This window comes from Cibotium barometz, chromosome 60 (assembly GCF_041138505.1).
Source record: "Cibotium barometz isolate CiBa-2024 chromosome 60, ASM4113850v1, whole genome shotgun sequence".
In the NCBI taxonomy this organism is placed as follows: domain Eukaryota; kingdom Viridiplantae; phylum Streptophyta; class Polypodiopsida; order Cyatheales; family Cibotiaceae; genus Cibotium; species Cibotium barometz.
The window spans coordinates 31,820,175-31,892,263 of NC_141105.1; the positions used below are offsets into that span (position 1 = coordinate 31,820,175).

General features: G+C 45.6%; 1 protein-coding gene across 1 annotated transcript; it reads right to left on the reverse strand.

The window, feature by feature from the left end:
* Window positions 1-19,925: 19,925 nt before the first annotated feature.
* Window positions 19,926-59,711, reverse strand: TOC34 (translocon at the outer envelope membrane of chloroplasts 34). Its single transcript, XM_086793941.1, has 7 exons — window positions 59,527-59,711; window positions 59,259-59,366; window positions 58,603-58,727; window positions 58,238-58,502; window positions 20,866-20,925; window positions 20,545-20,706; window positions 19,926-20,438 (listed from the first exon to the last, which is right to left on the reverse strand). The coding sequence occupies exons 1-7, from the start codon at window positions 59,623-59,625 to the stop codon at window positions 20,298-20,300; spliced, it is 960 nt and encodes a 319-aa protein (XP_086650067.1). The 5' UTR covers window positions 59,626-59,711; the 3' UTR covers window positions 19,926-20,297.
* Window positions 59,712-72,089: the final 12,378 nt, after the last annotated feature.

A 72,089-nucleotide genomic window follows, 5' to 3' on the forward strand; every position in this document is an offset into this window, starting at 1 on the left:
CATAAAAGTATATATATATATATATTCTTTTACACGTTGACGTCAGAGTGCATCGAAGCGGACGAAGGCTGGCTATAGCAAGAAGCGTGGAGGCGAAAGGCGGACTGAAGCGTGGCAGCAGGCAGAGCGCTGTGGGGAGACGTCTTCATCGAAGTGCTGCAGCCTGTAGAAGAGCAGCCTTCAGGTCGTGCGCTGTAGCTGACGTGGCGGCTGGCAGAAGCGTGGAGGCGGAAGATGTGGAGTGGAGAGGCGCTGTGGGGGGGGTGTTTTCATCGGGTGGCCGGCTGCAGCTGTAGAAGGCGAGCGGTGAGGCGGAAGGCAGAGCGCTGTGGTAGGCGTTTGAAGCACCCTGACAGAAGTGGCTGTGGTTGGGCGCAGCAGTAGCTGTGTGAAGCGGGTGGAAGGCAACGTTGACTGTAGCTAACGTGGCAGTAGTTCGAGCCGAGCAACGTGGAGAGGAGGAGAGAAGCAGCGCAGCAGCCGTGCGAAGGGCAGTAGCCTGTAGGAGGCGACTGTGGAGGCTGTGTCAAAGTAAAGGAGTGGAGAAAGGCTGGCTGCAGCTGTAGAAGGCGGCCGGCTGAGAGAGAACGCAAGGAAGCGACCGTGTGTGGAAGTGAAGGCGCCTGGCTGTGAAGAAGCATGTGAAGCGGTGCATTGAAGGCGAGTGGTGAGGCGCACAGAGCGGCGAGCGGCGAGGAGGATAAGGTAGGTGGTATTCTTCTTTTTTTTATTTTTTTTATTTTTTTTATTTTTTTTAATTAATTTTTCAATATTTTTTTTATTTTTAAATAAAACAAAAACAAAAAAAAATATAATATTTTTTAAAAAAAAAAACAAAAGAGAAAAAAGATTTAAAAAACAATTAAATTTTTTAAAAAAAACAAAGAGATTAAAAAAGAAAAAGAAGAAAAAAAAAGAAGAAGAAAAAAAGAAAAAAAAAGGGAAAAAAGAGAACAATTAAATATTAAAAAAATAGAGAGAAGAAAGAAGAAAAAAAACATTAAAAAAAATAAAAGAAGAAAAAATAATTTTATTTTTTTAGGAGTCCATATTGTTTGCATATTTTTTATTTTTTATTTCTGTAATTTTTAGCATAATTAGAGTGATTTGCATTGTTTTAACTTTTTGTTATTAAAAAAAAAGACAAAAACAAAAACAAAAACAAACACAAAACAAAACCAAAAAATAAATAAATAAATAAAAAGAAAAAGAAGAAGAAAAAAACAATTTTTATTTATTTTTGAAACCATTGTTCATCATTTAAATTTTTGCATAATTAATGTAGCTTGTATTTTTTATTTTTTATTTTTTAGAATTTTTGTAAATGATGCATAATTAGTAAATTCATATCTTTTATATTTGGCACGAAATTTATAAGTTAAAAAAAAACACAAAAACAAAACAAAACAAAAGGAGAAAAAAAAAAGAAAACTAAAGAAAATTATTAAAAAAAAGATAAAATTGAGTGTTTTTTAGGAGTCTACTTTTTTGCATAATTTGTAATTCTTCATTTTTTAATTTTTTGCATAATTAGTGTAACCTGCATTTTTTAAATTTTTGTAACTTTGTGCATAATTAGTATTTTTTTAGTATGATTCATAATTTTTGTGTTAAAAAAAGTAAAAATCATAAAATCATAAAATCATTAAAAAAAACATTTGAAAAACAAATAATAAAAAAATAGGGTAGATAGTACACTACACATATTCTTTTTAGTTGCCTTTAGTGATTAGGTAGGTTAAAATATATATATATATATATATATATATATATTTTACACAAAAAAACCAAAACCAAAACAAAACAAAAACACATACCAAAACAAAAAAAATTTTGACCTTATGCAATTACGGTCGGGACGTCGTGTAGATTCTGCCATAGGACCTAGGGCACCTTCTAGAGTACCTACGCAGGAAAGTGGGACCCAATCGGTAGGCAATTTGGCAGATATTGCTGAAACCCTTTCTGAATCTCAATCCGATACCCTTTCCTCTAGAACAACTAGTTCATTGTCCATGGACAATCTAGGGCCGACAAATAGTCATCCCATAGCCCCAAATAGGACACCCTCAAGATCCTTTAATCCATTTGAAGCCGACACCATGGGGTTAACACTCAATGTGAGACTCCAATATGTCTACACAAATGCTCAAGGAGCTGAGATCTTTAGGGATCCACAACAACGGTATCTTGTTAAGATCGCAGACATTTTCTCAGAACTTGATAGAGCACCTTTAGTCAATGACCAGGGTAACATGTACATGGGTGGAGATGGTGTTCGCTACGAAGTCACCTACCATCCAGAAAAGGTAGACAAATTAGGGGAGCTCTCTAAAATCGAGTTCTTAGATTTATCAGAACTTTCCAGAGCAAGGGAGTCGAGAGATGACTGGCTCATCGAGCCTGACATGCCTGGACCATCCAATGCCCAGTCCTCAAAGCCATCCATAGATGATTTACTTCTTGTAGATCTAAATTTGGAAAGGGATAGGAAAGGCAAGAGCAAACTGGATCAGGGGGCTGAATGCCAATGGGAGTTTGTACGACAAATTCCTGTGACAAAGGTCTTACAGGATGACCCACTTCAAGAGGTCTATAAGGACTCGTTAGAGGGATATTATGCCACAACTAGATTGCCACAGCTGGATCTTCCTCTAGCTCATGTGGTGGTAGTTGAGAAGCTTGCAGGACACATGAACAGAATAACTGATAAATGGGCCAATGAATACCGAACCTTAGATTGGAAGGAGATTCGGGAACTCACGTGGAAAGGACAACCATTATTTATGGAAGTGTTCTCAACAAATACAGCCAAACCTGGAGAGACGGCCTTTCTTGGAGAAACTGTTGCTCCTCCCCTACGAGAGTTCACTAGAGAGGGACCTTCAACATCTAAGTGGACCACTGCTAGTAGCCCAACTCTAGCACCAAGATATCGTCCTACACCAAATGTGCGCCCTCAGGTCACACCACACCAACATCTTTCTCACTATAACAATCGGAGGATAGGGGAGCCAACTCGGCCTCCTATAAATGCACCTCCTGAAATGAGGGTGACAAGATCTTTGGAGGGGTTTGGTGAGGCTGGTAATAGGGTACCCACACCAATTTTGGAAACATGTGGACCATCTTTCCAACGAGAGGAACAATTCCCACTAAGAGCGAGAGGCCGTAGGCCCTATGATGAGTATTCACGACAAGTAAGGCCATCAACTCTTCAGAAATTGGTTAAGAAGTATGAAGGGTCGGGAGATCCATACGATCATGTAGCAGCTTTTAGGCAAGCAGTTCGAGCTGAGCAAGTTGCTGATAAGCATACTCAAATTGAAGGATTTGGACTCACTCTTGAAGGAAAAGCCCTTGCTTGGTTTCAGGCATTAGAAGCTTCAGACAAAACTTCTTTACGAGTTTTGGAAGAGAGATTCATTGCTGCTTTTTCTTTGATGGAAATTCAACATGACACGGTAGCACACATCTACTCTTTCAAGCAAGGCGTAAATGAGAGTGTTCGAGACTGTGTAAATAGAATGAAGCAGTACATTAATCGTTGCCCAGAAGATGAGAAGCCCGCCCAAAGTCGATTAATTTCTCTCTTCTTAAAAGGCCTCAAAAATTCGACACTGCATACACATCTCTATGCAAAGAAGCATACAAGTTTCAATGAATGTTGCCATGATGCTATGGATTTCACCGATAACTTCAAGTTCCAAGATGGTTCTGGCCCTGAGGTGAAACCTAGAGATCAGTGGGGTGATGACCAAAGATCAGGGTCTAGCGCGCTAGTAAATCCAGACCAGATAGCTAACCTAGTGCTAAGGAGATTAGGACAAACTTATCGTCCACCCATGCAGCCACAACAACAGCAGCAGAGAATGAGGAGTGTGCTTCCTACAGGTCCTCATCTTTGTGGAGCATGTGGCGGTGACCATAAAACAGAGGACTGTAATACCTTTTCTCCTCTAGTCACAAACCAACCCACAAAGAAGTGGTGCCAAGCCTGTGCTTGGAACTTTACCCATACCACACAGGAATGTACTCGCATTGCGAGAATGAGACAGGAACGTGAGCAGCCAAGGGGTGGAGTGGCTCCACAAATGTATCAACAGTATACTAGTTTTGAACGTAAGCCACCGATGACACAAGAACAAGCATGACCTGTTCTTGGTGCTCAACCTCCTGCTCCAGGGACTGCTCCTGTGAGGGTTGTTGAATACGACAATTCAAATATGTGTAGAGAATTGGTAAACCCAGGCTATGTGGAAGAAGAATATGTATCATATTCATCCAAAGAAAATATTTTTGAAAGTCCCGTATACCCAAGCCAAGCACTGGACGCTCAATCAGGGGAACAAAACTCTTTAATGTTGCTAGGCGGCTACCAACCTAGGACTCCAGGCCCCTCAGGTCAATGGCAGCCAAGGAAAGTAGAGGCCAAACCAATGGGCCCCTGTTATGAGTGCGGAGAACCCCATTGGGCTCGTGATTGTCCACATCGCTCAAGGCAAGCATCTTGGTCAAATACAACAGTACAACAGTTTCCACCAATTGAAAGATATTGTCTAGGGTGTTGTGTAGAACACTTCCCAAAAGACTGTCTGCTGAAACCACATGAGGAAGGCACCTCTCAACCAAAGGTTTCACTCAACCTTGTAGGCACAGTTCCATCGCCACCTTCATCTGAGAATGAGGATGTCGTGCCACTTAGAGTCATGACTAGATCACAGACACGAAATGCAGAAATGCAAACTGATGAGACACCTCGAACTCGGGACGCAAAAACAAATCTAGTGGACAAAACCCTACAGTCCAGTAGAAAAAAAACCACTCGGAGGACGAAGAACCGAAGCAAACAAACTAAAAGTGCATCCACTAGTTCTCAAGAAGCCTCTAAACAAAACATAAAGGATAAAACTTTTACATCCCAGGAAGTGCGTGAGGAACATCAACCTCAACCTGAGCCTAGTGTTAAACAAGATGAGGCTAGTACGACGGAGGTTAGTTCTGGGGGTTCTGTTTTTGTGGATAAAGTGAATGAGACTCTAGAGGCCATCATTGATGCTCATAGAAGTCGCATTGCAGCTTTATCTGAGCTACCCACGAAGCTTCAAGAATACCCAAACCCTCGTGAGGAGAAGATCAATCTAGCTGTACATCAGCAACTCATTAGGGAAGCTCAGTCAATACTTGAGGGACCACCACCACCTATTCCTCGGGGCCCAACCTCTCTTAAGCCAACATTAGAAACCATACCGGAAGTGTCATCAAGTAGGGAAATGAAAAGTGAGTGCATTTCACAAGCTCATAGCGAAAGGACTGCACCAATTGACACTCCATTGAAAGAAGAAAATCTGCCATCACCTAGTTTTGTCTTCCCATGCAATGATGAAGTTATTGATGCTAATGAGGACATGGCAAATGAAATGTGGGCCGCAGTAACTGAGAAAATTAATGAGAACATGTCTTCTGTTAATTCTCCTCCATTCTCTGAGGTGGATTTTACCAGAGGCACGGAAAACAAATTTAGACACCCAAGCATCCAGGAGGAAGTTCAAACAATTGTTTCTCCTAGAAGTAAGCATACAATGAAAACCTTACCATCATATCTGGGAGAATATGAGAACTGTTCTCAAACCTTGAGGATACCCTCCATGCATAAAAGGTTGACAAAGGAGAAAGATATGAGTATGGTGCATGCTATTTTGTCAGCACCAGTGGCTTGTACCTTACCTTTGCTTGAGTTGATAAAGCTTAAACCTGAGTTGTGGAATGATATTGCCACATGTTTGTCAGAGCAGGTATTGCTACAAAAGGGTCACCATGAGTGTACTATACACCCTGAGACAAAGCATGTAATGCCAGTTCCTATCAACAAAGTAGGAAAATTTTGTGAAGACGATCAGGGAAATGCTACCCTCCCATTAGAAGTGCAAAAAGTATCTTCAACTGCAATACTTGATAGTGGCGCAGGAGTGGGCATTGTGACAAGGTCCATTTGGGAAAAGTGGGGCAAACCAGCTATTAGGAGTACAAGGATGCGCTTGCAGCTAGCAGATGGAAGCTTAGAACATCCCCTTGGGCTGCTTGAGAACATATTGGTCACCACATGTGGGATTGAATATGAGCACACCTTTGCAGTAGTGGATTTTGGAAAACATCCAAACTACGAAGTGATATTGGGTAGACCATTCATGCGACAATTTCAAATGATTCAAGATTGGGGATACAATTACTTGTACCTCCGACATGATTCTGTCATCACAAGGGTCAACCTAAGGAATCACTCATATCGTGATGTAACAAGGTCTCCGATAGATGAGTTTGATTCTGCTTCATCTGAGGGCTCAAGAGTTACATTGTCAGATGGGCGAGAAGATCTATGGATGTGTGGAGCCTCATGTAGGGATTTCAACACTGAGAGACTTAAGGGTAATCGAAGTGTATCAGATGAGGCATACATTCCACAACCCTTCCCTGAGCATTTAATTGATCCATTAGAATGGAGTCATGTCCTTGCAACATTATCGACATGTGCTTTACCGAAGCCAATTCAATTCTGTGACTCAGATGGATATGACATTATACCTATACGAATGGTACAACCACGTGCCCTTCTAGATGATTTGTACTATAGGAATGCATCCACAACAGCATTGCATGTTAAGGAAGTCTCGGCTACTCCACAAGCTTTATTGTGTCAAAGGGGAAATTTTTCTACCTTACCCAACCCACATTCAAAATCTGCTCTTGAAGCTCCAACACAAATGATGTGGATAATTGATGAGTACTCAAGTGAGGGTCATGGCTGGCATGTTCCAACTACTCTAGTTGCCGCTCAAAGAAGGCCAGGCAAGAAGGAATTATCAATGTGGCTACCCAAAGATGCGTACAAACTTGTACCATCTAGTCCAGTTGCTAAGCCTCTTAAGAAGCACATCATTTCCAAGCCCAAACCTCGGATTGTTACTCGATGGGTCCCAAAACGGGTTCTTAAAGCACAAGGTTATTATGAGGGTGCAACAGCAATTTGGCTTCCAAAATGCCATGCTTTGCTAGGGGTAACAGAGTCTTTCAGAAAGATTCCAAATACCACCCTTGATTTTCCATATCAGTGGGTGCAAAAGAAATCAACACAAACTCTTCAAGAAAGGAAAGGTGGCCGTGATAGCACCTACAAAACTACTTGTGTTGATCTTCCTAAAACATGTAATGAGTCACCAGTTGTCCCAAATTCTCCTTGTTACACAATTCCACCCTCAACAACTGGTGTACCTAAGAAACATCCAACTTCACATGAGTCTCATTTGAGCATAGATTCTAGAACTTCAAAACCTAAATCCTCTTATCTTGCTCAAATTCCAAGACAATTGCTAAAACTCCCACCTCTTAAAAAGGACATACCTAAAACCAAAGATAAGGCATTAACACTACAATTGAAGCTCTTTGGTAGATCAATGTTTGAATAGTGTGGTTCCTTATGCCTTTAGAGGATTATGTACTTTTTGAGATGATCTCCACTACCAGGGCAAGGGTAAGCATATCGACTCCACAATAAGATCGACAAGCCAGGGCACTTTTATCCCATTGGGTTTTTTCCCCTCGGCTATATTCGGTGATTGGCACCACTAACAAATTTTATTCCTTTGTTTTCCTTTTTGTTAGTAAAACTTTTTGCAGAGATCTCAGCTTAAAAAGAGCATCAAACACGCCCCAATAGTCCACCTACCATGCACACAAATTAGGAAGGGGGGAGACATGCTACGCTTACAAAGATCAAGGAGGAGCAATCTGCACAAAAGCAGCAATTCATCAATGCAACCGAACAACATCAACAGGGCACTACAACAGGTGTATTCAACTCTTAATCTCTACTTCTTTTTGTGCTCTTATCTTTCGAATATATGGTTTGCATGTTCACACAATATTGGCTGGTTTAAGTTTTTGATTAGTTGTTAAAATATGGTGAGTGAATTCTAGAGTCTTAGAAGACTTAGAAAAAGATATTTCTATCTAAAGACAGTGTAGGATATATACCAAGGGAATATGCCAAGTTCTTATGCTTTCAAGGTATATTAGTTATCCCTAGTGGTAGCTACCTCTTAGATATGAGCTAGGTGCTAGGAGTCATAAAAATTTACGAAAATGTACCTTAAAAAATATATATCCAAAATAAATTGAGACAGGAAGTGTCTACCGCCATGTGAAATGCTTGGTAGGACCTGAGGTTGTCTTAGCACCTTGGGGCCGATGCCTTGGTTTCCATGGGGTGAACACTGATGTCTAAAAACTTCAGAAGAAGAACTTTGAGGAATCTATCGCCTTGATAGATGTTGGTAGGACTCGGGGGTACACTATGGGCCCTTGAGACCGATGCCCTCATCTTCATGGGGTACTCCTTAGGTCATAAAAGAAAGAAAAAGGGTCTGTCGCCCTTGAGATACTTAGCGGTCTTTAGATTCTCTTGGCGGAGGTCTCTTGGCCATTGCTTGGGTCTCTTTGGGATAGAACCTTAATCTTTATCACCTTCTACACACATATCAAGAGATATCCAACAAAAGAAAAAAAAAAGACAAAAAAAGAGCGTTCCAATCACCTTTGCTCATATTTAGGAGTAGGTTTGCCACTTAGGAATAACTTACATACTGGTAGGACATTGAGACTACGGTCATAACCGGCGGTGTACAAAGCACACTTGCCTTTACATAGCACTATCTACTACTTAAGTCTCACTTTGACTAGTCTTTACTCACCTATTTTAGTACTCATTAAAACTTTAATCAGCCTTGCACTTGTATGCTCACGTGTGAAATCATCATTGCTGATTTTTCTTTTCTTTTCTTTTCTTTTCAATAAAAGACTTTAATGTATCAATTGTTTTTTGTTGCAGCTCTTGCTACTACCGCGCTCGAGGACGTGCGCAAAATAGGAAGGGGGGAGTGTTGCATGACAAACGAAGATTAATACAAGGATGCAACAAAAAAGATACTTAGGGCTCTTGTAAAGAGTTCCACTTTGTAGATGAATGTGGGAGAGGGCTTGACAATAATCCCACATGGGAACTTTTGGGAGTTCTAGAATTTTTGTATAAAAGGTGGCCCATTTGAGAGAGGGAGCACACTCTTTGGTCATTTGGTTGAGAGGCTCATAGAGAGAGCTTGCTCCATAGCTCCTTCTCATGTGCTCTCCCAAAGCTCTCCATCTCCATTCATGCTTTAATCTTGTACTCTCTACTCTCTACATTTTCAATGATATGAGGTTTTGGTCTACACACTTGCTAATCTAGATTTCTTAATGATGTTTTGATTTGTGAGTTGTGCATGTGATGAAGCTTGTGCATGAATTGATGTGTAGTTGAGGCTTGTGTGATAGCTCTTTGCATGTTAGGTTCTTTGCATAAGTTGTATCTTTGTGCTTAAGTGTAGCCTCATCTTGATGCTTTGATAATGCTAGATTGATGTGTTGATTGTGTTAGATTGATTGCTTGAGTGTTGAGAAGGATTGAGTAGGACTAGATGTCATTAGTATGTGGTTAACTCATCTTCTCCCATTCGGGATAGCCTCTATGCGCTAACCGGGTTGCTTTCACGGATTGACAAGTGTGTGGGTTGGAGTGTAGCCTCCGCTATGCTATGATGTCCCAAACAGCTACTACAAATCTCCTATCTCTGGCATGAGCATGGTCGCTACCTAGCAATGGGGCAGTGAATGGTACTGCTACAATACGATGGTGGGAGACCTAAAGGGCAAGTCCTCCCCCATCCACCTCATAAGTCCTGACCACTCTAGCCTCGGTGGCCCAAGAAATAGTACCCCAAGTGAGATGATCCGTGTTGATGCCTTGTCCACTACGAAGATGCAAAGAATCTGCTACCAAATCTGTTGAGCCTTCGGGCAATCCCAAAAGCAATGTCGTTGAGACTCCTGGGGGTGGCCTCACCTCGGACAAGCTGCTGATCGACCTCCGACTGCCAGCCAAGTACCAATCGCCAGACTCCTGTGGGCCATCAGCCAAAGAAAGAGAGTGATCTTCCTCGATCGAAAGCTATCCCAAAGCCTCTTCTAGAGATTTGAAAGGAAGCGCTATGATAGGCCTTGAGAATGCCAATGTGTTGATGTTGCCGGTGTGCCATCTATCTCAGGCATCTGGATCTTGCGGCCAAGCCGCGCTGTGTATGCAAAGAAGGGGGGATCCAGAGTCTCCTCCCGATCTGTGGAATCATGCCAAGTCCACTCTCAAGGGTCCCACTGCAACCGCGTGAGGTCGGCTCTCCCAAATCCAAAGCCGCCATAGTCTCTCCCACACCACCTTCGCCGGTGTTGGATCTATGTGCCATTCCCGTGCCCAAAAACCAATCACCCTCACCCTTTGTAAGGTACAGCCTCTAAAATCCTCCAAGGGGTGCTCTAATCTCTCTAGTCTGCCATGGGATCCAATAGAAAAAGTGAGTAGACCGTTGTCCTCATCTGCTCTATGGACCGCCACGAGGATATCATGTCTGGTAAACACGCCTAACCACATCGAGGGGTCGGGTCTGGAATAGGAGTCAACCACTCCTAAGGAATAACTGAGTCGATGTCGATGCTGAGCCTGTCTCTACCCCGGATCCCTGTCAGGCCTCTCTCCTGCTGCTCCTGAGGTAACTGCCTATGTGCAATCCAGTCTCCGAGAGACCTGGTTGGTCCCATGCTCAAGACGCCCCAGGATATATGTCGTCGGGCCCCTAACATGTGGCCACTAGGTAAACGGATTAGGGAGTTCCAGACCAATGGCTGCCAAAGCTTCTCTAAGGCCACTGGAAGACTCTGTCTGAGGGCTAGCCTAAGATAATTCCAAGCACGAAGTAGACTGGCTGTAAATCTGTCCTCGAAAGAAGTGCTAAAGCCGCGTGCTTGCATCTCTGTGAAGTTCCATCTAGTACTCTACAGCCACGGGCCTCCAAGGCTCAAAGTGCGGGCTGAAATTCGGGCCAAGAGGAAATCCTTCCAAGGCTCACCATCGTCGGTAGGAGTCCTCTGACAATCAACTTGCCCAACAGGGCACGGCTCTGTATAGCGGGATCGATGAGGCCAAGCCTCCCTCTGCTACATGACTAAATGATCTCTCCATACATGCTCAAGAGAAGGCCTAGCATGATGTGATATACCACATGATGGCAAGCAGTACCTGGTTCGCCACCACCACTCTACCACCTGATAGTCTCGCGGAGCTCCAGTATAAGAGCTTCTTCCGAATACTCAGAAGAAGTGGGCGAGCTGCTGCTCGGGAGAGATCAATGCCAACCTAGCAACCGAGGTAGCAGATTGGAGTGCCCCTCGGGATCCACTGGAAAGCCTCAACTGGTCTCCAAGTCGGGGTAGGTGCTCAGTCTACCCAAAAACCACAAGACTTGTGCCAGTTGATCTGCGCTCTTGATGCTCAGCAGAAAATCTCGATCGCTTCTGAGTCCAGCAACTCCAGTGTGCGGAGGGGGAGGCGCAATCCCTCAAGTCCAGTCTCCTACACAGAGAGAAAACTACTCATGGCCTCGGCAACAAATAGGAAAAGGTACGACGCCAGAGAACAACCTTGTCGACCCGAGCGAAAAAGGGAAAATATGTCGCCTCGGGCTCCCTGAATGAAAACCTCGCTGTGTGATGCAGAATAAAGTCCTGAGACTCCACGAATCCACTCCATGGGGAATCCCATCTGACTCATTGTGCCCTCCAAAAAACTCCAATCCACCCTATCATAAGCTTTCTCAAAGTCTAGGAGTAGCACAATGAGATCCGTCGCATCCTGGCCGAAGCCGTCACCTCCCAAAAGGTAAAGATGTTATCCACGATGCTTTGGTCTTGAACAAAACCAGTCTGAGTGTCGTGGATCAAGTCTGAGAAAAAAGGCTAAAGTCGCCTACTGATAGCATTGGCCAAAATCTTATAGGCCATCCCTAGAAGAGTGATGGGTCTCCACTGCCGGATCTCCAATCCATCACCACCCTCCTTGGGAATCAAATGTATCAAGCCCTCTATGAGCCTCTCTAGCATGGCACCTGTGAGCATAATCTCATTGAAGGCAGCACGAAGGCCACCTTCCATGAGGTCCCAATGGCGAAGAAAGAACAGGAAGCCCATCCGCCCTCGGGCATTTGCCCCTAGGTAATGCCGTCTCACCACCTCCACCAGCTCCTCTGAAGTGAAAGGGATCAATAGGAAAAGACCTAAGGGAGGGGGGAACCACCTCTCTCGTGTGCCCCCAAACTCTCTCGCGCACATCCATCACCTGGGGGGATAATGGGACACCAGTGAGAAGAGATCAAAAGATATCCGTGGCGATCTCTCTCACATGTGGGGCATCAGAAACAATAGCTCCATCCTGGCCACGCAACCCACGAATACCATCTCTCCTCCTGTGGGAGATAGCTATCTCAAAGAAATCACCAGTAACTCTGTAACCGACCTGAGTCCAGAATAAAGCCCTGGCATGGTATTTATACTCCACCCTCCTCTCCTCAATGGACCGAATCTCTGTGCGAGCGACAGCAATCTGACTCTCAATCCTCGGGCTGTCTCGGAAACTCTCCTACATGCGCTGTAGAGAGGCTAAGCTCCTCCTCGGACCTCTCTCCTGCTCTTGAAAACCCTCCAATCTACTATGGGTTGCATCCTGTAAGAAAACACTGATCTCTCCCATGCCATCATCCAAAGTGCACAATACCGAGCCGGAGGAAAAGTCCATCCCTGCCCATATCTGCTCGATACGACTGCAAATATCGAGGTCCTGGATTAGGCTGTCTGGAATCATGGAGCTTGCATGCCTGTCATGCCTCCATGGGTCCTCTAGGGACAGAATAACTGGGGGCGCGAGCTGAAAATGTAGTGCCTGCTATAATACCAACCATGCCTCCACGGTTGCAAGCCCACTCATTGACATAAAACTTACCCAACCGAGAGAGGTTAGGACCAATGCTCCGCCTATCCGATCGAGAGAAGCTAAGACTCCCAGGGCTACACCCAAACTCTCAGGCAATGTACTCCGCTCCTGAGACTGAGGCCGTGCCTCCTCCAAATCTGTCCTCTGCTGCCTCTATCATATTGAAGTCACCACCCATGCACCAAAAATCAGCCTGGGCCAGGCTTGTCGGATGGTGCTCCCTCCACTCGAAGAGTCTTGGGCGCAGGTTTAGACGGCAAATAGTCAAAATCTGTCCTAGTGCGAAGTCACACCAAGTGGGCGTGGATCCTACCCTCCATGTACTACCACTATGCCCGAGCGCAAGAGCATGCATACTCCATGCTCCACCTATCGCAATGAAGATACCTGTAAGAAGGGGGGAGAGGTACTGTGATAGAGGTATGCATAAACACAAAAAGCAACACCTCCAAGCTGGAGGTCACCATCTCCCCTCCCTGGTCTCTATGGGTTGATCCATGCGGAGATCCTGAAGATGATGGGATAGCTCAACTGAAGATGATGGTATAGGTCAATTGCCTGGCCCTGAATGGTATCGGCCACAAACTCTAGATCCCACTCTGTCCCCAAGGTTGCGCTCAAGGGAAAAGGGAAGATCATCGTGCCATTCTGTGGCGTAGAGGGTTTGGAGTGGTGGAAGACCACACATACCCGAATAGGGGCTACAGTCTCTTCAAACTCTCTCTGTCCCTTCCATCGAAAGACACCGGAAGAAACTATAATCCACATGTTGCCCCAAGATCCTAGGGGGGCCGCCTAGAGACTCTGGTGGGAGAGCCCTCACCGGTGAGACCACACTGGTCATCTCCACCGGCTCTAAGAAACGATGAATTAGGCGACAAACGAAACTCGCCGACTGTCTTCTCTCCGGATCAAGGGCTGCGTGGGGTTGACGAGAATGCTCTGGAGAGGCAAGGGGGGGGGGATAGGCACCTTAGAAGAGGAAGGGGCAGAAGGAGCGACTCCGGGTAGAGTCGGAGGCGAGGGTGGGGGAGGGGGCGGGAGGCGAGGGGGAGCGGGAAGACAGAGAGGCTGGAGAGGGACGCTACAGACAGGCATCCATCGGGGAGGAAGGTTGTTGGGAAAGGCTCGACGTACTGAGGGTGGGGTCAACCGTCCCCACTGGGCACTAAGGACTAGAAGAGGAATCGTAACGAGGAATCGGCCGCCACATGGGGAGGAGGAGGCTCTCCATGACTGGAGGGGACCTGCCATATGCAGTGGGTGCTATGATAAGTGCTCGAAAAACGGTTCTCTCACAGAACTAAATCCTTCTGCATGCTGCCAGCCTAGCGTGCACGGCGACGACGCTTAGCTCTAGTGCTCGTCTAACGACCCGGGCAAGGGCCACCGTCCGCCACTCTCCGACTGATGGGTCATCCATGGTCAGTACCTGGTGCTCCTCGCCCTAGGAACTTGCGCCTCTACCCCCTCATACGGATCTGAGCAAGAAGTGTGAGGAGGAACCACCGGGGACGGTCTCCTAGACTGACGCCGAGGGCAAGCTCTGGCCAGATGACACATCTGCCTGCAAATGAAACATTGGCCTGGATGGCCACAGTACTCCACTCTCTGCATAATGGGGTCGCCCCGAAAGCTAGAAATAGATATCATGTGAGGCACGAAATCCGACGAGGCAACACAGATGCGAAGAGATGGAATCCCGGTTGCTCGTGCGAGGGCGTTGGTGTCAGAATATGCAGCGAAAATGATAACCAAACTTGGGTAGACAAGAGCAAGTAGACTGCAGAAAATAAACAGCACAAGAAACACAGAGAGATAGGTGTGTAAACTCTTCTCTATACACAAGATCCCGGAAAAACTGAATGAGAAAGTGGTGGGGGCTGAGGGGCTATATATACATCTCATAGAGGGCAGTCGGCCAGCAGTAAGAGTGCCCACAACTGAAGAAAAAATCCCACGACTGCATAAATGCAGTCGGCCAGCATACAGATGCCCACGACTGATGAAAACCAGTCGGCCAGCAGCCCTGAAGCCCACGACTGATGAAGATCCAGTCGGCCAGCACTGGGGTGCTCCTGGCATCATCTGGCAGCCCTCCCACCACTAGGAAAAATGGGAAAAATACGGAGAGTGTGGAAAAATGATAAAACACCTCATAAGGGCGGGCACACCCACAACAAAGGCCCTAGTGTATCAAAATAGACAGGAGATGACTTCTAACACTCCCTCTCAGCCCCTGGCTGTGAAACCAACCCAAGGGAGCTGGAGTGCCGCCTGAGCGTAGCCTGAGGTAGAGACTTCGTGAAGAGGTCCGCCGCATTGTCCTCCGTCGAACAATAAAGTAGCAAGATGTCACCCGCCAAGATCTTCTCACGTACAAAGTGATACTGTATCTCTATATGCTTGGTCCGGGCATGGAAGACCGGGTTCCGAGCAATAGCTATACAACTCTGGTTATCGCACTGGATGACTGTGGGCTCCCTCTGTGGAAACCCAATCTCGCCTAGCAGCCTCCGAAGCCATACAACCTCACAAGCAGCACCACAAGCAGCCCGATACTCTGCCTCTGTCGAAGAAAGGGCAATAGTAGGCTGCCTCTTGCTACTCCAAGAAACTGCTCCTGAGCCGAGGGTAAAACTGTATCCTGAAGTAGATCTCCTCGTGTCTGGATCTCCTCCCCAATCTAAGTCACTCCATCCTTGGAGCTTGACTCCATTCCCTCCTGTGTAAAAGAGTCCCAGATCCTTCGTACTCTGCAGATACCGCAAGATCCGCAATCCTACGTCCCAATGAGACTTCAATGGCGTCTGCATAAAAGAGCTCAACAGCCCCACGGAGAAGCTCAAGTCCAATCTGGTGTTAAGCAACCAGATCAATGAACCAACCAACTTCCGATACTGCGAGGCATCAACTGGCACACAAGGATCTGTAACGGTTAACTTTGTGTTCGGGTCCATCGGCGAAGTAATAGGCTTGCGGTTCTCCATCCCAAAGGCCTCAAGCAACTCATGAACATACCGCTGCTGAGAGACAAAAAACCCCCTCTGGGTCTGCCAGATCTCCAATCCCAAGAAGAAGTGGAGTAAGCCTAAGTCGGTCATCTCAAACTCCTTTGACAAGGCAGCCTTCGTAACTCCAATGTGCTCCACATGACCGCCGGTGAGAATGAGATCATCCACATAAAGGATGATAAGTGTGACCATGCCGCGTTCCCGAAAGAGATACAGGTTCGGATCTGCAACCGATCTCTGAAATCCAGTCCGAATAAAGAAGGAATCAATCTTCTGATTCCAAGCCCTGGGAGCCTGTTTAAGACCATACAAGGCCTTACGTAACCTGTAAACCATCCCTTCCGATCCTGGAACAATAAAGCCTGGAGGCTGCTCAACGTACACCTCCTCCTGCAGGTCACCATTAAGGAACGCAGATTTTACATCCATCTGGTACACGGGCCACCTCTGAGAAGAAGCAAGGGCAAGAACGGTCCGAATCGTGGTCATCCGCACTGTCGGTGCAAAGGTATCCTCGTAGTCGATGCCTAGCCGCTGAGCATAACCTTTAGCCACAAGCCTGGCTTTGTCCACCTCCCCATCAGACGCGTATTTGGTCTTAAAGACCCATTTGACACCAATGACTGACCGCTTCGACGGCCTTGGTACCAACTCCCAAGTGTTGTTCTTCTCGATGGCATCAAGTTCCACCTGCATGGCTTCCCTCCAGGTATCCTGTGAAAGGGCTTCCTTTACGGAAGTGGGCTCTTTATCCCGCATGATACGAGACATCAGAGCATAGTTCACCTGAAGAAGCTCCGCCGTGTTGCTTTTATCTCGGACTCCATGTGATCTTCGAGGGCCGTCCTCTGTGGTCCACTCGGAGGGTAGCTCCGTGACACCTGACTCCCGAAGGGTGTCTAACAACCACCTAGGTACTGGAACAGATCGTGGAGCCTCCTGGGGTCGCGGGGGCTCAACTCCAGCTGCGGGCTCAACCTCTTGTGATGACTGAGGTGGATCAACTGGAGTAGTAGACTGAGAATCATCATCAGACTCCTCTGGATCTCCAAGAAGTGGCGGCTCCTCGACAGTGGATGCTGGAACATGCTCGTCAAAGACCACATCCCGGCTGACAACAATCTCATTCCTCTCTGGATCATACAACCTGTATCCCTTGGAAAGAGAGTTATACCCCACAAAGACCAGCTTGCGGGACTTGGAGTCAAGCTTCCCCCTCTGATTCTTCGGAACATGTACATACGCATCACCCCCAAAGACACGGAAGTGCGAGACATCGGGTTTCCTACCAAAATATGCCTCAAATGGAGTCATATGGGGTACAGATGTCGTCGGAGAGCGGTTAATGGTATGGACAGCCGTTGCCACAGCCTCACCCCAAAAGTGGACGAGGAAGATCACGATGCTCCAGCATGGTCCTCGCCATCTCCACCACAGGCATGTTCTTACGTTCAACAACTCCATTCTCCGAAGGCGATCCGGTATTGGCCACGGGATGGAGTCATGTGCCTGGAAGCACCACTGTCGAGAATCCATTCCCGGGTGTCCTTCGCGGTGAAGCCAACTGCCTCCTCGCTCGAAGATGATGAAGCATCAGAGTCCACCATCTCTAAGTGCACAGATGCCGGAGTCTTCGCAGCTGAGGCTGAGGAATCAGCACTCTTCCCTGTCCGCTTAGGGCACTTCCTCCAGTAGTGGCCTTTCTCGCCACAATCATTACAAGATCTTTCGGCCTTCAGCTTCTCTCGTTCTGGATCAGGCTTCTTCTCAGAAGACTTCTCCGGTGAAGCCTTCCCTTTGCCCTTGTTGGTATTACGGCCTTTCGACCGTTGGCCAGTTAAGGCCTCCGAACCTCCGCCGTGAGGAGGGTTCGTGAAACGTTCCTCCTGGTCCAAGACCATTGGCACAAGCTCCTCCCAAGTAATGGTGCTGAGCCTGCCACTCGTGATCAACGAGGAATAGAAAGCAGAATACTGACCAGGCAAGTGGGAAAGTAACGTGATGGCCATATCTTCGGATGATATCTCCAGGGTTCATAACCCGCATCTGCACTTCCAAGGATATCCGTTTCATGGGTGACACCCTGTTATACAAAGAAGCCAAGTGCTCCCATATGCCTCTCGCCAGCGTCATGTGCTTCACATGGTTGATCACCTGTGGTGTGCAATTGAGGAAAATAAACGACCGAACCCTGGCGTTGGCACGATCCCACATGTGCCTGTGCCTCTCGGTCCTTCCTCGTCGATAATAGCTCCCCTTCCTCAGCTTCCAGCCGTGGCACCCCTATGATAATAAAATCAGCAAGGTCATATGACTCCAGAACCGACTCCATCATGACCTTCCAAATGCCATAATTGGACCCGTCCAACTGATGATCCACTGGGAACGTGGGGAGAGTCGGAATCTTCACGTGCTTCTCAGCCATCTCTAATAAATCTGCCATCGCGGAGAGTAACCTGAAAGGGTGGGTGGGTGGGAAAAAAAATCTGAAAATCTGCAAGTGGCTGTCCAGCACCTTTGCCCACCTTCCTCTTGCACCTTCTCTTCCCGTTCAGCCCGAAACAGTCCACCAATCAACAACCTGTTGCTCCCGCTCTTGCTCAGAAAAACGCCCAAGATCTCCTAGAGCCTAGGGCTCTGATACCATGTCAGAATATGCAGCGGAAATGATAACCAAACTTGGGTAGACAAGAGCAAGTAGACTGCAGAAAATAAACAGCACAAGAAACACAGAGAGACGTGTGTAAACTCTTCTCTATACACAAGATCCCGGAAAAACTGAATGAGAAAGTGGTGGGGGATGAGGGGCTATATATACATCTCATAGAGGGCAGTCGGCCAGCAGTAAGAGTGCCCACGACTGAAGAAAAAATCCCACGACTGCATAAATGCAGTCGGCCAGCATACAAATGCCCACGACTGATGAAAACCAGTCGGCCAGCAGCCCTTAAGCCCACGACTGATGAAGATCCAGTCGGCCAGCACTGGGGTGCTCCTGGCATCATCTGGCAACCCTCCCACCACTAGGAAAAATGGAAAAAAATAGGGAAAAAATACGGGGAGTGTGGAAAAATGATAAAGCACCTCATAAGGGCGGGCACACCCACAACAAAGGCCCTGGTGTATCAAAATAGACAGGAGATGACTTCTAACAGTTTGGGGGGGGGGGGGGGGGGTTCCATCACTCTCCCAACGGCACCACCAATCACCAAGAGAAGAGGAAGGTATTCCTTCCTGAGGCTTGGAAAACATATTGTCAAAGGAAAGCCTGAAACTCCAGGTACACGGTCAGATGTCGGGTCGAAGTCGTGCTGCCAACCGTGCAAAGGAGGCCTAGGCCGTACACAATGCAACAGGTCTCAATTGCATGACAAGATCAAACGCCACTTGTGAGTCAAACTCAACCTGGTAGTAGCCACGCCCCAATGGATGTATATCTGTGATCTTTGCAGGTGCACCTAGAAGGCTAGCCTAAAGGAGATCTCTGAGTTGGCCATGCCCGGAGTGGCTACCAACAATCTTGCACACCAGAGTGGAGGCCTCTAGGGATGCAACATCGTTGCGAGAAGCTGCAAGCCCGCTTTGGAAAATGAAAGGCAAGTAACGGCGGCCTCGGTCGAGGGAGACGAAGTGGCTGCCATGGAGTCCTCCTAGGAGCGAAGACCAAAAGAGGCCGAAACTTGCCGAAAATAAGGAACAGCCCACTAGCTGAGGGCGCTGCCGACGACGATGGGAGAAGGGGGGGAGGGTGGAGGACTAGACAAGAGCCATGAACGAGGGGAGGGGGAGAAAAAAAAAAGATGGGAGGGCGGCGGGAGCAAGGGGCAAGCACAAAGGGCGCAGAGGGGGGGGGGGGGAGGGGAGGGGGGCAGACAAGCTTGTTTTTGCTCTCCATAAAAACTTCCGAGTGAATGATTGTTTTAAATGCTACAGACGTCCATGATGTAGCTAATAATTCCAAGCAATCCTGAAACCAACACAAGACAGAGAATTGACAGCAAGAGTCATGGTGCAACAGGCCAGCTTTTTAAAAAAGACTCTCTAGACAAAAATTAGAACCCCCTTCCCTGACTAGAACACCGTAGCCCCGATAAAAATATCGGCTGAGTCCTTGAGCAATGGAGACAATCTTGAGTTCCAACGAGACTCTAACAAAAAATTGAACAGAAAGATCCCAGGTAAAACATACTGCAACTAAGAACATAGCACATTGACCACAAACTTGTGATGCATACCACCTCCGAAAAAATTGGAGTTCACTCTGCATGTCACTACAGAAGGGCACTTCCGAATGATAATTCATCTCCAACTACAAAAATAAGCTTCCTTCTAGATAATTAATATCTGTCCGCTTGAAGAGGAAGAAGAGATTCAGCTTATTTCTGCTCTTCAGGCCCTTCTCCTTCAGATCCTTGTATGCGGCTCTTTGCAAGAGATTCCCATGCTGGACGGTTTGCATTCTCATAGCGAAAATCCCGCTGGATCATTTTTTGAATGGGCTTCACAACAAGCAGATACTGCATTACAAACCCAAACAGTATGTCAGCTCCCTCGAGAATTGCTACACCAGCTTCTACCAGAGAAGACCCAATTAACACAATAAGCTTGACAAGCTCTCCTTACCTGTAGCATGAGTATGATGGGAATAAAGATCTTCCCTCTTTTATTTGCATTTGGGCCTTCAATTAGCTTCTTATCGATAACAACAGGTTGAACACTGCTGGTGGCTATCTCGACAATATGCTCCACCAACTTGGGAAGCCAGACAGTTCCATCAGGAAGAACCTGCAACATAAGAATGCCACCTGAAAAAATTATAATATTACATACATACATGTATATTAATATTACTGGAACCGACTAGACAGCTTTTATTTTAAGGTCACAAAAGCCTACATGGTAATTGTAATAAACACTACTCCCATGGGTTTTTGCATTCTATACCTTCTCTCCACCGCTGTTTGTGCTGCATCGTCCACTGTTCTCAATGAAAGCAACAGGAATCTGCAGGCAGCCATTACAACACCAAATCTTTAAAATTGAGAGTAAGACATTCCACGTCTACATAACTAAGACCTACTTTGATAAAGTTAATATACCTAGATGAATCTAGGAACATGCCCAAATTCACCTTATAAGAAAGTGCAATTTATAACCTCATGGTAGTCATCCATAAGACAATAAACCATCAACTCCATTATGCATAGTATGGACTAGATACTACGACATCCCCACTAGCGTCATCAGTGCCCAATAGCAGGTGTAGAACTTGGTATCAATGTATGCTCCCACACACACCCCACCACACACACAGCATACATTCATACAAAGGTCTATGTACTGAGTTTCTATCAAAGCTCCAGAGATACAGGGCACTTTGATAAAGTTAAGTCACTTTGACACAGAAGAGGGTGGCACATCATCCAAAGGGTACCGCCCACAAGAAGTAGCTGCGTGCAAGTGTGCAAGAGGACAACACGACTGTGTAAGATGCTGAACTGACACAACTGTGTAGGATGCTAATTTGACCCATTTACCCATTGCGTAGAGCACTTGTGCCTATGTGCTAGGGTTTATAGATATAGAGAGCGAAGAGTGCAGCCAAACTCAAAACATGAGCACACTCAAGTAGCCCTTGTTGGGAATCGGAGCTTCACGTGTGAAGCACCCCTAAGCCTGTGTGTTAATGTATGTGTGCTTGTGTGTGTGTGTGAACCACCCCTAAGTCTGTGTTAATGTATGTGTGCTTGTGTGTGTAACCTCTTAGTTGTGTGTGTGTGTGTGTGTGTGTGTGTGTGTGTGTGTGTGTGATGATGTTAACATGATGACATCAGCCTATGATGTCATGCATGATGTCAACACGATGTCATCCATGATATCACCCATGACATCATCGTAGATATTATCCTAGATATAATTGAGTCAATAGGTAAGGCTCTCAAAGGCGTGCACTTTCAGCTTTCAAAAAAATTAAGAAAACTTGAGTATTGTGCGAACGCTAGCGTTATCAACTGCTGCAACACGCCTTACTTTTGCTGATGCAGCTCTACCTACATCTGCCACCTTGAATTGCTTCGGGTCGCAAAACAACATTTGCAGCAGCCTTCCTCATCTCCTGGATTGTGCAGCACATCTCTTCTTAGCTACAAGATCTGAGCTGCACCATTGCCTTCTTGCTGAGCCTCTGCCATGAACAACTTCAACTGTCCATCCCTTGTTGCCATTGCATACAGCAGCGGTTCGCACACCCTATAGCATGGCCTTCACATGCAGCTCATGTTCTTGCTGAAGTCGTGCTTCTTGCTCCTCACTTCGCTCTGCTAGCTGAAAGCCATTCCAAGTTCAAGTCAGCTTATCACCTACGGAGTCGACATCAAAAGCTACTCCTATAACCATGGATCTTATGTGAGGGCAAAAGGACAAAAGGACCAAATGTATGAGAGATCAAAGCAAGTCAACATAGCATGAAATAGGTGAGTGGGTCTATATATAATGGTGAGTGAACATATGTACAAGAGCCCTCTGATTTGAGGTGACTCTGATTTGTAGACCAGTGCAGACGCAAAGAAGATGTCGGAGCTGAAGCACAGTCGATGACAAAAGCTCGTGTCGATGTGAGGCAAAGGCACTCCGTGAGGTGGTCGGTGTCGAAGGCTAACGTCGGTGGATGCAGAGGTGCTCCGAGGTGGTAGTGTGGAACAGAAGGTGAAGTGATACTTAAGTGAAGCAAGCTCTAGTGACAAGGGTGCTTGCTGTTGTACCTGAGGGGTGATGAAGAGCAGAGAGGGATGCCGTCCCAAAGTGGTGGTGGTGCAAGCTCTGGTGACAAGGGTGCTGCAATACCTAAGTGGTGGTGAGCAGAGAGGGTTGCCATCCCAAGTGGTGTGAGATGGTGAGCAGAGAGTGGGTTGTTGTCCCAAGGTAAATTGTAGAAGAAAAACGATGATAAACTGTAGCAGAGAGTGGGCTGCTGTCCCAAGGTAAACTGTAGAAGAAAAACGATGAAGTATTGTAGCAGAGGGTGGGCTGTTGTCCCAAGATATGTACTGATGATAAAACGCTGAGGTGTTGTACTGTGTAGCAAAGAGGGCTGCTGTCCCATGAACTGAAGATTAAAACGCTGAGGTGTTGTATTTAGCAGAGAGGGCTACTGTCCCATGGGCTGAAGATAAAACGATGGTATGCTCTACTATAGCAGAGAGGGCTGATGTCCCATGAACTGATATGAAATGCTGATGTGCTGGATCTGATAGGCGAGGATGATGAATCAGATGCAGTGTAGGCGCCGACAGCAGCAGCAGCAACAACAGCAGATCAAATTGTGGTACTTGGTATGGTCTATAAAGTGGTACAAGAGACTGAATGAAGAGGCAATGCTATATACAGTCAAGCTAGTTGGGTAGTGAAAGGGCAGTCGGTCAGCAGCAGCAAGACACAAAAAAGATGGATAAAATCTAATAAATCTAGATAAGTCCTCTTTGTAGGGCTGGACAAAATGCCATTTTCAGACACCCCCTCTCAGGCCAAAATGGGGACCATGAGAGAAGATGAGAGAAGAAGATGGATGCCAGGGTCCCACACTGACACACTAGCAGAAGGCATGTATCCCCCTCTGGAAACAAACTCTGATAAAGTCAGAGAGGGCGATCGTGAAGGCAAAGGTGGTGAAGGTGAGTTGATGTAGATGGGTTGGTCGTCTCCCAAAGTAAGATCTTGAACGGGGATCTCCTCTAAGTAAGAAGTCCCATTCCCTGTGTGGTCCAAATCAGAGTTTGGAGAATCAACTTCTGGTGAGAAAAATTGGTCCTCCGAGAGTGCGGGTAGACAATCCATGTTGTGTGCTCTTGAGGTCTTCAATCCCTTTGCTCACGATAGCTCTGATACCATGTGAGGACAAGAGGACAAAAGGACCAAATGTACGAGAGATCAAAGCAAATCAACACAGCATGAAATAGGTGAGTAAGTCTATATATAATGGTGAGTGAACATTTGTACAAGAGCCCTCCGATGTGAGGTGACTCAAGTAGTAGACCAGCGCAGAAGCGCAGAGGATGTCGGAGCTGAAGCACGGTCGGTGACGAAGGGTGCTGCAATACCTGAGTGGTGGCGAGGAGGAGAGAGGGTTGCCGTCCCGAGTGGTGTGAGATGGTGAGCAAAGAGTGGGCTGTTGTCCCAAGGTAATCTGTAGAAGAACAACGATGATAAACTGTAGCAGAGAGTGGGCTGCTGTCCCAATGTAAACTGTAGAAGAAAAACGATGAAGTACTGTAGCAGTGAGTGGCTTGTTGTCCTAAGAGATGTACTGATGATAAAACACTGAGGTGTTGTACTGTGTAGCAGAGAGGGCTGCTGTCCCATGAACTGAAGATAAAAATGCTGAGGTGATGTATGTAGCAGAGAGGGCAGTTGTCCCATGAGCTGAAGATAAAACGATGGTATGCTCTACTGTAGCAGAGAGGGCTGCTGTCCCATGAACTGATATGAAACACTGATGTGCTGGAGCTGACAGGCGAGGATGATGAATCAGATGCAATGTAGACGCCTGCAGCAACAGCAGCTGCAGCAGATCAAATCGTGGTACCTGATCTGGTCTTAAAGTGGTACGAAAGACTGAATGAAGAGGCAATGCTATATATAGTCAAGGGAATAAGCTGGCAAAAGTGGTATTGGATAAGTCAGAAAATCTTTTTGCAAACGAAATTAATAATTCCAAGGTTTTCTTAACGCAGAAGTTCTATGGTACACAATGAAAGGATCTGAATCTCTCCAAGAACATTTTGTTGGGTATTCGGAGTCCTTGTGTGTGTGTGAGAGAATTATCACTTATGTGAGTAAGTGTGTAAGAGTGTGAACAACCTCTTGTAGCCACTTATGTGTGTATGTGATAAGCAATGATGTCATGGGCACTTGCCATGTGTCATTGCACCAGTGTGTGGTGTGTGTCAAAAGAGAAGGCTCTAAAAGCCTATAAAAGCATTGTATTCTTTGAAGCTTTTATATCATTAATGGAACTTGGAAGTACCATTTGAGTCGTGCAATCACTGAGTCCCTCTCATTTCAGTCAATCATATCTCTCACTCTCTCTTTCCACACTCATTACCGTGTATCCTTTTAAGCCTCCATAGCAACTGCTCTGCCCACAAGTGGTATCAGAGCCACAGTGTCCGCCACCCCACAGCTGCCAATGTCACCACCATTATCGGGCGGCGATAGTGGAGAGGGCTTCATCCCCGCCCAACCCATCAGTGGCGCTACCTTTTCAGCCGCCGCCGTTTTCGGACGGTGCGATTGCCAAGGCAAACACCATGTCACGTGCACACCCATCAGGTGTACAAGTGGCATGGCATCATCAAGCATTAATCAGGACATTTAAGGATTATTCAAGCATGTATCAGCATGAGCATGTATATGGGGGTGTTTCAGCACCAACATCAACACTTTAGTCATCATGAGCATATAAGGCATTCATTTGCATCAGGTCAGGACTGTTAGCACCAGCCAACAGCAGTATGACCAGCCGCCGACAGCACATAATGGGCAGCCAACAACAGTTGGGCATTTATGGTCAGTCGTGAGCATCCAGGAGCTGGCCGACAGCAGCAAGGCTGGCCGACCAACATCATTCACATATATAAATAGATGCGCATCCATTCGGTCCATCATATCAATTCAGCAACACATTGAGCATCCATCTCCTCGGCGTTTCCTTCCCAAGCAACAAGGAGAGCATCAGCGTTTTCAGCATATAGATAGCATACATCAGTTCCAAGCATTCCCTTCAGCATTTCCTTCCCAAGAGACAAGGGAAAGTCAGTGGGACAGCAGCTCATCTAGCATATAGTCTTCAAATCAGCATATTCCGCATCATAGACAGCATATTCAGCATAGAAGTCATCATTCCTACCTCCTACATAGAGGGAAGCCGGCATCGAAGGGTGGACCTCAGCATTGGAGCAAGGAATAGTCCTCATCTTCAGCATTCAGCCCATCCTCTCATCCCGAGAAGGATCTTCATCTAGGACAGCATCATAGATCTATTTAGATCTCATTGTAAACCCATTCGTCTAATATAGCTGCATTGCATTGACACTATTTGTCTATCTCTTAAGCATCATTAAGTGCAGTTTAGTTAGCCTAAGGTTGTGTTTACGACGGTCAATCTCTCACATGTCACATTGGTATCAGAGCGTTACAGGGTAACCAGCATTAGATCATTTTCATTCCATCAGTCATTCAGTCAGACATCGTGTTAATCGCTTCCGCACAGATAAACCCAGTTCTCAAAATCTTGCAGGCCATCCTTGGGGATTTTCCCTTAGGCATGCATTAGTAACCCATCCATCTGCATTCTTGCACAGCATATAGGGTTGCACATGGCTTGCATAGCAGACATCTTCGCAGTCAGTCTTGCATCTACAAGGCATACATGTTTGCCCATGAATTCTCTGGGGAAGAATGCCATCCATCATCAAAGGAGTACATAAGTTTTGGGCTTCAACTGGCAGCAGACAGCAGGGGGTTCTCTTCCACAGAAGAAGACGGAAGTTTGCTCCAACATCGCCTCAGGAGGTTCCGAGTTTCAGGATTGACGGAGATGGAAGGTGAAAGGATTCCACAGACAGGTCAAGGGTGACTCAAGTATTTCCAAGCAGTTTTAGCAACATTTGCCATTCAGTTCCCGCAGTAGACAAGTCTTTGCCTCAAAGGATTCAACTCCTACAGTCGACCTCAATCCCAGCAGAAGAAGTCAGAAGGGGGCAATGGTTTCACTGGAGAAGGATCACCAAAGGAGTCGAAAGGTTGCCAAGTATACCACCTAGCAGCAGTTTAGCAGAGGGGAATGTCACGTGCACACCCATCAGGTGTACAAGTGGCATGGCATCATCAAGCCTTAATCAGGACATTTAAGGATTATTCAGGCATGTATCAGCATGAGCATGTATATGGGGGTGTTTCAGCACCAACATCAGCACTTTAGTCATCATGAACATATAAGGCATTCATTTGCATCACGGGACTGTTAGCACCAGCCGACAACACTATGACCAGCATCAGCACTTTAGTCATCATGAACATATAAGGCATTCATTTGCATCACGGGACTGTTAGCACCAGCCAACAACACTATGACCAGCCGACAGCACATTCTGGGCAACCGACAGCAGTTGGGCATTTATGGGCAGCCGACAGCAGTTGGGCATTTATGGCCAGTCGTGAGCATCCAGGAGCTGGCCGACCAGCATCATTCACATATATAAATAGAGGCGCATCCATTCAGTCCATCATATCAGTTCAGCAACGCATTGAGCATCCATCTCCCCAGCGTTTCCTTTCCAGGCAACAAGGAGAGCATCAGCGTTTTCAGCATATAGATAGCATACATCAGTTCCAAGCATTCCCTTCAGCGTTTCCTTCCCAAGAGACAAGGGAAAGTCAGTGGGACAGCAGTTCATCCAGCATATAGTCTTCAAATCAGTATATTCAGCATCATAGGCAGCATATTCAGCATATAAGTCATCATTCCTACCTCCTACATAGTCTTCAAATCAGTATATTCAGCATCATAGGCAGCATATTCAGCATATAAGTCATCATTCCCTTCAGCGTTTCCTTCCCAATAGACAAGGGAAAGTCAGTGGGACAGCAGTTCATCCAGCATATAGTCTTGAAATCAGTATATTCAGCATCATAGGCAGCATATTCAGCATATAAGTCATCATTCCTACCTCCTACATAGAGGGAAGCCGGCATCGAAGGGTGGACCTCAGCATTGGAGCAAGCAATAGTCCTCATCTTCAGCATTCAGCCCATCCACTCATCCCGAGAAGGATCTTCATCTAGGACAAAATCATAGATCTATTTAGATCTCACTATAAACCCATTCATCTAATATAGCTGCATTGCATTGACACTATTTGTCTATCTCTTAAGCATCATTAAGTGCAGTTTAGTTAGCCTAAGGTTGTGTTTACGATGGTCAATCTCTCACATGTCACACACCGCCGCCGGGCCATTCTACCACTGCTCCTCCAGCTGGCCTCCACCACCACCTGCAGCTCCTCCTTCAAATTTCAATGGTCACCCAACTCCTAGCCACCAACAGCCAACTCTTGTACATGTGCTCAACCCACCTCCAACCCGACTGCTCAGATATTCAGTTGGTCCTCTGCACTCCGCTGCCCAACTCCTAGTCTATCCATCAGCTTCACAATGCTCTCTCGCCTATGAGAGATCTGTGCTGACTTGTAGAGTCTTCATTCCGCTTGCTCCTGCCTCTGGTCTTTGTACATTCAGCAAAGTAGATTGGGCCACATCATCAAGCATCTATCTTATGGACAAGTTCTCAAGAACTGGGTTTACGACATGGCAAACCAAGATGCAGTTACTCTTGATGAGGGAAGGACTATGGTAGACTATCTCCAGCAATGAGAATGCTCCTTCGACTGAGGGACCAGAGTTGAAAACTTGAAGGCAACGCAATCAACAAGCAATCGCCATCATTGGCCTCGGACTTGTAAATTTACTCATACATCATGTCGACTTCAAATCGATGACCAACCAAGTCTGAAGCAAGTTTGGAAAGGAAATCATTGATTCCAAAGTATTTTTGAAGCTCAACTTTTATGGTCTTAAGATGGAAAACAATGAAGAACAAAGTGACCATCTTGCAAAGTTCCACTCATTAGTTCAGCAGATCACTAGCTTAGAGTGTGAACCTAATGATGAAGATAAAATGTTTAATGGCTGTTCTTACAAACGTAAAACGTATGCATCTTTTTAGGCTGGACCTTTGTGTTTTTCTTTCTGCCTGAGTTACTCTGAGACTTATTGCCCTTACCGTCTTTTTACTGTTCTAAGTACCCTTACCCCACTCCAAGTCTTGCACCTAGAGTGCAGATATGTCCACGTGGCATCGAAGTGTGGGATGCACGTGACAATAAGACTGACCTATAGGATTGCTAGCAACTGTTGATACTACAGTTGCATGGGAGCTATGTTGATACTCTAAGGCCGCACGTTCTATTTGGCGTCGGTCTCGAGTCTCCCTATGTTTGGCTTTCTCTATCTCTCGTTTCTCAATAAGTTCTCATCTTCTTTGTTGCTCCATGAGAAGAAGCATGTGTTTAAAATTTTGGGAACCCTGCTCTACAAGCTACTCTTTCTTTTCTACTTCTTTTGCGTGTTGCAATTGTAGCCCGAGTAACCTGTTCCGCTCCATTAGCTCTTGAAGAAACATCTTTGCGCTTTGCGGAAGCGTTTCTTGTTTTCTTGCGTCTTTGTGGACACTTTCTTCTTTAGTGGTTTCTTCGTGGGGCACTTCTTCTACACTAATGCCTTCTTTTAAGCTTGTTTCTTCTTCTCTCCTTACATGGTGAATGGCTGGATGGTTTTTCCTGACCTCAGCTTTACCATTCACGGACTTGCTCTCACTTTAGGTAGTAAAGCTGGGTCAAAACAAGAAGCTCGCTCTAACACCAATGTAACATACAACTGGTATGATTGTGTAACGCACAACAAGACCTTCTATATACCTTTATGTTAGTGAGCATGAAGCAACCCACTTTTATCTTTATTCACAAGAGGATAGAGTTAGAGAGAACACAAGATTGGGTCCCAATCACCCCACTGAAGGGCCCCTTGCCACAAGCACGAGTATTTGCTTTATTACTTCCGAGAACTTCTCTTACAATGCAGAAAACTATGGTAGACGAAGAATGCACGGAGGACGATGAAGACCAAATGTATGCTAAACCATCGAACGGGTTGAAGACAACTTTGAAGCCACGTTGGAGAGTCTTATGCACACCCAAATCTACTGAGGGAGATGCACTACTAAAGGCTGAATGTTGAAGCAAGCTTCGGGCTGCCTTGGGACTGAAGCATTAAGGTGCTTGGCTGAGAATGATGTATGCACAAGACAAACGTCTCAAGCACACATGCTTCTACAAGAAAAACTACTGAAAAACTACGAGAGATGAGATGATTTTAGCAAGGACTCAAGGGCTGCTTTATATATGCATCCAGGCTGCTGGTCGGTGGATATATGCTGCTGTTGGCCAGCTATGACTGCTGATTATGAGCATTAAGTGCTAATTATCAGATCCCATCTTCACATGTGTGGTGCGCCTGATTAATGCTGCTGGCCGGACAGCTGTCCTAAGCCCAACTAAGCCCAACAGGGCTGCCAACTAGATGCTAGGCCCCTTGTGTAAAGCCCCAACTAGATAAATCCTACGATTAAGCATAAACATGAAAACAAAAGGACATAGCATCAAGCTCACCGCCCAACCATAGAGCCATTCAGGCTCACCCTCGAGCAAGGGGGACAGCAGCATCCGAGACATGGCTCCACATGCAAAGTCCCTAGCGTCCCATACCACCAGTACACACCCATCGGATGTAAACACAGAGTAGTCTCAAGGCCTCGAGTCTAGGTCTGAGGAGCTCTCTCTCAAACTGACCCATAAAGTGACTTATATAGGCCTCCTATAAACCAAGAGCCAAATATAGCACACGTCTCATAAAAGCTACTAGTCCCCCCACTTAAGATGCCTAACCCTGGGCTATGGTTAACCCAACCCGAGGATCTTAACCCTAGTTAGCCCTGGGACGTAACATACTTCCCCCCTTATGAACCATTGATGTCCTCAACAATGAATTCGGGGAATCGACTCTTCAAACTACGCACTGACTCCCATGTAGCCTCGCCCTCAGACCGTCCCTTCCATTTGATCAAGTACTCTGAATAAACACTATTCCGAGACCGTTTTGTACATTGATCCAGAACCAACTCAGGCTATAAGGGAATATACCTAGTCATATCTTTGAGGTTAGGGATCTCCTCCACTGGGACAATCTCATCACCTTCACCCAAACGTTCCTTTAAACAACTCATGTGAAAAACAGGGTGAATCTTGATTTTAGAAGGAAGTGCTAACCGATAAGCTACCTCACTAATCTTCTTTGTGATCTGATAAGGACCACAACATCGAGAAGACAGCTTGTAAACCTTACCAGTTCTCATCGTTTTAGAGTCCTTTGGGACTTTAAGATACACCCACATGCCCTCTTGTAAGGCTCTAGGAGTTCGTCGTTGGTTGGCGTAAAACTGAAGGTGATCTTGAGCACTCTGCGCTTTCCCTTGCAATTTTCAGCATGTCTTGCATATCTTGCAAGAAGTCCACTGCTGATTGCAATTTGACTCCCCTTAACCCAACGGCTATAGGTGACTTTGGTTGATAACCATACATAAACATGAATGGGCTATAACCAGTAGCCGCATGCTTAGTGCTATTATAAGCAAACTCTATCTGTGGGAGGTACCTTTCCCACTCAGACTGTCTCTTGGAGACATACGCCCTCAACATATCCTCCATAATCTGGTTAGTCCTCCATAGTCTAGTTAGTCCTCTCTGTCTGACCATGCAACTCAAGATGATCCGAAGATGACATACTCAAGTGTGTTTCCAATTTGGAAAATACGGATTGCCAAAATTGTGCAGTGTATTTGGGATCCCTATCACTGACAATCTCCTCAAGCATTCCATAAAACTTGTACAACTGCTCCACAAAGAGCTGAGCCAACTCGTGACTCTTCACCGTCAACTTAGTAGGGATAAATCTTGCCATGTTCGTCAATCAGTCTACAACAACCCAAATTGAGTCATGGCCCCTATTAGTCCGGGGTAATCCAACTACAAAATCCATCGAGATACTTTGCCATTTGTTCTCAGGAATTTGCAAAGGATGTAACAATCCACCAACTCTAAGCCTTTCAACTTTGTTAAGCTGGCACTGGGAACACTTCCGCACATAATCCTCGACAAAGGACTTCATGCGCAGCCAGTAAAAATGCGGACCAACCAAGGCTAAGGTTCTATGTATGCCCGGGTGCCCTGCACTAGGTGCATCATGGCACTCATGCAATATCAAAGTTTGGACGTCCAGATCACTTGGCACACAAACCTTGCCATCCCTAAACAGTAATCCACCTCTAATGGAATACTTTTCCAATATCTTTCTCTCAGCAGCACTTGCCGGAGAGAGATAAAAGTCAGTCGTTATCTCAGCAAAAGAGATAGCATTAACCTCGGGGATCCTACTAAGAGCATCAACAACCCGATTGGTTGTTCCCCTACGGTAACGGATCTCAAAGTCAAACTCTTGCATGAGGTCAACCCCAACCCCTCAGGTCAGGCTGATCACAAATATACTTCAACGAAAGGTGATCTGTCCAGACTACAAATCGAGACCCATGCAAATAGTGTCTCCACATCTTCAACGCATGGACAACTGCCAGAAGCTCCTTTTTGTCAAATCCCCACCGGATCTCCTCGTGATTGTTCCTCGTACGAGACTCGAATCCTGCAAACAAACAAACAACAAGGGGGTGCAGGCCTGACTCACCTCCCAACCATGACAGTCGTGGGCAAGCCCACAGTCTTGGCTATCCCCACCGAGCCACGAGCTGAGCTAACTAGGTTGACGTACCGACCAATCTCCTCCTCGTGACATCCCATACCGCCACGAAGCTACCCTCGCGGGCCTTGAGATTGCTGCCGGCCTCGGCTGCGTAAAGCAGGTGCACGTCTGCACTAGATCCAAGGTCCAAGACCATAGAGCTCTCACAAACTCGTGAGACTCTCTATATGACTAAACCTTGGCCACCCTTTTATAGGCTCTTGGCCGGTCATCGGGCGTCCACACTTGGGCGCTCGCCCGTTAGTCTATCCCTAACTCAGCTCACCAATCAGCCTGCCTAGCTCCAAGCTTCCCCAAACCTCGAAGCTAGTCTTGCGTGCGTGTAGCACATGATAGATACACACTGTGCACATGACATATTCCCCTTCCTCTAAGAGCTCACTCCTGAGCTCACTAAAAAGCCAGGGTAATCTCTCTGAAGAGTAGTTAATGTCTCCCATGTAGCGTCCTCCTCAACGCGATCCTTCCACTTGATCTTGTATTCCGTGATAAGCGTATTACGCAATCTTCTTTCACGAAATCCAAGAATCTTTTCAGGTTCGTGCGGAACAAATGTCATGTCCTCGATACCTGGTCTGTTCCACCCAGTACTTCCTTAAGTCTACTGACATGAAATACAGGATGAACTTTCACATGAGAAGGCAAATCCAATTCATATGCAACTAAACCAATCCGTCGTATAATACGAAATGGTCCACAGTATCTAGGGGATAATTTCGGAGATCGACCCGTCCATAAAGTCTCGAAATCTTTCGGAACTCGCAAATACACCATCGTTCCTTCAGAGAACTCTCTGGGTAAACGATGTCTATTAGAATAAAATCTGTCTCGGTCTTGAGCACTTCTAATAGATTCCTTCGCAACTTGTAACATTTCTTGCATATCTTGCAAAAAATTACGTGCTGCATCATGCTGAAGTCCTGAGAATCCTACTGTAACAGGTGATCTAGGTTGAAAACCATACATAAGCATGAAAGAACTAAAACCTGTACTCGTACGCTTAGTACTGTTATATGCAAATTCTAACATAGGAAGATAATCCTCCCATGAACTCTGTCTTTTGGATACATATGCTCGAAGCATATTCTCCAAAATCCCATGAACTCTGTCTTTTGGATACATATGCTCGAAGCATATCCTCCAAAATCTGATTCACTCTTTCAGTCTGGCCATCAGATTGAGGATGATTAGAGGAACTCAAATTCAAAGTTGTTTCCAACTTCTCAAACAAGTTTCCAAAAATCACTCGTATCACTGACTATGTCCTGCGGTAACCTGTACAGTCTAAACAATTGCTCGATAAACTGCCGTGCTAATTGCGTAGCTGTAAAAGTCTTCCGGGTCGGTAAAAATCTAGCCATTTTTGTCAAGCGATCTACCACAACCCAAATAGAATCGTGGCCTTGATGCGTTCTTGGCAATCCGGTAATAAAATCCATGGAAACACTTTCCCATTTATTACCTGGGATTTGCAAAGGATGCAACAACCCAGCCTGTCTAAAGCGTTCAGCTTTATTTGCCTGACAAATTTGACACTTGAGAACATAATCTTCTACATACCCTTTCATCTTTGGCCAATAAAAAGTGTGTTTCACTAACGATAATGTCCTGTGTACCCCAGGGTGTCCAGCAAAAGGGGCGTCGTGACACTCCTTAAGAATCTTGGACCTAATGTCCGAGATCTGTGGTACACAAATTTTGTTGTTACGGCCTAGTAAACCATGCCGAATCATCCACTGGCCTCCTGTAGCCTGAATGGTAGACTGCTCAGTCATTGAGTCTTGGTCGATCAATGAGCTCCCGTCCTGGATCTTCTGCCAAAATGGACCAAAATAACTATCAGTCTTGCAAAGCCTTCTCAATGACTGAAATAAGTCAGTAGAAATCTCGCTGAACGACAAAGTATTCACCTCTCGAATTCAACTAAGCGCATCTGCAACACTATTCATGGACTCTTTCCGATAACGGATCTCAAAATCAAAATCTTGCATTAATTCAGCCCAACGAGCTTTCCTTCCTCTCAAATCATCTGCATCACACACATACTTGATTGACTGATGATCAGTCAATACCACAAACTTGGAGCCATATAAATAATGTCTCCAAACCTTGAGAGCATGAATCACAGCATAAAGCTCCTTCTCAAGGGTTGGCCAACGAGATTGAGTGTCGTCTAGCTTTTTACTTTCAAAAGCAACCGGTCTACCATCTTGAAATAGAGCAGCCCCGATGGCATAGTCACTGGCATTAGTTTTAAGAACATAAGGCCGACTAGGATCGGGTAAGGCTAAGATTGGTGCTTCCTTGACTTTATCTTTTAAAAGTCTGAAGACCATATCCAAATCATTATTCCAAGTGATAGGCTGATTTGACTTACGTCCACGACCTTTCAATAAGTCGGTCATCGGTAGTGTGAGCTGAGAGTACTCCCGCACAGATTTCCGAAGAAAAACAACAAAACCGAGAAAAGAACGAAGTTGTTTCATTGTACGCGGTATAGGCCAATCCAGAACCTTCTGAACTCGGTCATAGTCAATGCTCAATCCATCTCGAGTAATCTTGTGTCCCAAGTAAATGATGTCGGTCATAAAGAACTCACATTTACTTAATTTAGCATATAGTCGATTCTGTCTTAAAATAGATAAGACAATTGTGAGGTGTCTAACATGATTCTCAAGAGTACGACTATATATCAAAATGTCATCCAGGAACACCACCACAAATTTCCCCAAATGTTCACGAAAAATATCGTTCATCATTTGCTGGAAAGTGGCTGGAGCATTGGTTAACCCAAAAGGTAATACGAGAAACTCGTAATGGCCATAACTAGTCCGAAAGGCGGTTCTTTCGACATGCCTTTCATGAATACGTATCTGGTGATAGCCAGTACGTAAATCTATCTTCGTGAAATATTTCGCTCCTGCTAACTGATCAATCAGGTCATCTGATCTAGAGAGAGGATAACGGTTCTTAATTGTCAGCTTGTTCAATCTCTTGTAATCTATACACATTCTCCAAGTGTTGTCCTTCTTTCTCCTAAGCAACACAGGTGCACCCCAAGGTGATTTACTTGGACGGATCTGACCCATCCTCAAATAACCTTCGAGTTGTTTAGCCAACTTATCTTCCTCAGCTTCGCTCATCCTGTAAGGTGGAATACTGACAGGATGAGCACCAGGGATCAAGTCAATACGATGATCTACGGCCCGTTCAGGTAGTAAACCCGATGGCAATTCCTTAGGAAATACATCTTGAAACGAATCAAGTATCTTCTGTAATTCTTTGCTTTCAAACACGCTTAATTCATTTACATCCATGAAAGGGATGAGAAAGGAAGAAAGTGGAATCAATACACAATGGAAAGCGGTATACAAAGAAGAATCCATTATATTTCCAAAATCAATTGTATTAACAAGAGGTCCCTGAGAGGGATGTATACAATCACCTAAAATACTATACTGGATGTTCCTATGCTCAAAAGAAAAAATATAACTAGCCCAATCTATCTGGACTTGAAGAGTCTTAAACCACTCAATCCCTAATAACAAGTCTACATTTTCTAGGTGCATAACATAGCATTCCAGAGTATCTTTGTAGTCCTGAATCTGGATTGGAAGCATCTCCACCTTTCAATCCCATACTTGCCTTCCCGCAGGTAGGCGTACCTCATAGGTATGATCGCTGGGTGTCGTATCAAGACTCAATTTCTGCACAAGTTTGTAGTTAACAAAGTTGTGTGAGCTGCTAGGGTCTAGAAGAATGTGAATCTTATGGCCATTTACTTCTCCATAAACTCGGAGAAGATCATGCAAGCAAAATACCTGGAGTTGAACAGACAATCAGAACAAGTACTAGGACGAGAAAGCACAGTAATTGACGTACCTGTTAAAGATAACTGGTTAGCTGCCTTTGGCTTGGGTCCTGTGTTGGTCTTTGCACCCTTTTGCTTTGGACACTCGTTACACATGTGTCCTTTTTCTTCGCAGATAAAACAACGTCCTTCCTTCTTGAGCTTTAAAGCCCTAAGGAGTCGTTTCTTCTTCGCTGATGTCGAACTTGAATTCTTCGAAGGTTGGTCCAAAGACTTTCCTTCAGTCGTATTAGCCATAGGTGCGGAGAACTTTCGTTTATGCTTGTTCCCCTGCTCGGTAACAGGTTTCGACTTGGAAGAGACCATTGTATCATCATAGATACGAGCTAAACGAATGGCTTCGTCCAATGTTTTGCATTTGTTATTTTTAACTTGTAAACGGTATGAGTCTGGTAAACCAGCTACGAAGAACCCCAAAAAAGTAGTGGGATCCATCTTTGTAGCTTTCATCTACAAGTTCCTAAACTTCTGGAAGTAGACCTCATAAGTGAGGTGCTGCGAGGTCATGGTCAAAGCTAAAAACCGGGCAACAACATCATAATCATCCTCTTTCTTGAGGAATTCTTTCTTGAAGACGTCTTCGAATTGTGCCCAAGTTGCTGACTTAGGGTTGAGTTCCTTCCACCAAAGTAAAGCTTTGCCAAAGAGGAAACCTGCTGCTAACTGGATCTTTTTTCCATCATCATATGGATGAAACTGAAAATGGACCTGCCACTTATGTAGCCATGTGTCCACGATCTCCTTGTGCCAGCTTACCTGCGTAGGCATGACCCCTACATAGGCCTGGCCACAAGGCGGCGTGGGCCTGGGCGCCTGCCGGCCTGGCCTGGGCGCCTGCCTACTGCATGCATGCGCCTCCAACAAGCACACGATCAGCATGCGCTTGCGACCTTGCAACAGCCAATCTATCACATCTCTCGCTCTCTCTCTCTATCGACCCAAAAGCAACCATGCTTTTTTTTTCTGTTTTCTCTTTGCTGAAACTGTTTCTACATTTCAAAACCATCTTTCCTCTTCTTTGCAAAGCAAACAACCCTTTCTAGACCACAATCACTATCATGACGGGTTCTTATGATGAAAAAACAACATACTGAATCTGAAAACAGCAGTATGCACAGAAAAAACAGCAAGCTTTTTTGAACACATACCTTTCTTCGACCTCATCTTCTCTACCTACCGACTTGCTCGTTCACGAGGCATGCTCTGATACCACTGTCAAATCCCCAAGGATCTCCTCCTCGTAGAACGCTCTCGGTTCGAGACTCAAATCCTGCAAACAAACAAACAAACAACAAGGGGGTGCATGCCTAACTCACCTCCCAACCATGACAGTCGTGGGCAAGCCCACAGTCTTGGTTGTCCCCACCGAGCCACGAGCTGAGCTAACTAGGTTGACGTACCGACCAATCTCCTCCTCGTGACGTCCCATACCGCCACGAAGCTACCCTCGCGGGCCTTGAGATTGCTGCCGGCCTTAGCTGCGTAAAGCAGGTGCACGTCTGCACTAGATCCAAGCTCCAAGACCATAGAGTTCTCACAAACTCGCGAGACTCTCTATATGACTAATGACTAACCTTGGCCACCCTTTTATAGGCTCTTGGCCGGTCATCGGGCATCCACACTTGGGTACCCGCCCGTTAGTCTATCCCTAACTCAGCTCGCCAATCAGCCTGCCTAGCTCCAAGCTTCCCCAAACCTCGAAGCTAGTCTTGCGTGCGTGTAGCACACGATAGATACACACTATGCACATGACACTTTTCCAGGGTAGGGTACCTCATCTGTGCATCTGAAAGCTTTTTACTTTCAAATGCTATGGGCCTCCCATCCTGGAATAGGGCAACACCTATTGCATAATCACTGGCATCCGTTTCAATCACAAAAGGTTTACTGGGATCCACAATCAGCAACATAGGCGCAGAGGTAACAAGCTCCTTCAATGCTCTAAAACACTGGTCCAACTTGTCACTCCAAACCACCGGAGGATTTAGCTTGTCTTTCTTGCTTCTCACCCTCTTTAAAAGTTCCGTCAAAGGGGTGGCAATCTTGGCATAAGCCTCAATGAACTTCCTGAAAAAGCCAGTGAATCCCAAAAAAGATTTCACTTGCCTGATTGTCCTTGGAATAGGCCATTCAAGGACCTGCCGAACCTTTTCCGAATCAATATTCACACCGTCAACGGTAATGACATAACCTAGATACAAGAGTTCCTGCTTAAAGAAGTCACATTTTGACTCCTTTGCATACAACTTCTCTCGTCTGAGAATCTCTAAGACGACTTTGAGATGTTGTATGTCTTCTTCTAATGACCTACTGTAAATCAGTAAGTCATCCAAGAAGACAACAATACACTTCCCCAGATATGGACGAAATAAATCGTTCATCATCTGTTGGAAAGTAGCAGGAGCATTAGTCAACCCGAAAGGTAAGACTAAAAACTCATAGTGGCCATAGTGCGTCCGAAACGCAGTCTTAGGCACGTCCTTAGGTTTAATTCTTATCTGATGATAGCCTGACCATAGATCAATCTTGGTGAAATACTTAGCACCCTGAAGACGATCCACCAAGTCTTCCATTCTCGGTAAAGGATACTTGTTCTTGACAGTGGGCTTGTTCAAGCCTTTGTAATCCACACACAAGAGCGTACTACCATCTTTCTTTCGTGACAGAAGAACGGGAGCGCCCCATGGAGACTTACTAGATTGAACAAAACCTTTGAGATACTCTTGCACTTACCGAGCAATCTCGTCCTCTTTCCTCTGGCTAAACCGATAAGGTTGCCGGGAGACGGGATGGCTACCAGGCAATAGCTCAATCTCATGGTCAACACCCCGCTCGGGTGGCGGACCATCTGGTAACTCGTTAGGAAATACATCACTAAACTCTTTTAAAATATCGTCCAAAATTTGTTGTTCTTTAGGACAACTATTGCTTGAGATAGAATTACACTCTAAAGCAGATGATCTTAATAAAATTTCAGAATTGAAAAGATCATAGAAACAACAAAAAGACACGGAATTTGGATCAAAAAGTGATTCATATATACCTCGATGAATCCGAGAACATGCCCAAATTCACCTTTTAGGAACATGCATGTTATATACTCATGGTAGTCAACCCACAAGACTATATAACTATCAACTCCATTATGCATAGTATGGACTAGATACTACGACATCCCCACTAACGTCATCAGTGCCCAATAGTGGGTGTAGAACTCTGTATCAAGATATGCTCTCACACACGCACTCCACATACACTTGGATGCCACGTAGACATTTCTGTACAGTAGGTGCAGGACCTGGGATGGTGAACTGGTCCCATGTGAGCCCAGTCCAGGACGAGTCAGCCAGGGATCCATCTCAGTTGTCCGAGGTCAGGTGTGCATTGTCCTGCACATGCGTCCAAGGTCAGGTGTGCACTGTCCTGCACATGAAGCAGTGCCAGTCCGAGCTGTGAGTCTCCCTCTGGAATGATGTCAGATGTGCTGTGTATCTGGTTTGCAACTGGATGCCAAACATCTGTAGGCATGTAGGTTTGCATGTAGAGATGGGGCCAGCCCATAGGGCTACCCCAGTGCAAGGATTTGCATTTTGCATTCTTAGTATGGGCATGGGGGAGGTGTAGAACCACCCCCAAGGGGCCAGGAGGGCCCAAGATTTGCCCACCAGCCAAGGCATGGGCTGGAGGGGCTGTCGGCCAGCTGTACTACTGCTGGACAGGTAGCCGACCAGGTCTAGTACCCTACCCACCTAGTCGGCCAGGTGTAGGGAGCTGTCCCACACCTCTGCGCAGCATGCCCAGCAGCCAGGATGCTGCCCCAGAAGCATGCGCAGGCTGGACAGCATAATATAAGTGTGAAAACACTTTAATAATTAAATTCAGTCGTGGAAGCTCCCTGAAGCCAGCCGACTGCATAAAGTAGAGGGTATAAATACCCAAGACATAAATCATTTCACTCATCTCATAATTCACCAAGTGCTCCAAGCAACCAAGGGCCAGGACAGCCAAGAACATTGCTAAAGCAAAGGGGTGAAGGACTGAAGGTCAAGGGCAGGTTTTCCAGCCAAGAAAAGGTCAAGTACTTTGTATTTGTTTCAGATTTACATCATTCTAATAAAGCAAATACACCATCCGTGGTGGGGGCCCTACAGAGGGTAATTGGGACCCAATACTGTGTCCTTCTCCATCTCCCCCTTCTCTCTCTATTTTCTGCACATCGTCTTTCAGTTTGTGCGTTAATTCCGTCGCGAAAAGAGTGCTGATTTTCTGAGTTTTGAAGTACCGATCCTTCTCCGAAGCTTCCGCATATTACAGTGGTATCAGAGCTCACTTCAAGGACAAAGATTCAGCAAAGAAAACCAGAAAAATTTTTTCGCTCGTGTGGTTGGTTTTTAGACGCCGGTGGACTACCCCTTTCGGAGTGACTCCTGTCCCTCGAAGGACGGTTGGTTTTTAGCCTCCGGAAGCCTCCGGAAGTCTCCCACACAGATAGTGGATGGTCAGATTGCGTTCCGGAAAGGAATTGCATATTCCCGCTATGGCGAACTTTGGCGACGAGAGAGAACCAGAACCATGGGACCAGAGTGCACCAGGCAGCCCAGCGAGGGCACCCGGCTTGAGTGTACAAGACATGTTCCAGCAGATGATGCGAGCAATCGCAGACCAGACAACCAAGTTGGATGAGCAGAAGGCGCGGATTTTGGCTCTGGAGGAGCGTTCTCGCTCTCCAGCGTCGCGTTTTCCATCTCCTCCTCCCTCTCCTTCCGTACCCCAGATACCAGATCCTCGTCACAGGGACCCTCTCGAGGGGTCACAGCTGTCACTATTTGGGCATTCTCTGCGCTTCAGGCCTATGGACGAGTTCTGTAGGATGGACTGGCATCTTATGGTTGGGGACTTATGTCTACACCGAGAGCCAGTAGGCTGGATATATGGGTTGGGATTGTGTATCTGCGCCCAAATCCAGAGTGTGGTACCACGGACTACAAGCTAAATGAATAGGGAGACTGTTCAATGCATCCTTGCATAACATGTTTGCAAGTTAAAAATCCTGTCTTTGCATGAACTATTTGATTGCATGCAAGATTTGTTTGTGTAGTTCACATGTAGGGGACGCCCTCTTGTGAACCGTGCGAGTGAAACTGTATTCTGACCTCGTTTGTGGGCTGTAGACAGGTGGTAAGTACACCACTTTACTCTTTTATGAGTTAAAGCAATGTATTCTTTGTTTTGCAGGTCCACACTTTAATAAGTGTGTCCGCCCAAGTTATAAGTGAGATTGGGCGTCCACACTTCATTAAAGCTCGGGCGGACAAACTATAAGTAAGAATAGACTAGAATTCCCTTCCGGTCGGCTAGGCGAGTGTCCAGGCACCCTTCCCACTAAATTTGTGTGGAAAAGGGATGGTTATGGACTGGGTGGCAGTATGAGGACCTGCCACCATGCTATTACTCATTTTGAAAATTACCTCTCTCTACACTCTCTCTCTAGAAATAGGCGCCCCCCTTCAAGAGAGCCTATTTTTGTTATTCTCTCTAACTTTTTGCTTGGTGAGAGTGCTGATTTTCATTCCCTCTTGCTCCCAGCTCCAATGGAAAGCTTGAAGATTCTTCCTTTCACAGTTAAGCCTCCAGTTGCTCACCTTTTCACTCTATCTCTCTCTTCTAAATGAATATGGAGTCTCCTAACCATTCTACCGCCCCCAAATTCTGCTGAAACCCTAATTTTCAGAAACCCTAATTCTGCAGAAACCCTAATTTCAGAAACCCTAATTTTGGAGGAAACCATACCAAGCTGTGCCCCTTACTCATAGGCATCTAAAGAGCCCAAAATGCCCAATTTTGGACTCATATAACCTGCTTAAAACCCTAAAAATCAGAAACCCTAATTTCAGCCGGAAGTGGAAAACGGTCACATTCAAGCTGTAGTTCGTCCGCACGGAGGTGGAGCTCGACATTGATCGTCCAATACTTGGTAAGAGCATTTTGCAAGCAATTTTCAATTTGAGATTCGAATGCTTTGTCAATATGGTCTCCTATGTCTCGGTCCTGGCACACACATGTGTATGTGTATGGATGCCAGTGGAGCATAGCTGCGTTTGACAAGCTTCAAGGAATCAAGGAACGAAGCTACTCTCAAGTGAAGCTATGGATTCCATCGTCTACGACAAATTTGTTTGCAATGCTGTTTTCATGATCATGGATGCACTTGAACAGTTTGGCATGTGAATGCCCGTGAGGCTTGTAACAGTTTTCCTTGATAATAAAATCTATTACAAGGGGGGTCGGCCCTTTCCGGCCCTAGTGCAGTGTGCAAAAATAAAATTCAGCTTCTTACTCTATTGTGTTGCGCCATTTAAAATTGTTTAATTATGTTAATAGCTTAAGTGTTTGCCAAGATTGTGCTCAACCCCGACCGGGGGAATCTCATTGGTATCAGAGCCTAGGATCTTCCTCCTTTCTGTGTGGAAGACGGTCCTAATCTAGCTTACACTAGCTGTTAGCATTCTTAAGCATTATGGCGAGCCAAACAGGTACTTCACGGGATGTAAATCCAAGGAAGAGTACATATGTGAAGCCAAGAGGAGACAATGTGCATGATGATACTCAAATGCATGAACAATACACTGCTGAAAATGTTTTTCTTGGGTCACATGATGGTATTGCACATGCCGGACAGCCATCTTATGTTAGAAGGGAAGGAAATGCAACTCATGTATATATGGGACAGCCATCCCGAGGTAAGGAGAAGGCTATACAGAGTGATGCACATGATGCTATGCAGGCTGAAATTGCAGACCTCAAAAGGCAATTATGTATGATGCAAAAACAACTCAAGGATATGCATGAAGACTCACAGTCAAGGCATGTATCTCGTGTGTCAAAGCATTCTCCTTTTGTGAATGATGCATTGGAAAATGTTGCCATGGAATTGGGGGTTCAACCAAGAGATATGGCTGTCTCTTACCTCATGGGACAAGGTGATGTAGTTACTCAAAAGGAAGGAGGGCTTAGGTTTAAAAAGCCTCCTCTTATGAATCAACATGCAGCTGAAACATCAAAGCTTAAATCTATTGTGCGACAGGAAAGAGAAGAGGCGTCTGCTACCTCTCATCATGGCTCTACCGCACATGTTTCTCCTCCCCACAGGTCATCTATTAAAGCTCATGAAAGTCTTCTCAAGGAACCGACTCATAAATCAGCCCCTCCTCATGATGGAATTGAGCGATATGTTCCTACTAATGAAGCAAATAAGCAACCAATCGAGAGAGATGAAGAGGAAACGCATCAACATAAGAAGAAGAAGACTAAAGAGTTTACTGCAGGTGACAAAACAGTTAAGTTTGAGTATTTTCATGGAGAATATGATTCTACCAAAGCTCTATCTTTTATCTCCCAATTTGAAATTGCTTTTCATGAGGGAGAATTTTCAGAATCATCAAAACTCAGACATGTGGGCATGTACATGAAAGGCACTGCTGCTCATTGGTGGTTGGCCGAGAAGCTTTCCGGCAACACCATTTCTACATGGGCTGAATTCAAACAAAAGTTTTATGATCAATTTTTGCCTCCAAATTTTACTCAGGATATATGCAGGAAGTGGGACAGGTTGGAGCAAAAAGAAGGGCAATCCATTACCTCTTACGTCTCCAAATTTTGGGAGGTATTAATGGAAGTGTTACCCTTCATGACCGTTACTGAAGAAGAAAAGAAGAGGAAATTTGAGTCAGGATTGCAACCCATCTTCCAAAGAGGACTACAAATCTATCCAAACCAAACTCTTCGTCAACTCATAAACTCGGTCTTGGCTTCCGAAGAGCTTAATGTCAAATGGGTGCAATCTAGAATTGACCAAAGCTTGGGCAAGGGTAAGGAGAAAGCTGGTTTTAATGTGCAAAAGGGTGGACAGCCCTTTAGAAGAGATTTCAAAGCCATGCACAAAGCTGAAAATTCAGATTTGAAGGATGTAAAGCCCCCTCAAAGAGCTGAAAATGCAAAAGAAAAGAAACCGTGGCAGAAAAAGGGTGTTTATGGCTTGACTCCTCAACAAAGGGTACAATACATTCGTGAAGGCAAATGCTTTAGATGCGGTAGTAAAGATCACATCTCTCCACAATGCCCTAACAAGAATAAGAAGCCAGAAGAGCCTAAAGTGCATGTCAACATGGTATATGATGTACAGGGCAACACGGGACATGCAAACATGCATAGAATGGTATGCAAAGCATGGGGACAACTAAAAGACCAGCCAGCTTTATTCATGTTTGATGACTGCTCCACTGACAACTTCATCTCCACTGATATGGCTGCTGCCTTGGGGATTGAAGTAGGTGACATGGGACCCGAAATTCATGCATGTTCAGCTTTTCTGGAAAAAGATGTGAAGGTTACACCCCTTATTGGAAAGCTGCGAATGCATATCCAAGGATACCTCGACCACGAGAACTTTCTCGTTGCCCCTCTTAGTGGATGTGATGTATTACTGGGAAAACCTTGGCATGCACGCCTTGAGCCTACCAAGAATTACAAGACCAACAAAATCACTTTTATGTATAAAGGTATAGAGCATCATTTAGATGCAGGTGTGTCGGGTGATACTATCCCCGTTGTATCTCGTATACAAATCAATAAAGCAATGAAAAAGAGTGTTTCTTCGTACTTGGTTTTTGTACGTGATAATGTGGAACACAGTAATGTACATGTGGACACTCTTACTAAAGAGAGGCTGAAATTTTTAAGCGAATTCGGGGATTGTTTTGCTGACTCTTTACCTAATGTAATGCCTCCTTCACGGCCAGAAGATCACCGCATTGAATTAGTTCCAGGGAATTCACCTCCAAATAGGCCAGCATATCGTGTTAGTGCTTGCCAACAAGAAGAGATTATGAAACAAGTGGGTGAACTACTTGAGAAAGGCTTGGTGCGGCCTAGTTCTTCGCCATTTTGTTCACCCGTTCTTCTTGTACAAAAGAAAGACGGTTCATTCCGTATGTGTGTGGATTACAGGGCATTAAATAAGATTACCATCAAGAATCGGTTTCCCATACCGAGGATTGATGATATCTTGGACAAGCTGGATGGATCATCTTGTTTTAGTCGCATTGATCTTAAAAGCGGCTATCATCAAGTGCGAGTGATGCCACAGGATGTACATAAGACAGCATTTCGCACTTCTTTTGGTCTCTATGAGTATTTGGTTATGCCATTCGGTCTTACAAATGCCCCGGCTACTTTCAATCGCATGATGGACCGAATTTTCAGAAATCATAGAACTTTTACAGGTGTGTTCTTTGATGACATTCTTGTATTCTCCAAGAATGAGGAGGATCACAAAAAGCACTTAAGAGTGGTCTTTGAAGAACTAAGGCAGCATAAGCTTATGATCAACGCCAAAAAGAGTGAATTTTTCCTTTCAGAGATTCACTACTTGGGACACATAGTATCAAAGGATGGTGTACGAATGGATCCTGCAAAGATCCAAACCATCAAAGATTGGCCAGAACTTAAATCTATTCATGAAGTCCGAAGCTTTCTTGGTCTATGTTCATATTACAGGAGATTTATCTTTCACTTTGCAATGATTGCTTCGCCATTGCATGAACTCACCAAGAAACGTCCTATATTTAAATGGACAGAGGTTGAGATTAATGCTTTCAATAAGCTCAAAAATGCCATTATCACAGGGCCAGTCTTAATCATTCCAGACTTGCAAAAGCCATTTGTGGTAGAATGTGATGCTTGTGGCAATTGCATTGGAGCCGTCTTAAATCAAGAAGGACATGCCATTGCATTTGAAAGCAGGAGATTGCAAAATGCTGAACTTACTCTTGATGTTTATCAGAAGGAATTATTGGCCGTCATTCATGCTCTCACAGTATGGAAACATTACTTATTGGGAGCTGAATTTGTTGTCAAAACTGATCACCAAAGTTTGCGGTACTTTCTTACGCAAACTAAACTCTCTGAGAAACAAATGAGAATGGCCAATTTTCTCTCAATGTTTCATTTTCAGATTTTGCATACTCCTGGCAAGAAAAATGTGGTAGCAGATGCATTGTCCAGAAAACCATATGTGGCTGCAATTTCGGTTGCTTCCCATCAAGACTTGTCTACTATGCGAGAAATGTACCATTTGGATACTGATTTTTCAGATTTATGGGCTGATTTATTGACTGGTCATACACATGCTTCTTATGTGGTCAAAGATGGTTATATCATGAAGGATAACTGCTTATGTGTGGTTTCAAACATGAGACAAAAAGTTTTGGATGAATGTCATGCACCACCTTATGCAGGGCATAGAGGGATACTCCCTACTACTCAAATGATTGAGAGATACTTCTTTTGGCCAGGTATGAGGAAAGATATAGAAGCCTATGTACGTGCATGTGTCACCTGCCAAAAGGTAAAATTTGATAGGCAAAAGACTCCTGGTTTGCTTCAGCCTTTGCCTATTCCGGACCAGCCATGGGAAAGCATTGCAATGGATTTTATTATGGATTTACCCCGCACCCCAAATGGCAATGATGCAATATGGACAATTGTGGACAGGTTTAGTAAACAAGCACATTTTCTACCTGTCAAAAAGACCATAAAACCAGAACATATGGTCAAAATTTTTGTGTCACAGGTATTTAAACACCATGGTATGCCCAAATCAATTGTGGGAGACAGGGATCCCCGAACAACAAGCCTCTTTTGGAGAGCTCTTTTTGATAACATGGGCACAAAGCTGAATTTTTCTTCAGCTTATCATCCTCAAACGGATGGACAAAGTGAAGCTGCAAATTCAGCTGTGTTGGATTTGCTTAAATGCTATGTGACAGATCAGAAATCTTCTTGGGAAAAGTATCTACCGCTTGTAGAATTTGCATACAATAATACGGTACATGCTTCTACAGGCAAGGCCCCATTTGAGATCATTTATGGCAAAGTGGTATTGCCACCTATCTTACGCACAAAAGATGAGATATTTGCTGCTGATGACTTTGTCAGGGACCTTGATATTGCCTTTTCACAAGTTCGGACAGCCATTGCACGCTCTCAAGCAAAGCATAAGAAAGCTGCCGACAAGCATAGAAGGCAATTGGACATTAAAGAGAATGACTTGGTATTGCTAAAATTTGAGAAAGCTAGACTCAGGAAGAGGTCTGGCAAGGAGAGAGCATGCCCAAAACTCTCTACCAGGTATTATGGACCCTTCAAGGTGATCAAGAAGATCAATGATGTGGCTTTTCGACTTGCTTTACCGGATCATTGGAAGATTCATAATGCATTCCATGTGAGCCTCTTGCGCAAATATGTGGGACCGGAACCTTTGGAACCGGTTATGGAAGATCCACCAGAGGTGGAAGAGCTGGAAGAGGTATTGCAGCCAGAGCAAATTGTGTTTCATAAGGAGCGAAAGTTTGCAGGTGGCAAACTCCAAAGGCGCTACCTTGTGAAATTCAAGAACTATTCTCCTATGGATGCAAAATGGATGGATGAAACATACTTTCAGGAGTATCCGCAGCTCCTCCAAGCATATTTGGAAGCATTTCAGTTGCGGTCAACTGTTTAGAAGCAGGGGAGGATGTCACTATTTGGGCATTCTCTGCGCTTCAGGCCTATGGACGAGTTCTGTAGGATGGACTGGCATCTTATGGTTGGGGACTTATGTCTACACCGAGAGCCAGTAGGCTGGATATATGGGTTGGGATTGTGTATCTGCGCCCAAATCCAGAGTGTGGTACCACGGACTACAAGCTAAATGAATAGGGAGACTGTTCAATGCATCCTTGCATAACATGTTTGCAAGTTAAAAATCCTGTCTTTGCATGAACTATTTGATTGCATGCAAGATTTGTTTGTGTAGTTCACATGTAGGGGACGCCCTCTTGTGAACCGTGCGAGTGAAACTGTATTCTGACCTCGTTTGTGGGCTGTAGACAGGTGGTAAGTACACCACTTTACTCTTTTATGAGTTAAAGCAATGTATTCTTTGTTTTGCAGGTCCACACTTTAATAAGTGTGTCCGCCCAAGTTATAAGTGAGATTGGGCGTCCACACTTCATTAAAGCTCGGGCGGACAAACTATAAGTAAGAATAGACTAGAATTCCCTTCCGGTCGGCTAGGCGAGTGTCCAGGCACCCTTCCCACTAAATTTGTGTGGAAAAGGGATGGTTATGGACTGGGTGGCAGTATGAGGACCTGCCACCATGCTATTACTCATTTTGAAAATTACCTCTCTCTACACTCTCTCTCTAGAAATAGGCGCCCCCCTTCAAGAGAGCCTATTTTTGTTATTCTCTCTAACTTTTTGCTTGGTGAGAGTGCTGATTTTCATTCCCTCTTGCTCCCAGCTCCAATGGAAAGCTTGAAGATTCTTCCTTTCACAGTTAAGCCTCCAGTTGCTCACCTTTTCACTCTATCTCTCTCTTCTAAATGAATATGGAGTCTCCTAACCATTCTACCGCCCCCAAATTCTGCTGAAACCCTAATTTTCAGAAACCCTAATTCTGCAGAAACCCTAATTTCAGAAACCCTAATTTTGGAGGAAACCATACCAAGCTGTGCCCCTTACTCATAGGCATCTAAAGAGCCCAAAATGCCCAATTTTGGACTCATATAACCTGCTTAAAACCCTAAAAATCAGAAACCCTAATTTCAGCCGGAAGTGGAAAACGGTCACATTCAAGCTGTAGTTCGTCCGCACGGAGGTGGAGCTCGACATTGATCGTCCAATACTTGGTAAGAGCATTTTGCAAGCAATTTTCAATTTGAGATTCGAATGCTTTGTCAATATGGTCTCCTATGTCTCGGTCCTGGCACACACATGTGTATGTGTATGGATGCCAGTGGAGCATAGCTGCGTTTGACAAGCTTCAAGGAATCAAGGAACGAAGCTACTCTCAAGTGAAGCTATGGATTCCATCGTCTACGACAAATTTGTTTGCAATGCTGTTTTCATGATCATGGATGCACTTGAACAGTTTGGCATGTGAATGCCCGTGAGGCTTGTAACAGTTTTCCTTGATAATAAAATCTATTACAAGGGGGGTCGGCCCTTTCCGGCCCTAGTGCAGTGTGCAAAAATAAAATTCAGCTTCTTACTCTATTGTGTTGCGCCATTTAAAATTGTTTAATTATGTTAATAGCTTAAGTGTTTGCCAAGATTGTGCTCAACCCCGACCGGGGGAATCTCAACAGCCGCAGCCAAGCTCCTTGCTTGAGATGCAGATGCGTGCATTGGAGATTCGACAACGAGAAGACGAAGCCATGCGACGAGTGGAACACGAGCGTTACCTCCGAGCTTTGGACGCCAGATTGACACCGGCGGCGCCCTCCAATCATTTTCCCGAGAAAATGAACTTCAGTAAGTATAATGGTAAACTCGATCCCACTACTCTGTATTCATGGTTACATCAATTTGAAGCTTACTTTGCCGCAGTTAGGAAATCAGATATTGACAAAGTGATCTTAGCCAGTTGGTACTTGGAGGGTGAGGCCATTCCTTGGTGGACTCAGTGGGCTCATGCCCACACCAGATTAGGTATGGCAGCTTATGGGTGGGACGAGTTCGTCCGTGACCTTAAGCAGCGGTTTTTACCGCCCCACTACCTTGAGCGACTCGAAGACGAGTTCAGGGGTGCGCGTCAGAATGCGCAACCAGTCCTTCAGTTTGCCAATAGAATTTCGACCTTGTGTCTACAATTAGGCTTATCTGATGCGGACAAGAAAGGGCAGTTTTTGTATGGCCTGGACACGCAAATCCAATGGGAGGTGCGTATGTTTAGGCCAGCCACCTTTGAGGACGCACTCTCGCTTGCGCAGAGTGCAGAAATGAAACACAATGGTGGCAAGCCCAAGACTTCCCAGCCGGCTTCTCCCAAGGCTAACACCTCGCGGGGGGCAAAAGCCAGAACCAGACGGGGTCTTCCCCAGGACAGAACCCAGGAGCCTCTGGCTCCAAGAACTCGAACAATGCGTCTAAGCTTACTCCACACCAAAAAGCGGAGGCAGGCAAGACAGGTGGCAAGTTGAGTGCTGAGGAGCTTTCTCAGTACAGGAAGGAGGGTAGATGTTACTTTTGTCACACAAAAGGACATACTTCTCGGGATTGTCCGAAGAAGCCTCCAAAGGCCGCCGCCGCCTCCACAGCTTCGGTGGTGAGCACAGCTCCCACACAGACCCCAGTGGCTACCCCTAGTTCTTCAACCCCCAGTGCTTCAGTTGGAGCAATTATTAGCCGGGAGCTCGAAGATAAGCAGAAGGGCGCCCATGACCAGGAGTATGAGCGCAACGAATTGCTCAAGTCCTTTGGCTACATAGGTGGCCAGAGAGTCGTTGTCTTGTTTGACAGCGGCAGCACGGAGGATGTGATCACGGAAGAGGCCGCTAGGCGTGCCCGTTTCGAGCTAACTCCGGTGGACAAACAAGTTGAGGGTTTTAGCACAAGTATGACAACGAGCGTCAAGTATGAAGCTCTAGGTGCTAAGTTAGTCATTCAGGGCATAGAGTTTGTGCGTGACTTTATGGTTGCCCCTCTTGTAGGAGCAGACATAATTTTGGGTATCCAGTGGTTTCACAAGTTTCTCCCAGATGTCAAGTGGGACAAGCACACGTTCCAGATCGATCGGAATGTGTCAAACACCCCTGTGACCATTAAGTGTGAGCCAGGTATTCCAAACTTTCCGCTCATAAGCCACTCGCAGGCTAAGCGAGCAGTCAGGAAAGGCGCACAGTGTGCGATGATTTACATCCAGACAGCCCAGACGGTGGCCAGTGCTTCCGAGAAGTACTCGGTTCTCCATGAAAAGTTCCAGAAGATTTTTCTTCGGGACAGTCTCCCTCCCCAGCTTCCCCCGTCCAGACCGAAGGATCACAAGATTGACCTCCTCCCAGGCTCGGAACCCCCGAGCAAGTTTCCGTATCGCCTGTCTAAGGCAATGGAATTGGAGTTGGACCGCCAACTCCAAGAATTGTTGCAAGCTGGCTTCATCCGCCCCAGCGTGTCGCCATTTGCAGCACCGATCTTATTTGTCAAGAAGAAAGATGGGTCTTCTCGGTTGTGTGTCGATTATCGTGCACTCAACAAGCTGACTATCAAGAGCAGATTCCCGATGCCTCGAATTGACTATATTCTCGAGAGGCTGAATGGAGCTAAGGTGTTCTCTAAATTGGATTTAAAGAGTGGGTACCACCAAGTTCGGATTGTTGAGGGGGACATCCCCAAGACAGCTTTCCGTACAGAACGGGCCCACTATGAATTTGTGGTCATGCCATTTGGTTTGACGAACGCCCCAGCTACATTTAACCGCATGATGATGCGTATTTTCCGGGAGTTGATTGGAGTGTGTGTGTTCATATTTGTGGACGACATACTCATATTTTCAGCTACAGTTGAGCAGCATGACATTGATGTGGAGAAAGTCCTTAAGTTGCTGGAAAGCAACGAGCTCTATGTCAATGAAAAGAAGTCAGAATTTTATCTGTTCTAGGTACATTACTTGGGATATATAATCAGTGCTGAAGGCATTCGACTTGATCCGGCTAAAGTGGCCGAGATTGTTAACTGGGAAGTACCTCAGACCGCTTATGACATTAGATCATTTGTGGGTATATGCCAGGCATATTCCACCCACATTGACAAGTTTTCTGATCTCTCGGCAGACCTCACCGATCTGCTAAAGGGAGTGAAAACAAGGAGGCAAAAGATTCGAATGACTCCACGAGCGTTGGAGGCATTCCAGAACCTCAAGGTGGCTTTGTCTGAAGCGCCTTGTTTAGCCCTTGCCTCATGGGACGAACCATTTCAGGTGATCACCGATGCGAGTAACATCGCAATTGGAGATGTATTACAACAGAATGGTCATCCGGTAGCTTACATGTCTCGTAAGTTACTGCCCGCCGAAAAGAACTACTCAGTCTATGATCGTGAACTCCTAGCAGTTATTCAGGCCTTGAAACATTGGAAACATTTCCTGTATGGCCGTGACTTCGAGTTCCGCACTGATCATCAGGCATTGCGCTGGATTCAGACGATGCCAAGTGCACAGTGGAGTGATCGACAACACCGCTGGAGTCGGATATTCCAGCAGTTTGGTGGCATGATTGAGTACCTTCCAGGAAAGGCCAATCCAGTGGCCGATGCTTTGAGCAGGAAGGGACAAATATCTGCGATTCAGACCACTAGACTTGACCTTGTTGGTACAGGACTAGAAGACATGAAGCACACGTACGCGGATTCCGAGGAATTCGGTACTCAGTGGGAACAGGCATTGGATGCCACAGGACCATGCCATTTTCTGATACGCGATGGTTGGCTTTACTACAAAGGCCGACTGTGTGTCATGAAATCATTCCGGGCAGCTCTTCTCCATGATGCCCATGACGCCATTACAGGTGGTCATAGGGGCATGAATTCGACTCTGGAGAAATTAGAACGGCAATACTATTGGCCAAAGATGAGGCGTGATGTGTTTACATATGTACAACGCTGTGACATTTGTCAAAAGGTGAAAGCTCCTCGTGGAAAGAAGATAGGGTTGTTACAGCCTTTGCCAATTCCTGAGGGTCCTTTCCAAGACATTTCGATGGACTTTGTCACAAATCTGTCTCCCAGTCCGAGTAAGCGTAATACACAGTGTTTGACTATTGTTGACAGGTTCAGCAAATTTGTTATGCTTATTCCTTGCAGGGCCAATGTGACCGCCGAGGATGTTGCCCAGCTATTCATTCGGCATTGGTACCCGATTGGTGGGATTCCTAGGACCATAGTGTCAGACCGAGATGCCAAGTTTACCAGTCATTTTTGGAGGGCATTGTTTGATAATTTTGGTACTAAGTTGAATTTTTCCAGTGCATTTCACCCACAGATAGATGGCCAGACAGAGATATACAACCAGTTGGCCTTTGATGTGCTGAAGTGTTATGTCCACGATCAGCAAGGTAAGTGGGAATCGTTTTTGCCTTTAGTTCAAGCTGTTTTGAATGACTCTTTTTCTTCAGCTATTGGCAGGACTCCATATGAGGCAGCGTTTGGAAGGCCGTTCCAGTCGTTGTTAACCAGGACTTCGTCTTCCGTACCGGAGGCGAACAGAGTGACGGAGTCTTACCAGGAGATCCTAGAGTCCGTCAAAGACAGATTGGCTAAAGTGCAAGAGGCCTACACTCGACAGGCCAATAAAGACCGAAGGGACATGAAGTTTTCGGAAGGGAATTGGGTGTATCTTCGGATTATGAAGCAAGGACTGAAGCAGGTGGGCAAGCGATGCCCAAAGTTGTCTTTCAGGAGCTTCGAACCATTTCCCATCCGGAAAAAGATTAATGAGGTGTCTATGCAGTTAAAGCTACCTCCGAGTTGGACTATGCACGATGTATTTCATGTCAATTGGTTAAAGCCATATGCAGGTCCACCCCCTTCAAAGGTCAAAGACGAAGCGGAACCAGACATCATTGATGAAGCAGAAGTAATGGTTCCAGAACAGATCCTTCTGCACCGTTTCAAGCATGGCTCAGGCCGAAGACTACGACAGTTTCTCACGAAGTTTCAGGACCGAGAACTCATGAAGCGGTATGGCTCGACAAGGAATTTTTCGAAGACTATCCGGCATTATTGACGGATTATTTGGAGGCTATGCAGCTTCCGTCAAGTTAAGCAGAAGGGGATGTCACGTGCATCCCGCACTTGGATGCCACGTAGACATTTTTGTACAATAGGTGCAGGACCTGGGATGGTGAACTGGTCCCATGTGAGCCCAGTCCGGGACGAGTCAGCCAGGGATCCATCTCAGTTGTCCGAGGTCAAGTGTGCATTGTCCTGCACATGTGTCCAAGGTCAGGTGTGCACTGTCCTGCACATGAAGCAGTGCCAGTCCGCGCTGTGAGTCTCCCTCTGGAATAATGTCAGATGTGCTGTGTATCTGGTTTGCAACTGGATGCCAAACATCTGTAGGCATGTAGGTTTGCATGTAGAGATGGGGCCAGCCCATAGGGCTACCCCAGTGCAAGGATTTGCATTTTGCATTCTTAGTCTGGGCATGGGGGAGGTGTAGAACCACCCCCAAGGGGCCAGGAGGGCCCAAGATTTGCCCACCAGCCAAGGCATGGGCTGGAGGGGCTGTCGGCCAGCTGTACTACTGCTGGACAGGTAGCCGACCAGGTCTAGTACCCTACCCACCTAGTCGGCCAGGTGTAGGGAGCTGTCCCACACCTCTGCGCAGCATGCCCAGCAGCCAGGATGCTGCCCCAGAAGCATGCGCAGGCTGGACAGCATAATATAAGTGTGAAAACACTTTAATAATTAAATTCAGTCGTGGAAGCTCCCTGAAGCCAGCCGACTGCATAAAGTAGAGGGTATAAATACCCAAGACATAAATCATTTCACTCATCTCATAATTCACCAAGTGCTCCAAGCAACCAAGGGCCAGGACAGCCAAGAACATTGCTAAAGCAAAGGGGTGAAGGACTGAAGGTCAAGGGCAGGTTTTCCAGCCAAGAAAAGGTCAAGTACTTTGTATTTGTTTCAGATTTACATCATTCTAATAAAGCAAATACACCATCCGTGGTGGGGGCCCTACAGAGGGTAATTGGGACCCAATACTGTGTCCTTCTCCATCTCCCCCTTCTCTCTCTATTTTCTGCACATCGTCTTTCAGTTTGTGCGTTAATTCCGTCGCGAAAAGAGTGCTGATTTTCTGAGTTTTGAAGTACCGATCCTTCTCCGAAGCTTCCGCATATTACACTCACCCGCAGGCTCACCACCTCTTCTGACAGCAAGGGTGTCATCAAAATTCTTGGCATAGCGGTAGATGTCGTCCAAAGAATGAATACGGTTCCATAGAACCTTATTCTGATAATCTGGAGGTAGTCCGAATAAATAAAGCATATACACCACACATGAGGCTCCTCAAGGACCTTACAACGGTTCACCAAGTCTTTGAACTCCTGGGAATAGTTGTCCAGGCTCTTCTTTCCCATCTCCAATTTGAGCGACTTACGAAAGTTTTCAATTTTGTTGATGGAGACAAACTGTTGCTTAAACACTTGCTAAAAATCAGCCCATGTTGTCGGCTTTTCACAAAGGTCCTTCCACCACGCAAACGCCTTATGTTGAAGTAGAATTTGAATCTGACTAATACGTTGGGCATCAGTGTATCTGTATAGATCAAAAAAAGGCAGTCCACTTCGCAAGCCAGCTATCCAGGTAAAGCTCCTCGCACTCTTTCTTCTCACTGGAAAACGATTCCGGATGAAAAGGCACTTGCAGAGGAGGAGGATTACTAGCTGAAGCTTGGGGAGCCTGGGAGCGTAGCTCCGTGAGTTGTCGTTGTAGATCAAGCACAGTGGCATACAAAGTATCCACTCGTGGAGATGTAGGAGGTTGAGGAATAGGAGAAGGTTGTGTCGAAGGTAGAGGAGGATGTACATACCCCATATATTGAGAAGACGGAGTAGCAACCTGTTAAAAAGCATGTAAAAATTTGGGATCCACGCCTGTTTGTAAAGCGGGTATGGGTTGTTTCACATACTGAGGGAACACTTGTAGTATACCAGGTTGAACTGTATCATCACCCTACGTAGGAGCAATAGATACTGTAGTTACCCAAAGTTGAGTTGTTGCAGGAGAGGCTAACAAAGGTCCAGACACCTCCACAGATGAAACCAAGGTATCCATGTATTCAGCCGTTCGAGATCCCTCCATGATGCATTGGGCGAACCTTCCATGCATCAATAATATATCTAGTCCTTATTTCTAAGCTAAATATGACCTTTATTCCTTAGTCATGGACCAGTCTAGCTTCCTACATGTAGGATCACCCTCGAATCACATCATATGATCTCGGCTATTTGTGGTAATTCATCAACACACAAAGGTAGATTCATAAATTTATCTAAATATTTTGGTTTTTAATCTCTTAAGATACCAAGAGGCTTATTAGTCATGATTCCACAGCTACCTCCACAACAAAAATTAGTTTCCTCTATGGGTTGCTTTCCCAGAGTTTCCAGTAGCGTTTAGAGACAATGCTAGCATCCACACCGCTATCTAATAGTTGTAACTCCAGGTGACTCCTCTCACCAGCGACCACCCAACCTTTGTCTTTTTTTTTTTAGACCCACCAGCCAGGCCTTCACTTCTACCTTCGCTCAGACGAGGGGTCTTCTCACCCTTCACTGCTATGCGCCCTCCTCACTGCCGGCTTCTTTGACGCCAGATAGCTGCTCCTCTGCTTGCGCCAGTCTGCTGCAGCACTCCAGTGCAACTGCACGTCAACTATGTGGCTGCCTTACTCCGTCTGTCCCCACTTATCACCAGTCCCACGCACCTGCAGCTTTACCTCCATGCATCAGAGCTTCCCAACGGCCCTTCTTAGGTTACCTACACAGCAGCCACCTACCCGCTCTTTTATCTCCACGAGGCAGCCATTTTTTTTCCAGGCAGCGCTCCACACTAGTCAACCTCCCTAGGCGGCGTCTCCACGTTTACCAATTCCCTCCTTGCACACGGCAGTTATTCCTCCACGCATCAGAGCGTCCAGCAGCCCTTCTTCTAACATTAAGGCCAGAAAAAGTACTTGTAAAGAAAGTAAAGGTTTGAGGTGGTGGTGTAAACTTTTGTAAACCGGCAAGGGCAGAAGTGATGCACAAGAAGGAAACCAAGCGCAGGCCGTTCAGGGTGTCAAAAAGCACAAATTCTGGTCGACTACAGAATTCTGTGCGCTTAAATGACCAATCACCCCCAAAAAAGCACACTTGAATCCAAAACTAGCATCTCAGATGTGCACTCACCAGAAAAGCTCAAAATCGACCTGTTTTTTTTTTTGGCAAAAAGCACCACATGTGCTTTTTTACACACACCACGCACCTACCAGCCATATATAGAGCACTCGGCCCTGCTGATATGCGCCAACATTCTGGCCATCCAGCCCAGATATGGGGTGTCCCCCTTCACACCCGGGCATGCCCACACATGAGTACCACGACCACACATGGGTAGTCACACAGGACAGCTTGAATCGGCTCACAGCGCTCACAGCAATGCTTTTCCCCTCTCTCTCTGCTCTTTATCAAATTTGGGAGCATATTGCTCCATGTACAAGCTTGCCAGGCCAAAGCTGCAGTTTCAAGGAAGTTAGGAACCAGTATCTCTAATTATTGGTGACCACTAGCTGTTGAGGCCTCCTGATTGAATCCCTTAGCCTATCCCCTATCCTATGCTTAGAGCTTAAGTCTTCTTGTCAATATATTTGGATTTTACTAGGCTCACATCAATCGGCAAATTATACGGCCCACTGTTTAGATCTAGGACAATAGACTGAATTTCTCACTCTTGCAAATGAGTAACCAAAAATCTGATACCACTGTAGAAAGCAACATCTCAAGTAATCTAACTATCAACTCAATCCCACCACATATAAAAATTCAGATTCACAACAGAGACATGCAAATAGTGTAAATAGTATGCGTGCTATACACAACACTAGGAACCAAAGCCCAACTAGCCCCCAAACTCACAATATCTCTGCAAGAACCATGACAAGCAGGGACTCTGCATAAGTACCAATTCTTAAATAGCTGATTAAAACAACACACAAAGGTAGCCACGAGCTTTTTTCATCCACGTGAGTTCAATCCAACAACGAAATCCAAAACAATCAAGTAATACACATGAGTTAATGTGTTTATGAGAAAAGCATCGCTGAGACAAGGCCTTTCTATTAATGTTACGTACATTTGAGGATTCCTATGCTCCATCTTAAATTATACAATGCCACCTCTGACCCAAACTCAAATGTGATTAGAATTATCTGGATTGAAATCTGTATATTATTTCACATGCATGATAATCAAATATCACATGTGACATGTTACATGAGGCATATCATATGACACGTCAGACACATAGTCAACTCACTTGGTACGAATCCAATAGTGGGTAAGAATTAATACCAAAAAGACGCAATGCACAGAGGAACTACCTGTGGATCTCCCTTCTTGAACCCAACCTCTTTATGAATTGTTTCTAATAACGCAGCTGATCTTCTTGCGACGAAGTCATCATAACTGATCCCATCAGGTGGAGAAAGCTGCGCATGTGTGAGGGCAACAACACCAATTTTCCAGATTTGTGGCCCAAAGCTTCTTGCAATCGCCCTAATCACTTGTCTATCCAAATTATCTACTCGATAGCCATCAAGTCTGTCGACGTAAACCATGACATCGATCGTCTTGTTCAACAAAGACCTGCTCAACAGAACTCAAAATTTGCAGGCTTAACAGCAGAGATTGTATTGCATGTCAGCTTATTGTTGAATATGACTAGAAAAGCATCCAGCTCATTTACCTTCTTATAGTATCCAGTGCATGATCATTGACAAACAATCCTTCCACCAAGCCTGGGGTATCAATGATGTTCAAGGTAAAGCCTGCTCGCACGCGGGAGCACATCAGCGTTCTCATTGTCTCCGACTGTCACACCAAAAGACCGCACATAAAAACAGTGTTTTAAAGACCACACAAAATAGGTTCTCCTCCTTTTTTCAGTGACAAAATAAATCTTCTTTAGACCCCAGCCCTGTATGGTTTAAAGCCTCTTTAAACCTTTGCCTTGTTTTATGGCTCTCTTTAAAAATTTGCCTAGCCATGTTTTATAAGCATCTTCTAGACCCCTAGCCATGTCTCAAAAACATCCTCTGAATCCTAGCCATGTCTCATTTAACCCTAGCCATAAGCACCCTTTCAACCCTAGCCATATCTAAACGACCCTAACCCTGTCGCATAACCATTCTTTGCAACTCTCCCTAGCCATGTCTCATAAACATTCTTCAGACCCTAGTACTGTCTCATGTAGGTCAATAAAGCCCTGGACCTAAATTACTGCCTCTGTGTGATATAAGCCTTGTCTACAACAAAGGAAAAAACCTCATATTCCACCTTCAATGTTAGCCAATGAAACCTAAAACCTGTGTAGCATGATGGCAACATGTCATGAATAGATACCTGGAAAGCACTGACAACAGCAACCCTTTCTCCGACAAGAGAGTTAACGGTGGAGCTCTTGCCGACTCCGCCTTTCCCCAGAACCAGGACCGTGAGGGATTTGACATCCTGCGCAAAACGGTACGATTGGGGTTTCTTCATAGGCAAAAACAGTGAGGATGAAGAAACAAAAATCATGTTTCATTATTCACCACAGGATAGAAAACTAGGGCTTCTGCAGTACAGAGAAAGAAAACAGTTCGTGTGGCCATGGAAAATTAGGCTTTACCTCGTTCCTCAGCTTCCCGAGCAATGTGTGCAATGCGTTTTGCGTGGCGACGGGAAACTGCTGCAATCCCGTCCACTCCCGGGGCTGGCTCGACGCCATTGCTACAGAAAAAGAGAGGAGAACTCAGAGTGGAAGCCAAAACACACGTCTCTCAATCCTTAGAAGTAGGCGATTTCACACTGAGAGAGAGATGCGACCGCAGGTCAGTGTGGACAGGCTGGGGATTGAATCTCTTTGTTAGCGGTGCCTTTGTTGAAAATTAGACAGACTATAGCATCGACCAATCATGCATTTTGTTTTGTGATTTTGACATATTTGAAAGTTTTTGCTCCCTCTACAAGTGGCAACATATTCATGAGATCAACAGTTTAGTGGTCACGTTGCTTTTCCTACAAAATCTACATTGTCCACCTTCATTATCCACCTTGTCCACCTTCATAACATGTATGTTTGACTACTTGTCCACCTTCATTATCCACCTTGTCCCCTACCCTCTATCATAACATGTATGTTTGACTACACCTCTCGATCCTACCATTGTATTAGCTACATTGTGCTAGCTAGACTGACTCAAGGTAAGAGTTAACAAACCCTTCGAAGGTGATGTCATCAAGCAATGCTAGCTGCAAGGATGTGGTAGTCCTAATGGAGTGGATGTGGGGCTTATGTACAACACTATGCACATGACATCTTCAAGGTGGATGTGGGCCTAACGTACAACACTATGTACATGACATTTTTGAGGTGGATGTGGGGCTAATGTACAACACTATGCACATGACATCTTCGCGTGTAGACATCTTCCATTCTTCCTCAAACATTTATGACTCCAAGGCCCTGTCCCATTAGTGTGCCATATAAGCTTGTTGGTAGATTCATACCATGTTTGGAAGACACATTGCAGGGCTATTTTACAACCCATCCTTCTTCTGGTTTATTGTAACCAAGCTTTTTGTAATCTCATACACATATCCTTGCTAGTGCTAATACATATTTTGAGGATGGTGGCCCAAGACCATTGCAGTATGGATGAACATAATGACTTGTGGTGACAAGTACAAACTTATTTGAAGGTCGGGCACAATGTTTCATGCATGCATGTTGGGAGCTAATGGACATGCACACAAAGAATCATCCATGGCATGTACATAAAAAAAGGAAATGACTTTTGTTTTTTATTATCTTATTCATTGAGATATGTTAGACATGTGCATAACACCGTTGTTACTAGAAATCGTTGCTCTCAAATCATTGCTTGCTCAAATTTCTAAAGGGAATGGCCTATTCCTATATTTTTTAGGCCTTGGCATGCTAACGGTCTCTAAATTAATCCAACTTTATCATACACTCTATCTTTAGTTTATTGATTGAGTTTATGTATCGTATACTATACATATTTCCAATTACATAGAGAATTTAAGAAAATGTTTTTTTGTTTTTTCTTATCTTATTTATTGAGTTATGTTAACGATTTGTGTAACACCGTTGTTACAAGAGATGCTTCTTAAGAAGTTTTTTGAAATGAAAAATTTGGGTGAGCTGCATATGAAGGTGATTAGATCACGTGATGGGATTTAGCTTTTATAGAGGTAGTATGCTTTGGACATGTCATCCACCTATGGGATGATAGGGTGTAAGCAAACCTCAGTGCCATTAAAGAAGAACACGAGATTGAGGACCCTACTATGTATAGGCGCATAGTAAGTAATTTGATTTAATATTTGGGAGACACCTGAATCTTCAGAAATTAGAGGAGGGAAGTAGGCAAAAATTGCATTCTAGATGGACCTCTGTGAACGCCCATTCCATTCACAGTGAACGGTCGTGGCAAGTTTGCCATGCCCATTCCGTCCTCCTGGGCATATCTTTTGAGATCTCTAGCCAAAAAGGTAATAAATTGCATTGATTAAGCATAAATTGCATTAAACAAGGGGTACAACTACACTATCAGGGAATATTTGTAGGTGGCAATCAGACCTGTAGCATTAAAAATCTCTGAAAACTAGAAGTGAACGCCCGTACCATTTACAGCATATGCCCATACCATTTGAAGCGCACGACCATTCCCTTTCTAAAGTGCACACTCATTTTCTTTTTTTTTTTGCCACGTCTGTTCCATCTCTTTTGCCCCAGCTATAGCAAGCGTACATCCGTGCCATATTTTCCATGCCCGTACCATCTCTTCTTTCTGAAGTGTATGCCCGTGGCAACCTTACACGCCCGCACCATTTGCTTGCCATGCATGTGTCAACTCTGCCACGCCCTTACATTCACCATTCACAAGCGTATGTTTATTCCTTTCTCAAGCCACGTTTGTCTTCTAGGAAGTGTATGCCCGTGTCATCTTCTTTCTGAGAAGCGTACACCCGTGTCCTCAACAAAGCATACACCCGTACCATCTTAAAGCATACGGCCATACTATTAAAAAAAAGGACTGTTCACAGGGGGGTCTAGCACAGTAATTCCACACATTCATGCACCTACATTCGGGAAAATTAGTGCAAAACAACCCTCTCTTTGATGATATAAACTCTTATGAAGCTCTCTCGCTCATTAGGTCAGACCCCCCTTCTTCAAAAATTTCCATCATGGTTAGCTGATGAAAAAGTGTGACTCGTTTGGGCAATGGGCGTTGATGTGGGAGAACTGGGGGTGGTAAGCGCATTTTGGGTACCCTAAGAATTCATCTTTAAGCCACTTCTTGGCCTGGTTGAGGTACGTTGCGAAGCGCAGGGGCTAGCAAGATGAGCGGGCAGTTGCCTTGGGTTTATAGGCAAGGCTTCAGGTAGAGCGTGGGCTTGAGCAGCCCTTTGCTGATAGTAGTTTATGATTTCATGATTGCCCCATCTGGTATGGTTAGCTTAACAAATTACTCCATGCTAGTATGGTTAGCTTGACAAATTAGGCACCATACTAGCTCCCTCTTATAATAGAGATGGGGTTGGCCGTCCCGATCCCGGCCTTGGCCGATTCTCCAATGTTGGGTCATTTGCTACATTAATGCAGCGGCCAACTGCTCGATTTGTTGTGTCTAGAGGTGGACTCCTTGCTCTTTCCTTCAGATCTGGTGTTGGTGGTCTCTTGAATGAGGCTTCGGCGGATGTACCCTCGTGGAGTTCTCGGGAACATGTTCCCTTGAAGTTGTCCTCGAAGTCCATAGAACTCCTGTAGCATTGCTCGAAGGAGGTATGGTCAAATTGCATGATGCCCGTGGCTTGCACGACCTCCATTTGTAGATGACATCTATGATAAAGTACAAGGAGGCCTACTGGCAGAGTATGACAGGAGCTCATTTTGTCGGAGGGAACGGTAGGCCGCATGGACGATCTCCCAACTTGTGCGATGGAGGTAGTGGAGGGCTTTGACTGCTCATTTGGGATGGATGGGGGTAAGGATAGAGCCCATCCGCCGGTGAGAGGTCGATGGCTTCGTTTTGGTCCGTGGGCTACCCAAAGCGTAGGAGGCAGGAGCAATTGATGAGGTTTACTTGGAAAGGATGGGTAGAAAAGTCAAAGAAGATGTGGAGGTGGGTAAAGGAAATCTGACACTGGAATAAGAAGAGAGCCATGAGGGCGATACTATGGAATGGGAGGTTGGTGAGGCTATAGGCGTAGGTGGTACATGAGAAGGGTTTCTCAATAAAGATGTTGTGTTGGAGCAAGTTAAGGCAGACGATCCTGTAATGGTGGAGGTTAAGGAGTTGGTAGGGGCTCTGGGGAGGTATGGTGAGGAGAGGGAGCTCCGTTGCTGCAGCGTCCATGGAGTGCATCGACCTTCTTCTTGATTGAGCTAAAAGCAAGGCTAGAGGGTGTGGGTGGTGGGTGTGCGGCTTTTGCTTCCGCGGTTCCAGCTGTGCTTCTTTGTGGTGGAGTGTCTCCTTAGCAATCTCGCGGTAGCACTGGAAGTCGAGAGTGGTTCGGTTAAGATCCTCTTTTGTGGTTGTGGCTCTTTGTTGGAAGTCCTTGGCTGCTGTGGCTTGGGTGAGAGAGAGTTTGTGGTTGGCCCGTGTGCTGCCTCGTGTGCGGCTTGGAGCTGGTTCTAGAGCTCAAAAATGGAGGAGAGGGCATTGGCTAGGAGCCACTCCTTTTTGTCGAGGGCCTGCTGGAGATAAATGTTGTTGAGGTGGATGTATAAAGGTTCTCCGTATTCTGCCGCTCTTGAGCCTTCGCAAGTAACATTTGTTGATGCGCCAGTGTAGCAATCTCCTGCTGGCGATAGATGCAGTTCATCATCTATGTGTGTAATGGGTTCTCAGGGCCATGTGCAAGAAGCCCTAGGCAAAGTCTAACACTTTACCATGGGATGCGCGGACGTGCTCTCTAGAAGCTTTACGGAATTTGAAGCTACCAGTGAAGGGTTTCCAAAGTATTAATGTGTGACAAGGGACGAGATGAGGGGCCTTCTTCTGAGTGATGAGGAGGGTAAGGATAAGATCCTATAGGGGCTGGGTTTTCAAAGAGATTCTGGTCTAAAAATGCCTGCCTTTGTGCCTCCTCCTCAGCGGCCTTGCGTTGGGCTTTTGCAGCTTCCAATTCTTCTGGAGTGGGGCCATGGCTAGATAAAAAAGGGAAGGTGCTCTTTCCCTTTGGGGTCCGAGCGATGGCGCTTTGGCAATGGAGACGTGGGAGAGGATTGGGAGGGAGGTAAATACATAGGTACCGCATTTGACCCTGTGAGCTGCACTGCCATGGAGAGGTGGGAGAGGATTGGGAGGGAGGTAAATACATAGGTACCGCATTTGACCCTGTGAGCTGCACTGCCATGGGGAGCTCCTCTCATCCAGCTGCGTGGTAGAGTACTTTTGTGAGGAGGGTGGCAGCTGCAAGCTTCCCTTGGGAGTTAGCACATACTGCGAGCAACTCCTTATGCAAATATTCGGCCTAGTTTACGGGCATCCCTGGTGGACTCTTGCCACCATTGTCGAAAGACTGCACGTGCTAAAGCGGTCTGTCCACCACTGCGGTCTGTCCACTGCGTTGTCCCTAGCCGGCATCACGAGCTCCTCGTGTAATATTTCCCCAGTCCACTTTGTCCTTGGTACCCTTGAAAGTGTCATGAGTCAATCGTGGGGGGCGTTGGTGAGCCGCACATATTGTTGTTCCATTTTGGGGAGGTGGAGGGTTTCTCCGACCATGTATTGTGTGCACATGTTCATTAATATCCAACACTTAACCTGTATTGTGTGCACATGTTCATTAATATCCAACACTTAACCTGTTGCCTGGTGAGCATCATATGTCTCTATAAAGTATAGGCAATTGTACAGGTCGAGTCCCCAAGGCTCTATAGTTAGCAGCCCGTCGGGCTGTAAACGGCTGGATCAACAGCAACATCTTTGTAGCAGGGTCTAGTGTTATATTATAGCTCATGCTCTACCTTATGATTATTCTTCATAAGGGAGTGGACCGTGTGACCACTGACTTGCTTCATAAGTTGTTCCCCCCCAATGTGACAACTAGGTCGAGAGTGGCGGCCATACTCCTCGAAGCGTCCCCCCGTTGGGCACTTCTTCTTGAGGGTGGGGTGTTTGTGGACCTCCAGGGAGGAGTCAAATGTTTTGGCCATGGGTGATTGATGATGGAAAGAAAGGGAAAACTCAACAAAAAAATTTACAAGAGTTCAGGTAGGCTGAAAGTAGAAAGTGAGGAAATGAGAGGACATGGCCATTGGCAAGCAAATGGTACGGGCATGGCATTTCCAGGAAATGGGCATACACTTCTGAATGGTACGGGCGTACCATTTTGGATCGAAGGTTGGAATGGGCATGGCTTCATTTGGTAGTACGAGCATGCCATTTGTTTGGAATGGCCGTGGAGTTGAGGTTGAGGGTGGAACATGCATGGCATTTGGAGCCGAGGATGAAATGGCCGTGGCAAGTTGAAGTTCAGAATGGTACGGTCATGGCAAAGTCAAAGGAGAATGGTATGGTCATGGCAAAGTCAAAGGAGAATGGTACGGTCGTGGTGGCAAATTTGGTACGGCTGTGGCAAATAGGATTTCTTTTTTGAGGGCACCCTGCAAACAGGTTTTGTACACATGAGCTATGTTGCCAGCACCCCATTGTGGGTTTTGTATTGACTCCATGCCCAATTCACCAAATGGAGGAGACAGTTCCAATTAGGTGATGACAAGGTTGGTATTTCCTTGGGGAGTATCTAAGACTGGTAAACAAGGGAGTATCTAAGAATGGAGAGATTAAGGGCTACTTGGGAGTACTTTGAGGTAGCCTAAAAATGACGAGTGGGGGAGTAGCCAACATCGAGGGTATATCATTGGTATGGACCATGGGCTGTGGTTGGGGGGGCAAGGGGTCATCGTGAAGCTTTTGCTTCCCTTTCTCCTGTGCAGTATTCGCTGGGGAAGAGGCCACTTTGGGTTTCCATTGAAGGGTTGGTAACTACAGAGTGACAAGAGTAGGGAGTTGGTGATTTGGGGACCCAAATTTGGCAATTGCCCTCTGATAGTAATGTGAGCCTAAAGTAGAGGTTTTGGGATCCACCGGGAAGTTGTTGTTAGGCAAGGCTTAAGGTGTGAGTGAGGATAGGTTGGCTTTGGGGAGCGTTTGGGCCAACGTTTGTCCTATACCCTATGGGCTTGGGGTTGTCGAATCGGTTGCCTACTAACTACGAGAGGGACGAGGAGATTGGGTTGCCAGTATATGAGTATAAGAAGTGGATCCACAGAGTGGAAGTACCTTCATAATAACCTTGCGCTATTAGAAGCCTTTTAGGTACCCATTGTCAAGAGTGCTTGCCTTGTGTGTGTTTATTAGTGTTGTTAGGAGAGTCCTCCCATTCTCCAGGCAAAACTTTTTGAGCGAGAAAAAAATCGAGCGATACATTTCAAGGAACACGCACACAAGAAGGCTAAGGCCAGTAATGAGAACACCATAGGTGTGAACACAAATTCAATGATCTAGGAATGGACAGAATGAGTTGGAGCTCAATTTTTTCCTCTTCCCCATACATAGACAGGAGCTAGTGAACCTACTATCGCTCATCACCAAAAGGGGATATTGGTGACTAGAGATTCATGATCTATTAGAAGGCAATCTTTCCAAGCCCTACTACCCTCAAGCATGCTATCCAAAACTCGCATGTAATAGGATTCGCCCTCATAGCAACAACAAGGGTAGTTGGTAGTTGGCTAAAGGGAACTTTAGGCTCATAAGAGGCCTAATGCTATTACAATGACTACTCTCATAATATATCCATGAAGCACATCACTTAGGACCTTATCCTATCTTGCTACCACATGCCCAAAACCCTTTGGTGTATCTACCGTGACTCCTTAATGTAAGATAATGGCGGTAGCTCTTGTTAATCTTAGAATTGGATCAACAGATGCGGTTAGACAAATTCTTAGGTACATAAAGTCCATCATTGATTATGGACTTTTCTATGAGGCTGGTATAGAGATACAACTACATTGGTACACAGATACTGATTGAGCTGGAATTGTAAAATAGGAGAGTATGTTGTATTATGATAGAAATTCACTTATATACATGGCTGATGTGAGTAGATTGCGACAAGAGCAAATCTTGGTCTTGCAGATGCGTATGTTGATGGTGACACCAAAAGGGGATATTGGTGGTTGGAGATCCATGATCTGCTATTTGTTGTGGCTAAAAAAATGGCAAAGGAGGAATTTTTTTTGTTCATGACATAGGAGACAAGCAAGGATAAAATAGCCGAGTTGTACCCGCAGGTCTCTATTTCTCTCGTCTAGCTTTCGCAAAGCTAAGCTGTGTTAATAATAATATCCAACATATCTAATTGCTTATCACTCAATCTAGCTGCAATAACAAATTACTTTTTAGGTTTGTAGATGCTTTCTATAAGAGCTTTTGATGAGATAAGTCTTGAAGGAAATGCTAGCCAGCTCCCCCACCACATCTAGAGCAAGAAGGAATGACTAAGTAGCTTTAGGAAAGAAATGACTTGCTTTGGGATTCCACCAACAATACAAGGAAGCTTCCTTTGTCCTTTTGATCAAAATTCAGGTGGGCCACTAGAGTTAATGCATTTTTGGAAAGTTGCCACTTGCACTGTTTATTAAGGAAGTTTGAAAAGTGTCATATGCTTTGTTGTGTTTTCTTTTGTTGTCATATTTTTCAATCTCGATACACGTCTTGGTGTTGGTTTGGACTCCGAACTATTATGGTGTAATTGATTTTGAATCGTGATGATTTGCATGCGACTTTCCATTTATTGATGAACTCTGAAGGTGTACTAGCTATGAAGGAAAAGTTTTATACAAAAACACATGTAATCCATTTCTAGATCTATTGAATTTGTGTTGCATAGCTATGGTGTTCTCATTACTGACCTTAGCCTCCTTGTGTGCCTGTTCCTTGAAATGTGTCCCTCGATTTTTTCCTCGCTTGAAGAACAAGAGGACCCTTGAGACAGTAGACGAGGGGGAGGGGGGGTCACAGGCAGGGGTGGCTTTTGAGAGTTGGGATTGGGCTGCTCCCAAGTGGGTAGTGGAGAGGATGTGAGAGGCAGTGTGTGTCCGGAGTGGGGAGCGACCTCTTTTTGAGCGGTATGGATCTGCGTGGATTGGAGAGTAAAAGGACGGTGGTGAGTGGAGGAGTAACGTCTTGGCATAAGGGAGAAGCGGGTATGGGTTCTTCATCCATCATGATGAGGACTGTAACTTGGCCTGAGGCCAAGTTGGGCATGAGGTCAGCTGTAGGGTAGTCGTCCTTTCTATAAGTGACAAGGAATTCTTGTAAGAGGAATTGGATTACCTCATTAATAAAGTGCATTTCATTATCGCCCACAATATCAAGGGGGTAACCAAAGCATGTGATTATTAACTCATATAGGAATTATGTGGTAGAGCGCGCATCAAATTGACAAGTAGCGTGAGCTTCGTCGACCCATTTTGTGCAGTAGCCCGTGGTGGGGGCAGCGATAATATGTCAGGCTTAAGTGTATCTAGCCATGGGACTAATGGGCCCAATGAAATTAATGCCCCACTTTTCGAATGGTTACAAGGACATAATTGGTTTCAGGGGCATGCTATCCTTAAAGTAGGGAATTGCCGCTCGTTAGCATTCATCTCGCACCACTTGACGTATTATGCGGCATTAGCCATTAAGGTGGGCCACCATAACCTAGCTATGAGACCTTTGTGTGCAATGATATATGTCATACCGCTTGACGTATTATGCCGCTCGTTAGCATTCATCGCACCGCTTGATGTATTATGCTGCATTAGCCATTAAGGTGGGCCACCATAACCCGGCTATGAGAACTTTGTGTAAAATGATATCTGTCGTCCGTGAGAAGTGCGGCAGCCCATCACAGGGGCAGAGTGAGCCTATTCTAGAAGGAAGACATATTCATCTTCACGGACACACTGTCTGATAATCTTATCTTTCCCTTGCATGTAGAGTTGGCTTGCAATGAGTTGGTAAAGGGGCACTTGTTTAATGAGGCATCGTGCATGGTCCTTGTTGAGGAGGGGGTCTACTGGTAAGCCATTGGCTAGAAAGGGTGCTACCTCCTCACCCCATTCAGGAATTAAACATAATTGGAACAAGGCAGCATCTAGTAAATCATCATCAACTCCCACAGGGCGTCTTGCCATTGGGGATTCTTGACATGTGGTCTCATAAGACATGATGTGAGCCCTTCCATAGTGTAACAATGAAGTCAAACTCAAGCAAGACCAGCAGCTATTTGGTGATTCTTTCCGTTGTATTTAGATTGTTTACCAGATATAGAAGAGCTTGATGATCTACGAAGAAGATAAATTTGGTCGCTATAAGATAATGGTGAAACTTCTTAACGGTGTAAACCATGGCCAACCCTTCCCTCTCAGTTGTGGTATGATTTCTTTCTACCTCATTTAGCTGATGGCTGGCAAAGCTGATGGGGAAACCCGTCTTGTGTTCACCACATTGAGCGAACACACATCCAACAGCAAAGGCGAAGGCGTCGATGTGGACATGAAAGATAAAGTCCCAGTTGGGGGGACCTTAGAATAGGAGCACTTGCCAAGGCTCTCTTGAGGGTGGTATAAGCTTATTGGCATTCCTCTGTCTACTTAAAGAGAATCATGAGTTTGTAAAGGGGTCGAGCTATATTCGCATACATAAAAATGAAATGCCAATAATAGCCAACGTCCCATAAAGCGCTGGACTCCCTTAAAGTTAGTGGGTGGGGGCAGCTCAAGGATAAGCCGCACCTTGCTATCATCCGTGGAGATTTCTTGTTGGGAGATAATATGTCCCATGATAACTTCATGCCTAACTTCATCCCTTAAAGTTAGTGGGTGGGGGCAGCTCAAGGATAAGCCGCACCTTGCTATCATCCGTGGAGATTCCTTGTTGGGAGATAATATGTCCCATGATAACTTCATGCCTAACCCAAAACTAGCATTTGAGTGGGTTCAATGAAATGCGTTACATGATAATATGTCCCATGATAACTTCATGATAAACCCAAAACTAACATTTGAGTGGGTTCAATGAAATGCGGTACAGCCTGCACCTTTCTAGCACCTTAAGTAAACAGTCAAGCTATGCCTTCCACATGGAGTTGACATAGAGGTCATCCATAAAGACCTCAAGGAACTTCTAAAGATATGCCTTGTGTAGGCCATGCACATTAGATGCTTGACGGTACCGGGAACATTGGTCAACCTAAAGGGCATGACATAATATGCGTAAGTTTCCCATTCCGTATAGCAAAGGCCAATTTATGTTGATCCTTGGGGTCGATCAACACCTAGTTGTACCCAGAGAATCCATCAAGGAAGCTGCAGGCTTCCTTTCCTACGACTAGTTCAAGCACATGCTCTGTGAAGGGTAAGGGATAGTGATCCCGTATGGTGGTGGCATTGACCCTTTTGAGGTCCATGCACACTCTTACCTTCCCATTCTCTTTGGTCACTATCCCTATGGGTGATACCCATTATGTGTGCTCTATTTTGTAGATGAATCCGGCGTCAATGAGTCTATCAATTTATTCCCAAACCATCTTGGAATACTTCGGATTCAGAGGGTAAGCCCTTTGTTTGACCGGTCTCACGACCATCGGAATGGTGTGCTTGACTACTTCGGGAGGTACACCCTTCATATCCGTGTACTTCCAAGCAAAGCAATCCTGGAATTTGGTGAGTAGAGCGATGAGGTCGGTCTCTTCTTTGGTAGAGAGGTCATCCCCAATGTATATTGGCCTCGGGTCTTCGCCCGGGCCTGTCGGGTTAATTTCCTTCACCTTGGCTTTACAATCATATAAGGTCCCTGGTTGTCCATTGGGACCTTTGGGCTGAGTCATATTGCACAAATTTATCGGCCATCTGGAAGGTTTTGAAGTGTTTGGGCACTATTTTGGTCTCTTTTGCCCTAACGCTTTCTTCTTTTATTAGTTTTTTGGCTTCTTTTTTCGCCAATGCTAAAGCTTTTTGGGTTTGGGGTCAATGGATTCCATTGGCTTGGGGGTGGTCGTGTGGACCAGGAGGAAGTTATTTGTGAACTCCTTTTTCCATATTTGGTTGCAATGTTCATGTGCTTCAACCGCCCCTACATATTTTAGTTAGTGGGTGTCTGAATTGGTAGGCAAAACATAGCGTTCTGCCCAAGGAATCCATCAAGTTTGCGAGTTCTGTGTGAGCGTGTTCCCCATGATGGTTCCGCTTTATCAGCTTGTTCTGGTTCATTAGTGGTGGCGACATCAAAGCAGGTATGCAATGCTGAGCATGTAGAGAGATGTGATTTCCTGCCCATCGGCCATCGCAAACCTAGTTCTCGTGCATCTTGGAAGTATGTCCAAGGTAGCAAGGATATGCATCCAATTCTTAGAGTTTTCTAGCTTCTGGAAGAGGTGCACATTCCTCGCTATCCTTTTCATCATCTATTGTTTTATGGCACGTTTGACACAGGTGGATTGCAATTGATCTGGTAGTTGTTATTGAGTTACGAAGGGTCTGTCGCTCATGGGATGTACCTTCCATGTGCGTAGGTTGATCTTAATTGTCTGATCTTTCCTTCGAATGTAGATGTGGTATCCCAGTCGTTGATCATTTTAGTTTACCTCATGAAAGGTCATCCAAGGATGCACTCATATGAAACTGGCTGATGTTCGAAGTTCATCACCACAAAGGTGTGGCGGAAGGTGGCTCTAACTCGCATGGGGCATTTTCCATGGAGTTCACCCCCAAAGAAGCTGTAAAGGCCAAAGTCTTCTTCTGTGCCCACAACCCCGAATACTCCGACGAGGAAGACAATGACAACGATAACGATGACGGAGGCTTTGGAGCCCCAGGAGCCCAACCCCCTCAACCACCACCACCCTCATCTCCCCCCCATCAACCTCCTCCCCCCAGCTCCTCTCACTCAAGCACCAGCACACACAACCACCCCCACCTTGCACCACAACACTCTCACTCTTCCCCTCACAATCCTCTACACCCACCCATTTCCCCACTCCACCTCCCTCCCACCTCCAACCTTAACACTCAACTTAGGCTTGCCCAACGCCCTTGTTAATCCCATTTTGGATTAACAAATATGCTCCTCCATTTGAGGACATTAATGTGTCATGCAA

Bases quoted from the DNA above. Each gene is read 5' to 3' on its own strand.
- TOC34 (XM_086793941.1), bottom strand. From the start codon at position 59,625: ATGGCGTCGAGCCAGCCCCGGGAGTGGACGGGATTGCAGCAGTTTCCC. The intron at 59,367-59,526 runs GTAAAGCCTAAT...CGTTTTGCGCAG, and splicing joins TCGGGAAGCTGAGGAACGAG to GATGTCAAATCCCTCACGGT. The intron at 58,503-58,602 runs GTAAATGAGCTG...TCTGTTGAGCAG, and splicing joins GCACTGGATACTATAAGAAG to GTCTTTGTTGAACAAGACGA.